This window comes from Lemur catta, chromosome 1, assembly GCF_020740605.2.
Source record: "Lemur catta isolate mLemCat1 chromosome 1, mLemCat1.pri, whole genome shotgun sequence".
Lineage (NCBI taxonomy): Eukaryota > Metazoa > Chordata > Mammalia > Primates > Lemuridae > Lemur > Lemur catta.
In genome coordinates this window covers 775,681-845,205 of record NC_059128.1, presented here as the reverse complement: position 1 = coordinate 845,205, position 69,525 = coordinate 775,681, and the positions used below count along the sequence as shown (strand labels likewise).

At 54.4% G+C, this 69,525-nt stretch overlaps 2 protein-coding genes, 1 long non-coding RNA gene, 1 pseudogene and 2 gene segments (V, D, J or C); 2 read left to right on the top strand and 4 right to left on the bottom strand.

Annotated features, from left to right (window-relative positions):
• Positions 1-2,451, bottom strand: part of LOC123621654 — a 39,331-nt gene extending 36,880 nt beyond the window's left edge. The window contains 1 exon segment of the C gene segment in view: positions 2,367-2,451. Coding sequence covers positions 2,367-2,436 — 70 coding nt within the window.
• The window catches only part of LOC123621545, a 70,503-nt gene extending 67,703 nt beyond the window's left edge, over positions 1-2,800 (bottom strand). The window contains 1 exon segment of the C gene segment in view: positions 2,767-2,800. Coding sequence covers positions 2,767-2,785 — 19 coding nt within the window.
• Positions 2,801-17,495: 14,695 nt separating this feature from the next.
• On the top strand, positions 17,496-32,903 carry LOC123622188. 9 transcript variants are annotated; one of them, XR_006729489.1, is made up of 3 exons: positions 25,699-25,941; positions 30,507-30,675; positions 31,315-32,903. It is a non-coding gene; the product is annotated as an uncharacterized LOC123622188 (long non-coding RNA). The 9 variants fall into 9 exon arrangements; XR_006729480.1 differs by having other exon boundaries at positions 30,866-32,903; XR_006729486.1 differs by having other exon boundaries at positions 30,507-31,445; positions 31,884-32,903.
• A 2,399-nt stretch (positions 32,904-35,302) lies between these two features.
• LOC123621989 lies at positions 35,303-37,595 on the top strand. Its single transcript, XM_045528079.1, has 2 exons — positions 35,303-35,459; positions 36,418-37,595. Exon 2 carries the CDS (start codon positions 36,582-36,584, stop codon positions 37,212-37,214), a length of 633 nt encoding a protein of 210 aa, XP_045384035.1. The 5' UTR covers positions 35,303-35,459; positions 36,418-36,581; the 3' UTR covers positions 37,215-37,595.
• A 1,479-nt stretch (positions 37,596-39,074) lies between these two features.
• LOC123643493 (disintegrin and metalloproteinase domain-containing protein 21-like) lies at positions 39,075-43,671 on the bottom strand. Its single transcript, XM_045559053.1, has 4 exons — positions 43,429-43,671; positions 41,553-41,621; positions 41,428-41,440; positions 39,075-41,386 (listed from the first exon to the last, which is right to left on the bottom strand). The coding sequence occupies exons 1-4, from the start codon at positions 43,669-43,671 to the stop codon at positions 39,075-39,077; spliced, it is 2,637 nt and encodes an 878-aa protein (XP_045415009.1).
• An 18,129-nt stretch (positions 43,672-61,800) lies between these two features.
• Positions 61,801-66,449, bottom strand: LOC123643483 (annotated as a pseudogene). Its single transcript, XR_006736809.1, has 4 exons — positions 66,304-66,449; positions 65,883-66,199; positions 62,246-62,347; positions 61,801-62,141 (listed from the first exon to the last, which is right to left on the bottom strand). The product of XR_006736809.1 is annotated as an immunoglobulin mu heavy chain-like (transcript).
• Positions 66,450-69,525: the final 3,076 nt, after the last annotated feature.

Here is a 69,525-nt window from a genome sequence, read left to right as displayed (position 1 = left end):
CTGGGGACCACAGCACGGCGTTTCTCAGCTAAGCCCGTAGCAGCCTCTGCCAGAAAGACATGCATCACCCTTGTCAATTCAGTGATGATAAGAATTTTAAATACTTTGGCATTTAACAAGAGTAGATATACTTGAAAAGTCTCTCACGTTCAGTCACAATGTCCTCAGCCGTTTTCTCGGGAGCCCCTGCCAAGAGCACAGGTCTTTAACATTCAGCGTGCGTGCCCCTGCGGGACAAGCCTTTCCTCTTGGAAGCGGCCCCCTAGCACTGAGCTCTGGGCCCCCCAGTCCCCACCAGGGCTGCGGCCGCCCTCTCGGGGGCTCCTCAAGCACCCCTCGCTCTGGCCGAGACCAAGACCCTCCCCTCTGGGCTCGCGCACTCGACAGTTCTCCTCTAAGCACTAAAGAATTGGAGAGACAACCTAGCGGCACTCTAACGAAAATGTTCCGCGCGCACTCCACACGCCAGGCCTGTGCTCCAAACACCACTGTCGGACACATTCCTCAACCGCCTCTCCCTCCAACAACTCAGCACCGCCAGCCCCAGAGTCCGGGCCTTGCTAGCACCTCCCCGCATGTGCCCCCTGCCCCCGGCCCCTCTTCCAGGGGCTCAGTCCCTCCGCCAGACACGCCGATGTGACTCCCACTTTCCAAAGGCCTCGGAAAATCCATGGAGGCTTCCGAAGTCCCCGGGTCCCCATCCGTCCTGGCTGGCCCACCCAGGTCCCCTCGGGGACAGGTCCCAAGGACCAGCCCCAGTTTCTCAGAAACCCCCCCCCAGGCAAGAGGGGAAAGTGAAGGCCATGGAGTGGCCGTTCTTACCTGAGGAGACGGTGACTGGGGTCCCTTTGCCCCAGAAGTCAAACCAGGAGTCACATTGTGACGATTGTGCCAGGCACTCGGCAAAAACCGGTGCCGGCTGAGTCCTTGGGACCCCTTGGTGGGCCGTGGGGAGGGGGCACAGAGACCCCTGGCTGCCGAGTCCAGGTGGAGGGTCTGGAGCCTCTGCCCTGTGCCCTGAGAGCCACCGGCCCCTCGGTGGCCCTTCCTGAGCCCCCAGACTGTCCCCAGTCCTTCCTGGCCCGAGACCAAGACACACTTATTTTCCCCCAAAATGCGGCAAAAACCCCCCAGAGTTGAGTGGCAGAGGGAGAGGGGAGGACTCACCTGAGGAGACGGTGACCGGGGTCCCTTTGCCCCAGTAATCCATACCGTAGTAGTCACAATGGCGGAATCCCCATTGTCACCCACCAAAAACCTCTGGCGTGCTGCCTGGCATCTCCCCGGCCGCCCAGAGACCTGCAGGTCTCTGGGCATCACACGGAAGCCGGCCGCCCGAGTCACAGTTTCCTCGGCTGTTGCCCACTTCGCTCCCTGCCTGGGGCAGAGGGTCCTGGGACCCCCTCCTGGGCCACCCTCGCAGCCGGGCCACTGCCGGCCTGGGGAGTCCGACCCTGACACACGGGCCTGAGTGGCCCTGGCCGGGCCCGGCCCCCGGGAGGCAGGTGCTTCGCGGTGGGCACAAGCCTTGCCGTCCCACCCCAGCAGAGCAGAGAGCGGTCACCCCGGACCACCCAAAGATACCTGGGCCGGACTTGGGGACAGGGAGGGTGCCCCTCCAGCCCCGTTTGTGGGGCCCCTCTCCTCAGACCCCTTTCCCAACCTCCAAAATGCCTTCTGGGTGACTGACCCCATGACCCTGAACCCCGAGTGTTCCCAGGGCTCACCTGAGGAGACGGTGACCGGGGTGCCCTGGCCCCAGAAGTCAAGCCAGGAGTCACATTGTGACGATTGTGCCAGGCACTCGGCAAAAACCGGTGCCGGCTGAGTCCTTGGGACCCCTTGGTGGGCCGTGGGGAGGGGGCACAGAGACCCCTGGCTGCCGAGTCCAGGGGGAGGGTCTGGAGCCTCTGCCCTGTGCCCTGAGAGCCACCGGCCCCTCGGTGGCCCTTCCTGAGCCCCCAGACTGTCCCCAGTCCTTCCTGGCCCGAGACCAAGACACACTTATTTTCCCCCCAAATGCGGCAAAAACCCCCCAGAGTTGAGTGGCAGAGGGAGAGGGGAGGACTCACCTGAGGAGACGGTGACCAGGGTCCCTTTGCCCCAGTACTCAAAGTAGTCACACTGCCAGGGGCCCCGTTAGGGGGTGTACAAAAACCCCACCCTCCTGCCCGGCTGGCCGCAGGCCCCGCTCCTGAGGCCCCCGCGTCCCCAGACACGGGCAGGGCTCTGTCCACCCTCACCCTGCAGCGGAGGGCCCCCCTGCAGAACACCCCACCCCGGCCCCCGGTCCCACAGAACAAGGAACCCATGGAAAAGCCTTTCCCAGCTCCAGGACAGAGGCAGCGGGAAGAAAGCCGTCTTACCCGAGGACACGGTGACCAGGGCTCCTTTGCCCCAGAGATCCAAAGCGTCACACAGGGCCCCAGCCCCCATTCCCGCCCAGACATGAACTGCACCTGTGTGGGCCGCTGCACCCGCCAGGCTGAGTCCCTGCACCCAGCATGGCCCCAAGGCTGGGGGGGCAGGCAGGTGACGGTGACTGGGGGCCAGGCTCCAGCTCTGCCCACAACTTCTCCTTCCCACCAGGCCCTGTCTCTGCGGCTTCTCTCCCCACTCGAGGTGGGTCACCACTCAGGGCGGGTCCCTGACGGGGCCAAACCCAGCCTGACTCTGGGGCTAAGGGCCCCAGGGATGGCGGCTGTGGACCCTGGGGACTTGGCCTGGTGCTGGGCGGAGAGGCTGGCAGGGGCTGCGGGGACTCACACGAGGAGACGGTGACCATGGTGCCCTGGCCCCAGTGATCGAAGATCCAGTAGCACAGCCTCTGCCCTCCTGCTTCTCCTGCACAAAAACACTTCCTCCCCTCCCTCCCTGAACTCCTGTTCCCGAGGCTGAGGCCAAACCCCTGGCCTGGCTCAGCTCACCTGGCTGCCCACTGTGCCCCGAAGACCAGGTGCCCTGGCCCCAGCCCTCCAGGTGAGCATAGGTGCAGCCAGCCCTGAGCTGGGGCGCAGAAACCTGCGCAGGGAGCCCAGGGAGCAGAGGCGGGTGAGGTGCTTTGTACACTTGTCAATCACCGCGGCCAAAACCCCAGCGCAAAGGGAGGCTGTGGGCGGGGTTGAGCTCACCGCTAAGGCCCCAGGGTGGTGGGTGCGGGGCACCCTCGAGGGGCCGGGCCCCGTAAGGCAGGTGATTCCCGCTGGTGCCCCTCGGGCTGTGTCTCTCTCTGCTCCCATCTGCGGAGCCGGGCAGCGCCGACTTGATCCCACCTGTTCACTGCATCCGACCCACAGGGTGGTCCGGCGGGCAGGGGTCTCGCCCAGCACAGCAGCCCGGCCTGGCTCTCCATGTGCCCACGAGTGCTGAGCCCCCTCCCGGGCCCTCGGAGCTGCTGGTCCTGGCCGGGGGTCTCAGCTGTGCCCTTGATGGGTGCAGGGGGAGGGGCAGGGTGGCCCCAAAACAGCCTTTTACACAAATCAGTAACGGGGCACAGGGCAAGAGCTGTGGCACAGGCTTGGCTCGAAGTGATGGTGACAGCCACGGTTTGCTTGTCTGTAACTGCCACTCTGCAGCCACACGGCTGGTGCCACGAAGGTTCTCACCTTTTGGAAACCTAGGGGTAGTTTCTGAGATTTCTTCCAGGCCCTGCCCGGGCCAGCGGCCCACACTGAGGAATCCACTCAGCTGGAACCGCCACCCAGGGACAGAACAACGCAAGAAGGGTTCTACACCCCGAAAATTTTGCCCCAATTAATGAACCTCATTGCCTCATCCCTCTCCTGCCAAACTATCCCTAAAAAGCCCACGTGCAGAACCTCAGGGAGGCCGAGCTGAGAAAGTCTCTCCCGTGTCCCCGAGCAGTGCTGTGCAGAGTTAAGGTCTTTCTCCACGGCACCCAGGTGGCTCTGCACGGGGGCAGATGGTCCTGGCTGGGCAGCAACAGTCGAAGGGGGAGGACCCCCACCTGCAGGCCGCCCTCCGTCCCAGCCCACTCCCCTGTGGCCTGTCTGCACTCACCCCTCCTGGGACTCCCCGGCCGGGGCTTCCACGGGGCGGCTGGGGCCTGGAGTCCTGCTGGGGAGGTGTAGTTGCAGGCAGGGGAACGGCCCTGGGGCTCGGCCGAGGGAGAACAGCAGGCAGGTCCATGTGGCTGCAGCCACTTGTGGCCAAGTGCCCTCGGAGGGGCTGGAGGATGTGGGGGGCTTGTTTAGAGTTTCACTCTAGAAGGTTCCCTCTGGCACAATGTGAGCTGGGGCTGGGGAGTCTGGGGGAAGCCTGGCTGTGGAGAGAGGGTTAAGGGCTCCCGTGGGGTGCGGGCAGGACAGGGACACCCAAAGTGACAGGTGCGTGGAGGCAGGGAGGCTCCGCAGACTGGGCCAGACAGTCACCCTCAGGAGGGTGGTACCTGCCCCAGGTGAGAGGTAGTGGGTGGGGCTGAGGACCCTGTGGCTGAGGCTCCCTGGGGAGGGGCTGAAAGAGGAGGGTGGTCTGGGTCTGACCTGCGGGGAGTGGGCGGCGGAGGCGGCTGGGCTTGAGGCCTGGGGTGGGGAGGGGTCCACCACCCCCTCCTCCTGGGCTGGGGTCCTGCTCTCTGGGGGGGAGCACTGCTGTCCGCCGGCCCTCAGACTCGCCGGGGGTGCACAGCTCAGGGGGCTCGCCCGGCCCCTTTCCGAGGCTCCTCTTCCTACGGTCTCAGCCCTGGGGCCTCTCCTGTCCTTGCTCGGGAAGGAGGCGGGGGCCGCGCAGACCCCAGGAAGCACCTGCTCCTGTCCCTGGTCCCCGACTGTGGGGGGCCGCGCCCGCCCTGCCTGCCTGTCCCCAGCCTCAGCCCGGCGCCTTCTCCCACTTCCGCGGACCAGCCGGGCTGCGCAGGGTCCTGCCCGACTCTCGCCGGCCAGCGCGTCCCACCAGGCCCGCCTGGGACTGGACCGGGCCTTCGCGGAGCTGTCCCCGCCTTTCAGGGACAGCTGGCCTCTCGGTCTCGTCCTGCACCGCTGTGTGGGTGGCAGGGCCCAGGGTCCCCCGTGTGTGGCCGGCTCTGCTTTGCCCCGGCCCTGCCCAGGAGCGCACGCCGGGGGCGCACGCGGGTGTCTCGGGCACGCGGGTGTCTCTGCTGGATGGGGGCGCGGGGAGTCGGGGTTCGCTGGCAGAGAAGGGCCTGTGCGTGCAGTTTGCGTGGCTCGTCCCCCTCGCCTCGCGCATTTGTGCGGCATCTTTCCCGATTCTGCCCTGGGGCTGCCCGGACCAGAGGTCCTTCCTCCCTCTGACTCCGCCCGCGGCTCCCGCAGCTCCTGGGCCACAAATTTCCAGCGGATGGAGAGGGGCAGGGCAGAGGGCCCGGGCTCCTGGCAGGCCCCTGAGGACCCTGGGCGGGGCTGGACACCCAAACTGAGCCCCAGAGAGCGCGTTCTCGGGGCGCGCGGCTCCCTCAGGTCCCAGAGCAGGAAGAACACGTGCGAGGTGCCGGCCCCACGGGACACGTGCGGCCCACGAGTGGCAGCGGCTTTGCTCCCTGGGGCACCCGCAGCAGGTGGGCCCGGTCCGCTCCCCTTGGAGTCGCGGAAAGGCCGGGGCTCTGGGGTCTGCAGAACCGCGGCTAAGCCCAGCTCCACCTTTACTGCAGTTACCTTGGAAAAGGTGCTCACGTGCTGTGAGCCTCAGTCCCCGCGACTGCAAATTACAGACAATAGCATCTTCCCTCAGAGAGTCTCCTAGAATTCAGAGAGACAGTGGACAGGGGCCCTCTGCAAAACGCTCTTGGGGACCGCGGACAGCCTTCCCTCCCTCCCTCGGCCCCCTCCTAAGAGGACTGGGAGAGCGGGCAGAGGATCCGGGAGAACCGTCTGCTCCCAGCACAGAGCCCGAATGTCATCACAGAGGGAGACTTGAACTTGCCTGCCCCGGATTTCGCTCAAGCTTTTTTGACTTTTCCCATTTTACGTGTGATACTCATGTGCTATGTAGAATGGGTTTTGTTTTGTGATCCAGTTTGAAAGTCTCTTCCTTTTAATAGGCAAGTCAGGACCACTCACGTTTATTGTTACCATAGATCCGTTTGGTCTCAATCAATTTTTATATTAGTACTTCCCAAAAAGTTCCGCATTCTGTCATTTTCTTTGCCATTTTCTGTGTGTAGTGGGTACCTTTATGATTATAACTTTCCACAGTATCCTTTGTGCTTCCTCAGACAACATGCTTCACTCCTTTGCCTTGTACAAGGATGAAATTCGCAGGTTTCCTGCCCTGCCTCGGGCCCCCTGTCTGCCCCGCCAATCGGTGTGGTCAGCAACGTCATTTCCCAGGATTCGCCTGGACTGTCCACCGCGCTCGGTCTGGCTCTGAGATGTCCCCTGCGGCCAGCTGCGAGGAGTGAGGCAGGATTCAGACGCGCTCGGACCCAGGTCCGCCTCCCGCTCTGATTCTTGCTGCTTGTAAAACGTCCACATACGTGAGCTGAGGGTTCTTAACACACACTTTTGGTGCTTGGCCCTGGCTTAAGGGACACCTAACACACCTTTCTGGTGGCCGAGGCTTCTCTGTGGCTGTTTCACCTCGAGGTTGTGGACATTCGAGCGTCTGGAGCCGTTTCTCAGCCACCTTCATCATGGAAGGGCAGGTCGGCTGCAGATGGACGCTGGGTCGCCTGTCGCTCGTCCCTCCCTCGTGTCCCATGGGTGCTGCTTTCCCGCTAGCGGTAAGACACGGAGACCAGTCTGTCTCCCCCCAGATGACTGGCTAGTTTTGAATGCTGCCCAAATTAATCAGCTCCAAAATGAATTACCAAAGTAATAGGCTGGGAAGAGCATTTTAAAATACAGTTAAAAACCCCATCCCAAAATAACACGAGACTGTCTACGTGTCAGTCGGCACCGAGAGCCAGAGATGTTGGCCCGACTGGCGGCTCCGGGACGAGTGCTGGGGGTGCACCGGGCCCCATCTGCCGGGGACCCTGGGGACAAGATGCCGTTTCTTCCCTGGGGCTCCGGGAGGTCCCCACCTCTGCTCTGTGGTGCCTCTCCTCTCTCCCCAGCTCCCTCCCTGCCTTCTCGGGTCTCTGGTTTTCCTCCTGCTCTTTCCACTGTCACCAGACAGGGTCTTATTTTCAATTTCCTTTGTCACTGGCCAGACCGGCCCACCTCCTTTGCCTTGTCCTGCTCACTTGCTCTCTTCCCTCAGCACTCGCACTTGAGCCTCGAGTTTGTCTTCGTGAATCCCATTGCTTCTTTTTGCATTCGCCAAGCAGGCCTTGGCCGAAATTTCCGTCCTCTCCTTCGGCGGCATTGTTCTGCCGAGTGTTCTCTCTGCCCCGACACCTTCTGCTGCTGTTTGTCCCACACGATCCGTGTCCGTCTGGCTGACGTCGGGAGTCAGACCCCCTGGGGCTGCATTTGCAGGGGTCTCCTGGGTGGGAGAAGCGCAGCCCTGGGAGCCTGGCGGCCCGAGGCTTCCGCACTCTCTGCCGCAGAGACGGGCGTCCAGCCGAGGCGACATCTCTGAGTGGGGCCAGACCCGGGGCTTCCTCGAGGCTGTCCTCCCTCGCGCCCCCGCCCTGTTGTCCCACGTGCAGGATGAAGCTCCGAACTGAGACCAGGTTCTCCTTTTTAGACAGCGTGGGCGACCCCCGCTGAGTCCCCGCCCAGGGTCTGCTCCTTGGTGCCCACCTCCTCCCGGGTCACCTCCGGCCCTTGTCAGCGTACCTGTGTTTTGGATTCCGAGGGTTGCATGTGTTTGCCTAGTTTCACTAACAAAAATGCAAGTTACCAAGTTACCATTGTCAAGGGAAAAAAAGCCAAACTCTGTAAAATAATTTTAAAGAGATTTATTCTGAGCCAAATTTGAGGACCGTGACCCGGAGCCACGCCCAAGAGGCCTTGAGCAGGTGGACTTGCTGTGGCTGGGTCACAGTTTGGTTTTATACATTTCAGGGAGACAGGGGTTACAGGTCAAGTCAGAAATCAATATGTGGGACTCATACGTTGGTTTGGCCAGAAAAGGTGGGCCATCTCGAAGCGGGGGTTTACAGGTTACAGGTGGGTTTAAAGACTCTTTGGCTTATAATTGGTTAAAGACAGGAAGCTTTGTCTAAAGGCTTGGAATGCTTTAACATAGTTGCTGTTTATCAGAGACAAGCCACCTGACATAGATTTATTGTGTAAACTGAGGGCCTGTAGGTTTGTCTTGCATACCCTTAGGTCTATTAATGGGTCACAAAGGATGTCCCCAAGAAGGGAGGGGGGCATGATGAGCCATGTCTGACCTCCCTCTTCCTGGCAGGCAATTTAGTTCTAGGATATTCCTTTGGCCACGAGAGAGTCCATTCAGTCAGCGGTGGAGGGTGAGCCTTAAAATTTTATTTTAGTTCACAATTCCACCCTTTTGGCCAAGATATGTCAGAGACAGCATCTATGGCCAAACTTTTATTTTGTCCCATCTGTTGCCAGGGTGGTGTGGGTACCTGTCTTGGGTCCATCCAGGGGACCCTTGTGGCCGAGAGGACTGAAGAGCCGAAAGGGGCTTACAGCCAGTTAAATACTTTAGGCCAAACAGGGCTGGAGGTGGACAGGCGCTCATCAACACTTTAAAACCTGCTAGGTGACATAAGAGTAAAATCCAAAATGCCAAAGGCAAGGCTACAAAACTAATTTACCTATAAGTGTTGAGCTACTGTATTTTGGGGCTTAGTGGTAGACTTCTAGCAAATGTAAGTATCATTAACATTTAAGGTGAGGGAATCTAGAGACTTATTGTGTCACGATATTTTAGTCTGTTTAGTAATTTATATTAAGGTGGCTGATAAATTACTCATTATATTTCCTTTTGTGTAAATCTATAACCGAGAAAAATTAAACTTAGGAAGTTCTAAGTCTATGAGAGACAAAGTATTTTAGTTAGCATTCTTTTAGGCTTCTGTGTGTCCCTCCTTGATCTGGAGGGTCTAAACTAATTCCATCCCTGAGAATCGGCCCTTACAATCTCACATGCCCCCCTCTTCCCTAATAGTCCCTGGGCCTAGAGGGAGGATATTTGAACAGGGCTTTGGCAGATTCCATGGTTTTAAGGTCCTAGAGATTAGGGAAACTTGTTCTTTACTTAAAATTTGTCAGGACTCTGGAAAATAAAAGAATTAGTAATGTTTAAATAAAGAGTCTCTTTGTGAAAATTAGTTCGGTCTCATGAGGTTGAGTTAGCTATACTCGTGGTCATATCAGTTTTTTAATTAAAATTAAAGTCCTAGAAGTTTGTTTTGTTTTAGTCTAATGGTATATAATCTCCTGAGTTATCAGAAACCAGTATTCAGGTGGATTTGTCCATCCTTTTCATGACTTTACTGGAAGAAGCCAACTTTGGACTTAGCCAGAAAGAACCACTTTTTGAGATGAATTAAAGTAAAATAACAATTTTCTAATGATAGAACTTGGACTAGCCATGGTTAGAGACAATTGATAAACTAAATTGGTTATTTTTGTGGCATATAGCAACTTACATAATAATCATAATTATTACTGATAACACACACCAAGACATGTCAATATTTTACAATACTGGAACATATATTAATAACATAGCCCAAAGAAAGTTAAATGCCATTTCATATCTGACAATGTTTCTCGTATGATTTTGACATACTAAATAAATCTAATCTGTCTTAGACTTTTAGTGGCCGTAATATATAAAAAGCTAGTTTAAGGTCAAAAGGCTGGATTTAGAATTTCAGTTTTGGAAAGGTTGTCAAATATCAAAGGTTTAAAACATTTGTTCATATATAGTCACAAACCACTATAAAATAAGGGTCACTTATTTAACCAAGAGATAGTCATCAAAAGATTTAAAGGTGATAAAGTTATATGGATGTAAATCTTAACCCTTTTAAAGTTTAGTTTTTCAAACTAGAGAGAGCATAGGAATTATCTGACAAAGCACAAAATCTTTGTTTCTTTAATTACCAAAATTAAAGAAAAACCTTTGGTAGTGTGTTATTTTTTAAAATTAAAAAGGAAACATGTTATAGATTCAAAATGAGTACATCATGTCATTTCATTAAGAGTAAGTTATTAACAGAAATCTTTGTTTTAGTCAAAAATTTTTAATAAATTTTATTACAACCTGTACGTACCATACACTTATCAACAAAATATGTCTAAAAACTTTCTGTTTTGTCCTAACATTCCCTTTTTCTAAATAGTCAGTCATTTTAGGACAAAAAAAAAAAAATTCCATGTGAGATCCTTTCTTTACATTATTCTTTCTGTTTAACCTTTCTTATCAAAAAAATAGGCCAGGCACGGTGGCTCACGCCTATAATCCTAGCCCTCTGGAAGGCTGAGGCGGGTGGATTGCTTGAGGTCAGGAGTTCGAGACCAGCCTGAGCGAGACCCCGTCTCTACTAAAAATAGAAATAAAAAGTACCTGGACAACTAAAAATATATATAGAAAAAATTAGCCGGGCATGGTGGCACATGCCTGTAGTCCCAGCTACTTGGGAGGCTGAGGCAGGAGGATCGCTTGAGCCCAGGAGTTTGAGGTTGCTGTGAGCTAGGCTAATGCCACGGCACTCACTCTAGCCTGGGCAACAGAGCAAGACTCTGTCTCAAAAAAAAAAAAAACATATATATATATATTTCTATATTCATTGTCTTTTTACATCTTTTTCTTACAAGTGGAATTGTTTTTATTTTTTTTCTAAATTTATTTTGATTTAACCTTTAACCTCTGAATTAGACAAAGTTATACATATTTTAATAAGAATACATTCTGTTTTTTTTATAATTTTTCTTATTAAAAACATCTTAGTCTTTGGTACACCTTATATATATAATTACATGCATTGAGTAGAATTCTTATTTTTAGTAACTTTAAATTTTAGTGAAAGCTAAAAAGCAGGATGTCATGAATTGTACATCATAAGACACTTGCCGTCATGAAGTAAGATTGTAGGTTATTATAAAATTATAGCCAAAATGATAAGTAAAATATTTTTTTTAAATGCAAAAATCCTATTCTTTGAGAGAGAGGAGACTCAGTTTCTCAAATAAGTATAAGACCCAATAGACAGACTGAAGTACAAGTTAATAGGGAGGCTGAATCTGTGTCTTTCTTTTCTTCCCTTTCTTTTTGTAGTTTATTAAAAGGTGAAAAATCTTGTTATTATTTTTATTAATGTTATATGAAAATCTAGTTTAAAAGAGAAAACCAAATTTCATTAAATTAGTGTAATGATAAAAGTTAATTTTAATAAAATTTTATAAACAAATCCATCTAATTTTAACCAATTTGACTGTAAGTTAAGACTTTTATAAACCTTTTATAACCTTTAACTTTTATATCCATTTAATTTTTAATGACCATTTGCATATTGAATTTTAAAGTAGTTTCAAAAATCAATAAGTTAGACAAAATTATCTTTTGACAAAATACTTATATAATATTTTTATTAAAAATTTTTGTATAGAATTATTTTCCTTTCATCTAGAAGTTTTAATTACATATACGGATGATAATGTCAACTCTTAGAAAAACCTAGGAAGTTAAAGTAACTTTGAACTGTTAGTCAATTTTAGTAGCATTCCTGAATAGAAAGATAACAAGGTATAAGCTTAAACTTATGTTTAAGAACTAATGTAGTATTTAACCTTATCAATGATCTAAACATTTTATGATTATCCTTTTTAACTTAACATAATGACTTTAAGATTTTAAATTATATGAAAATTTCATTTGTATTTCATTTACATTTACTTACTTTATCTTATTTATTCATTTATCTTAGCAGTTTGCTTAGATTCCAGCTATTAGTTTAAGTTACTTTTCTGTTTGCCATTTTTATACCCTATAAATTAGATATGTAACACAGAATAGGTATTAAAATATAGTTTAAATTATTGGTTTTTTAATCTTAAACTCATAAATCTTATTGAGAAAAGTAACTATTCTAATAAGACTTATTAAACAAATAACATCACTTTTAAATTTTATAAACATAGTAGACATTTTAGAATATCCCGTTTAAAGGTATTAGTTGATTAGATCCTTCCAAAACATCACGTTCCAAAACAAAATCTATTGACATCATAGGGGTCAAAGTGTCCCTGGGCCCCCCAAAGTTTGGGAGTAAAAGCCACTGTTTCCATAAAGACCTGCTGAAAATTTACTGACATGAAGATTAATAAGAGAAAGAATTAAAACTTATACATGGACGCCTTTAGAACAAACACTCAAAGGTGGAGGGGAAATTGTCCATTTTTTATGCTTAAAGTATGGACAGTCCAGTAGAAATGACTGGACCAAAAGGGTGTGAGCTAATTCTCACAGGCTGAGAGGCAGAACCAGCAAGGCTTTTACATTTTTGGATTCTGCTTGGCCTCTCTGAGTGTGCATTTCTTCCTTCTGGGTGCAGGGCAAGGCCCTTTCTGATATGGGGTTTTATGGTAAAACAAAGTAAAAACAAAGCAGGTCAGATAATTACTTTTTGGCCATTTTACATAGACTAATTTTAGGTTTTAAGGCTAGCTTTCAGAAAAAAGGGGTTCTGGGCTGTACGACCTGCCTCGGGTACAGGGATTCTAGTTTTTATGGCCGGCTTCAGGGAAGGATTGGTACAAGAGGCAGGCAGACAAGGCAAGGTCAAACAATTTTTTTGTTTCTGAAGCTTTTAAGTTAGTTTTCTGAATCCCATCAGCATAAGATCACCTGACTGTAGACTGAAAAAAACCTTCAACGCCAATCCTTAGCACCTCAAACAATGATACAAAGTAGTAACATGTTTTTTTCATGAGGATCAAGATTAAACTGTTTTGAAAATAATCTAAATAGCCTCAAAACAATTTTTTTGGTGGGGGGGTGTAAACTTGAGTACATGTAATATTTATAAAGAGTAAGACTGTTTTGAGATTTTCTGGATTGTAACCATCATTCACTTTTTATCTTAAAATAAATTATTATATAAAATTTAATTAATTTAGAAACTTCTTCCCTAGGCACAAACTTTGCTACAGCAACATAATGTGCACATAACCAGCTAGCTCGTAAAGAGTGGGACAAAAAGGGACAAGACCAAGGGGAAAACTGAAGCTTCTAATTTAAGCTCTTCTAACCACAACTTCTAGGACAACTTTGAATCCCTACTAGTACTGTTAATATTAGATGATAGTGAGTTACAAACACCTTCTGTGTACCTCTCTGCAGACATTGAATCAGTGGAAGTAAACTAAATCTGCAGCTAGGGTTAAAAGACCAAAATAACAATATTTTCATACACCTTTGACCATAAGGTTTTTTTTTTTTTTTTTGCTCTATTTCCTGTTTATTCTAATTTGCTGACTCTTAGGCACATTTGCATTTTTACCTTAAAGTTAAACACATAGGTATTTTTGTTGGTAATTCAGATTTAGTGATTATCATTAGACCAAATATTAAATTTGCTTTACTTACCAAAAATCACACATTATTTTGTCTTTGGCTGAGTTTATATTTTTATAACCTTTGTGTCAAATCTTGACACCTCAAGAACATAAAAATGTCCAGTAAAACCCAGGCAAAAACAAATGTATGTTGATAATTTGAAAGTATTTTTACTGTTACTTTACTAATAACACCTTTTTATTTTTTAATAATAACCCAGCGTATTTACCCAAGATTACTAAATTTACGTGGACCATTTGGGTTTAATTTATGAGCGCTCCCTTATATTTAAGCCAGTCCAGAACCATGTAAGCACAAACATGTAATATATGGACAGACACAAAACATACCTAAACATATGCACTGTTATACACGCACACAAAGTTCTAACAGATTTTACCTTAGAACTCTACCCATGAGATGGTAACACAAACTCACCAGCCTGTAAAAGACAGCTGGATCCAAATTTCCTCTGACGAAACTGGAACTTACTCACATGGCAAACTTTAGCTCCCCTGAGCAAAGTTTTGGGTAAAGCAGTTTCCATGGCAGTTTGATTTTTAAACAACGTTTACCCTTTTTTTTTTTCTTCAGTTCAAAATGAGTTTTTAATGTTTGTATTTTAGCTAGAACTGGCTGCAGGGGGGTCCATTTAGTCAGCCAGTGGGGGGTGAGCCTTAAAATTTTATTTTAGTTCACACCATTAAAAGAACAAAAGGAAACTCTCCATTTTGATCCTGCAATCCCAGCCTAGGCCTCGTTCAGGGGACGTGAAGTCGGCCCGTGGAGGGGACCCTGCCTGTGTGTCCCCTGCAGCCTCTTCATGGAGCCCGGCCGTGGGGTGGGGGTGAGGTGAGAGAGGGAAGGAAACCAGGGCCTGTGCTCAGCGGTGGCCACTGGCCCAGAACAGAGGGAGGTGCTGTCACCTGGGACGATGTGGACGTGCCTGGGGGCAGGAGGACAGACACCACCTGTTCTCAGGCACCGTGGCAGCCAAGGATGGACAGTGGATGCCAGGGGCTGGGGGCGCCCACGTCGGGCCACAGGAGCGGAACCTCGGTAGACGGAGGGCTGAGTTCAGGAGCCACTGCACTCTGGGGACTGTCATGGCACACACTGTGCTGTGGGGACTGTCATGGCACACACTGTGCTCTGGGGACTGTCATGGCATGCACTGTGCTCTGGGGACTGTGACATGGTGACCCGCTGTACTCTGGGGACTGTCATGGCACGCACTGTGCTCTGGGGACTGTGACATGGCACGCACTGTGCTCTGGGGACTGTCATGGCACGCACTGCGCTCTGGGGACTGTGACATGGGGACCCGCTGTGCTCTGGGGACTGTCATGGCACGCACTGCACTCTGGGGACTGTGACATGGCACGCACTGCGCTCTGGGGACTGTGACATGGCACGCACTGCGCTCTGGGGACTGTGACATGGCACGCACTGTGCTCTGGGGACTGTCATGGCACCCACTGTGCTCTGGGGACTGTGATGGCGACGTACTGTGCTCTGGGGACTGTGACATGGTGACCCACTGTGCTCTGGGGACTGTGACATGGCGACCTGCTGTGCTCTGGGGACTGTGACATGGGGACCCGCTGTGCTCTGGGGACTGTCATGGCACGCACTGCACTCTGGGGACTGTGACATGGCACGCACTGCGCTCTGGGGACTGTGACATGGCACGCACTGCGCTCTGGGGACTGTCATGGCACCCACTGTGCTCTGGGGACTGTCATGGCACCCACTGTGCTCTGGGGACTGTGATGGCGACGTACTGTGCTCTGGGGACTGTGACATGGCGACCTGCTGTGCTCTGGGGACTGTGACATGGGGACCCGCTGTGCTCTGGGGACTGTCATGGCATGCACTGCGCTCTGGGGACTGTCATGGCACCCACTGTGCTCTGGGGACTGTGATGGCGACGTACTGTGCTCTGGGGACTGTGACATGGTGACCCACTGCGCTCTGGGGACTGTCATGGCACCCACTGTGCTCTGGGGACTGTCATGGCACGCACTGCACTCTGGGGACTGTCATGGCACGCACTGTGCTCTGGGGACTGTCATGGCACGCACTGCGCTCTGGGGACTGTCATGGCACCCACTGCGCTCTGGGGACTGTCATGGCACGCACTGCGCTCTGGGGACTGTCATGGCGACCCACTGTGCTCTGGGGACTGTGACATGGCACGCACTGTGCTCTGGGGACTGTGACATGGCGACCCGCTGTGCTCTGGGGACTGTCATGGCACCTACTGTGCTCTGGGGACTGTCATGGCACCACTGTGCTCTGGGGACTGTGATGGCAACGTACTGCGCTCTGGGGACTGTGACATGGTGACCCACTGCGCTCTGGGGACTGTGACATGGCGACCCACTGTGCTCTGGGGACTGTGACATGGTGACCCGCTGTGCTCTGGGGACTGTGACATAGTGACCCGCTGTGCTCTGGGGACTGTGACATGGTGACCTGCTGTGCTCTGGGGACTGTGACATGGTGACCCACTGCGCTCTGGGGACTATGACATGGCGACCCACTGTGCTCTAGGGGCTGTGACATGGCGACCCACTGTGCTCTGGGGACTGTGACATGGCACGCACTGCACTCTGGGGACTGTGACATGGCGACCCGCTGTGCTCTGGGGACTGCGTTGTGGCACGTACTGCCGGGAGGTGGCTGCATGTTCTCAGCACAAACACGACGCCACGTGAGGCCGTGCGTGGGTCGGGTAGCTCAATTGAGCCACTGCACAATGCATATATATTTTAAAATGTGCATGCTTGTACAATTTTTATTTGTCAAATAAAAATTGATTGAAAAAAGAAGGAAAACCTTTATGTTTTGCTTTGTGCAAATTCTGGGGAGACAAGGGGAATCTCGTGTGGGGACGCGTTCCTCAGGCTGAAGTGAGCACTGGAAGTCGCCCCGGCCCACTCTCCGGTGTCGGGGACTCGACCCGCTTCCTCACCTGTCCCTGGAGGTCCCTGCACGCTTCTCTCCCTGGGGGCAGGCTGCCTGCGGCGACCAGGACCGTGAGGACCAAGGCCAGGGCCCAAGCTGGCCCCGCCCACCCTGCTCCGGCGCAGGTGTGACCCCAGGGACCGGCTGTCCGCGGCCTCCGAGTCCACGGACCCCTGGCCACCTGCCCGGGCGCCCACAGCGCCTGCTCTGACGTCACTGTGCGGGTCCTGTCTTTCCTGTTTGAGGATTTGCACTGTCATCTCAGTTGGGTGACATTTGCACTCATTCAAAATTTTTTTATTTGTCAATATTCTACATCATACGGAATACATAAAAAGTAATCTGACGTATGAGAATATGCGTGTGAATTTATGCCTGTGCGACACACTTACGTGCGATTCATTCAGTGAGGGTGGGATTCAAGGGGACAAAGGGCCCCAAGTTTTGCGTGTGCAACGTGTGTTTGCCGGGTCTGCTGGGCATAAGATTCGTGGGTCATCCGTGCTTCCAGCAGGGCTTTGCAGGCGGTGATAAACGCTTTTCTGAGAAACCTGAGGCCTGGTTGGCCCCCTCCTTGCCCCGTAGGTGAGCTGATGTTCTTGCTTAGGGGCTCATTTTACTGATTTTGAAATCTGGCAACTTTAATAAAATGTGTTACTGACTGTTCTGGGTTTTTCTGGGCATTTAGGGAAATTTCTGGAACATTGGTTTGGGACATATCTGAGATGTTCGCTCTGGATCTGAGGCCAGCACTCGCTTCCGTGGTCCTGGCCAGTGGTGGGGCGGAAGCTGGCGGTGTCCCCACACCTGGTGCACCCAGCCTGCGCTCAGGTGTGACCAGGGGACCCCGTGCTCAGCACTGTCCTGCCCCAGGGGTCTGCGCAGCCCCCTGACGGAGAGAGGGGGAGGGGCGGCCGGGCCATGGGACAAACGTCCTCTTGCCCCGGGATCCCAGGCAGAAGGGGCTGCAGGAGGCCCCCCCCCCCCCCCCCCCCCCCCCCCCCCCCCGGTACTGAGCTGCGTTGGAACACCCCCCGCCCTGTGGGTAACTGGGGGTGGGGACCGGGGACAGGAAGGTGTGGCAGGAAGGGGCCTCCTGGCTGTGAGACCCGCGCTGGCCTGGGGCTTATCTGCTTCCTGTGAGCCTTGGTGCCCGCGGGGGGCGGTGTCTGGCTGGCCCAGGACCCTGGTCTGGCCCAGCCCAGGCCCCATGGGGAGGAGGGTGCCAGGGCCGCAGGAGCCTGGGGTCCGGGTTGGGGCTGCCCTGCGGCCCACTGCCCCCACCTGGGCCCAGCGCTGGCCCCGGGGACCCGGGTGCGGCCCCTTCACTGAGGAAGAGGTGAGTGAGACCCTGGGCCCCCTGGGTGGGGGGGGCTGTGCAGGCCGTGGGGGGAGCCGGGCACAGCCCAGACTCACCTGCTCTGCTCCAGCCGGCCCTGAGCGAGGGACAGGGACGGGGACTCTGGTTCTGGTGGACACGTGGCCAATTCCAGTGGGAACCGCCAGGCTCTGGGGCTGCCATCCGTGCTCCTGGCGTTGGCTCTAGACGTATGGGGTCACCCCGTGGCCCCCTGGGACAGATGATGGTGGCAGGGGCCCCAGAGCCAAGACAGAGGGGCAGGACGGTGCCCCGACCCTCCCTGTCCCACCGTCAACGGGGACACCAAGAGGCGTTGGGCCGCTGGGCTCTACTCGGGAGCCGGGCAGGGCGTGGGCGTCGGGGGTGCTGCTCCCCTGTCTGCTGGGCCTTGTGTGGTGGCCCCGGTCGGTTTTGGGCACATCTTTTCTCACAGTGGTTGTTCCCCCAGTTCCCACAGTGACTCGGGGCTGCTCAGAATCCGCCCAGGCCTCCTTGTGGGGGGTGGGGGCCGCTGGCCGGGCATCTTGGGGTGGGCAGCCTGGCCCAGTGGCCATGGCCCCCTGGTCTGAGCCTGTCTGGGCTCTGGCGGCTGCAGGGCAGGTTTTAGGTGTGGCTTGTGGCACTGTGAGTACCAGCTACCGTAATACCCACGGTAGCTGAGGCCTGCACAAATTCCACTGCGGGCTGCAGGGTTGGCTCAGTCCCCTCCTGGCCAGGCCCCCAGGCCCTCAGGCTCTCCGAGCAGGGTGGCCTGGATGGGGTGACTGCTGGGGTCCCACCTGGCTCTGTCTCGGCTGGGGCAGGGGCCCCTGTCCTGGCCCAGCACCTGCTCTGGCTGCCCCGTCCCCCGGGGAGCTTGGGACAGGCCGCCCTGGTGGGAGGGTCTGCTGGCCTTGGCAGCAGGTGCTGCCCCTGAGACCTGAACGCATCTTCCTTGCGCCCAGCCCCCACTCCTGGCGCTGCGTGGCAGAGGGGGGTTTCTGCCCTGGCGAGTTTCGCTGTGGGCCCATCCGCTACTGTACACTGTGACACAGACGCCACCAGAAACCTAGTCTGTCCGCAGCGTCCCTGTTGCTGGGCTCAGCGTGTCCCTCGGCCCTGCCTGGCCTTGCTGGGGGCATTGGCCCATCCCTGGGTCCTCTCTCCTGGGCTCTGCGGGGGCTGCCGTGTCCCGCCTGCTGCCCGGCCCGGGCTCCGCGGCAGAGGACAGGGTCTTTCCTGCCAGGCTGGGGGCGCGGGGTCTGGGCCCTGCGTCCTGCCCTGCTGCTGGGAGCTGCTTCTGGTCTGGGCCTCCGGGGAGCGGGGTCTGAGCCGTCCGGGAGGGGCCCGGCGCCCAGGCCAGGTACCACAGTGGGGGCTCGCGGGGGGGTTTTGGGTCTGGCCTGAGCCTCCACGGGGGTGTTGCGCTGCGAGACGCCCAGGCGGACTCTCCTCTGCTGCTGCCCCTCCCAGAGCGGGGGGGTCTGTGGGCCCCGGAGGAGGATCTTGGGCCCAGGGGCAGAGACGGGGCCCCCTCAAGTGTGCCCTCCCCACCCATCCTGGCCACTCTCCTGCCCGGAATCTCTGTCTACACGGGACTTGAGACTGGTGTGGACAGCCCGTGGCCGGGACGGTGCCAACAGGACAGTCACAGGGGGAGCTGGGCAGTCACGGTCCCGGGGTCCACCCTGTGAGGACAGCCACCACGTAGGGAGCTAAATGTGCTGCAGGTAACACCTTCAGGGAAGCCAACGCGTCCACAGCCTCCTGTGAGGGGACCTTCCAGCAAATCCCCTGCCGCCGCCTCCTCCCTGCCCTCCCCGCTGTGTCCTGGCTGTTCCCCATGGAGGGGACACCAGGAGAGGCCCCAGGGCCACCGGGGCCAGGGCTGGGCCCTGGGAAGGGGCGCTCGGGCTGGGGTCCAGCAGCAGGCGGGCTCTGTCCTGTCCTTTGGGGCCTCGGGGCAGGGCCAGGCAGGGCTTCGGGGTGTGGGGGTGACCGGCAGGCTGTCACTGGGTTCACACCCTTTCCTGCCCAGGGAACGTGCCCTGGACACTGACTGGCAGGAGGTGTGTGGCCTCAGCCTGCAGCGTCCTGGGGCTGCCCTGGGCTGGAGCTGGGGACAGGAGCCATCTGGCAGGTTGGGAGGATGGCCGGGGGCTGGGCAGTTTTGAGCAAGTGCCACATCACCGTGGTAGCTGCTAGTCCAGTAGACACAGTGATACGGGCCCCAACAACAAGGCCTGTCCCAGGGCCCGGCTGCCCCCCCTCAGCCAGGCCCAGCCCCAGCCTCCCCGGGAGGGGGGAGCCCGGGGAAGCCGAGCTGCCCGCGGGGCTGGGAGGAGGACGTCCCCGGGCACAGCGGACGGGGCTGCGTCAGGTGGGGCCGGGCCCTGCAGGCTGGTGGCTCAGCACCAGGCACGTCTGGGATGGTCCCTGCGGCCTGGTGCAGGCAAGACACTGCTGCCCACCGGGTCTGCTCCCTGCCTCAGTGTCCCCACTGTGCGGGGAGGCTGACGCAGCCCCGTGGGAGGGCTCGTGGGAGGACGGTGACCTCCTGCTGGCACGGCCCTTGGGGCACAGCGTGGGCGCTTCCGTGCCTGCTGCCCTCCCTGGGCTGTGGCCTGGGCGCCCTTCCCCCTGCAGGCCGGGCTAGCCTCTCGCCGGTGCCAGGCTCTGGCTGAGCCTGTGGTCGGCGCCCTCTGGGTTCCTCCTCCCCCGCCCCCCACGGCCCTCCAGCCATGCCTGGATGCTGCCCGTCCTCGCCAGCCTTTGAGTTCGGTCTCCGTCATCCCTGCCCCAGAGCACAGACCTCCCCCTGGGGGGGACGTGGCCCCAGAGATCGAGGAGCAACGGCCTCCCCGGCTCCCGATCAGTGGGGTGAATGCCGGGCCTGGGGCCGCAGAGTGGGGCCGTTGGGTCTGCCCAGGTTGCTGCTATGGGCGGCATCACTGTGGTCCCCGTAGCTATATGGACCACAGCCTGCGGCCCCGTGACAATAAATGCACCAGGGCCAGGGCGGGGGCAGCAGGAGGAGCTTCTTGGGGGTCGGGGGGTCCAGACAGCCACACGGGGCCCCCAGCCCTGGGGAGGCGTGGCTGCCCAGGGCCTCCTGGGGACAGGCCCCCGCAGCCTCCTTGGGCTCTAGGCCGGGCCGGGGACAGGAGCCATCGCAGGTCAGTGGCAGGCGGGGAGGCGCTGCCACCTCCCGTGAACTCCACTGTCTTTCTCATCCGGTGAGCTCCTATGCAGCTGAGTGCCGGCCCAGCTCCCGCGTCCACTCCTGTGGGCCTCCCAGAGGGTCCCGGGCAGAACTGGGCCTGGGTCCTCCTCCTTGGGAGACGGGGGGATGCCCTGTGAGGCTGCGGGTGGGGCTGGGGGCTCAATGAAGGCATCTTTGCCTTGGGGGTGTCGGCGGGGTGTCTTGAGCAGGCCTCTCCTGGGTGGCGGCTGAGGGGGGCCGCACCCGAGGCCCGGCCCTGCGGGTCACAGTGGTCTCTCAGAGGGGGGGGTCTCTAGCGGTCCTGCCTGTTGGGAGCTTGGGGGACGCTGCCTCCTTGATCCCAGCCGAGAGGGGCAGCCAGGCCTGTGGCGGGCGGAGTCGGGAGCAAGGACGTTTCCTGCCGGCGGTGCTGGCTGTGGACAAGGGCTGCTGGGGCAGCGGCTGGGGTGGCCGTGGGTTCAGTGTGGTCACTGCAGAGCCCTTCGAAGCCCCCGGCTGGCGGGCAGATGCTGTGCGGGGCTCGAGCCCATGGACACAGGTGGCTGGTCTGGGCACAGGCCCTCGGGCACAGGCTTTCTGGCCACGTGGGCTCCCGCTGAGGGGTGCAGGGCGCCAGGGGTGCGCAGCCGGGGGTTTGCCGGGCCGCTCACCGTGGCCGCAGCCGTGAGCACGCGGCAGGAAGGCCCGTCACAGGACGCCCCTGAACGTGCGGGGAGGTCTCTCCCACCAGGCCGGGCCTGGGCGTCCGCGGCCGCTACCACGGTGCTGATCTCGGCACCCACAGCACGGAAGCCGGGCTCTGAGACGCCCACCCTGGTGGCACCTCGGGAGGGGTCTCGTGACGTCCTTCTGCAGGGGCAGGGGCCAGGCCTCCCTAGACCGCTCGCCCTGGGGGCAGGTGCGGGACGGGGGCAACCTGAGGCCCCTCTCCGCAGTCTGGGAAGAGCCGGTCTGTGGGTGGCCTTGGGCGGCCGTACGTGTCTCCCGTGGCTGCCCTGACACAGGCTCCGACGTCCCGCTGGGACCCGCACGAGGGCTGACCAGAGGGCAAGACAGACAGGGTTTCTGGAAGGTTCTTTGTCTTGGTGCGACCCCGGGTCCTCGGTGGGCTTCCCCTGGTGAGGTCGGGACACGGGCAAGATGCACAGGACCACTGGGTGGTGGCAGCCATGGCCCAGCCCTGGCTCAAAACCAGGAGCGTCTTCTGTCTTGGAAACGACCTCATGACACACAGCAGGTGCCCCGCCCCCTCCTCACCCTACGAGGGGTCCAGCCTGGGGTCAGCAGGGGTGTGGCCCCTGGGGCGAGTTCTGGTGACAAGTGGGGGTGCCTTGCCCCGATTCCCGATCCCCGATCCGCCATGGGCTTAGCGGGCAGGAGCCGCTGTCTGGAGACCCCAGCCCTGTCGTGGGGAGCGGTGGGGAGGGCTCCCGCTCTCTGCTGCGGCCACTGCTCCTGCACTTTGGTGACAGCCGCCCTGCCCAGCAACGGCCACACACCTGGTGCTGCGGCCCGCTCAGAATCCTGGGGTGGCGCCGGCAGGAAGGGCTGTGGCCCAGCCTGCCGGGCGGAGGTTTTTGAGGGGCTCTGTGATGCCGTGGTATAACCATATACCCCACTATATACCACAGTGACACAGCCCCTGCCCCAATCCCACCCTGCAAGCCTGGGCCGCCCAGGGCAGCCCTGGGTGGGAGGCAGAGCCCCAGGGGAGGCTGCGGGTCCAGTCCTCTCGGGTCTCCTGCTGGGAGCACTCGGGCCACCTCTCCTCGCAGGGGGACGGTGGCCTTGCCCGTCCCCGTCCCCAGGCTCCAGCTCAGGCTGGTGTCTTTCCTGTCTGTGGAGCCGCCCCATCACCAGGGCCTTGTGGGTTTAGCAGCGTTCCAGACAGGCAGGGGCCACTCTGGGGCCTTTGGTCCTCGGGGAGCTAGTAGGTGCCTCTGCCCAGGAAGGACAAAGTGGGGAGAGTTCAGGAGACGTTCCTCGACTCTGGATGTGACCCTGCAGCCTCACAGCCACCCTGGTTCCACGGGACCCAGAGCAGGTGCAGGTGAGATCCAGGTAGAGCTGAGGTTCAGGTGCAAGTGAGGCCTCAGCACAGATGAGGTTCAAGTGCAGGTGAGGCCAAGGTATGGTGAGATCCAGGTACTAGTGAGGCCCAGGTATGGTGAGATCCAGGTACCAGTGAGGCCCAGGTATGGTGAGATCCAGGTACCAGTGAGGCCCAGGTATGGTGAGATCCAGGTACCAGTGAGACCCAGGTATGGTGAGATCCAGGTACCAGTGAGGCCCAGGTATGGTGAGATCCAGGTACCAGTGAGGCCCAGGTATGGTGAGATCCAGGTACCAGTGAGGCCCAGGTATGGTGAGATCCAGGTACTAGTGAGGCCCAGGTATGGTGAGATCCAGGTACTAGTGAGGCCAAGGTATGGTGAGGTCCAGGTACTAGTGAGGCCCAGATATGGTGAGATCCAGGTACTAGTGAGGCCCAGATATGCTGAGGTCCAGGTACTAGTGAGGCCCAGGTATAGGTGAGATCCAGGTACTAGTGAGGCCCAGGTATAGGTGAGATCCAGGTACTAGTGAGGCCCAGGTATAGGTGAGATCCAGGTACTAGTGAGGCCCAGATATGGTGAGATCCAGGTACTAGTGAGGTCCAGGTATAGGTGAGATCCAGGTACTAGTGAGGTCCAGGTATAGGTGAGATCCAGGTACTAGTGAGGTCCAGGTATAGGTGAGATCCAGGTACTAGTGAGGTCCAGGTATAGGTGAGATCCAGGTACTAGTGAGGTCCAGGTATAGGTGAGATCCAGGTACTAGTGAGGTCCAGGTATAGGTGAGGTCCAGGTACTAGTGAGGCCAAGGTATGGTGAGGTCCAGGTACTAGTGAGGCCCAGGTATAGGTGAGATCCAGGTACTAGTGAGGCCCAGGTGTAGGTGAGATCCAGGTACTAGTGAGGTCCAGGTATAGGTGAGATCCAGGTACTAGTGAGGTCCAGGTATAGGTGAGGTCCAGGTACTAGTGAGGCCCAGGTATAGGTGAGATCCAGGTACTAGTGAGGCCCAGGTATAGGTGAGATCCAGGTACTAGTGAGGCCCAGGTATAGGTGAGATCCAGGTACTAGTGAGGCCCAGATATGGTGAGATCCAGGTACTAGTGAGGTCCAGGTATAGGTGAGATCCAGGTACTAGTGAGGTCCAGGTATAGGTGAGATCCAGGTACTAGTGAGGTCCAGGTATAGGTGAGATCCAGGTACTAGTGAGGTCCAGGTATAGGTGAGATCCAGGTACTAGTGAGGTCCAGGTATAGGTGAGATCCAGGTACTAGTGAGGTCCAGGTATAGGTGAGGTCCAGGTACTAGTGAGGCCAAGGTATGGTGAGGTCCAGGTACTAGTGAGGCCCAGGTATAGGTGAGATCCAGGTACTAGTGAGGCCCAGGTGTAGGTGAGATCCAGGTACTAGTGAGGTCCAGGTATAGGTGAGATCCAGGTACTAGTGAGGTCCAGGTATAGGTGAGGTCCAGGTACTAGTGAGGCCCAGGTATGGTGAGATCCAGGTACTAGTGAGGCCCAGGTATGGTGAGATCCAGGTACTAGTGAGGCCCAGGTATAGGTGAGATCCAGGTACTAGTGAGGCCCAGGTATGGTGAGATCCAGGTACTAGTGAGGCCCAGGTATGCTGAGGTCTAGGTACTAGTGAGGCCCAGGTACTCAGGGGAGTCTGCAGGCCTAGAAAGGGCGTGGGGTCTGCCCAGGGGGCTTGGGGCTGCCAGCTGCCGGCCTCCCGTCTGGGCTGTGGGACCCCCGTTTTCTGCACCTGCTGGACATGACTGGGGGTGTCAGGGCCTGCTCGGGTCCCGTCGTTCCACCGCCTGTTCCCGGTGGCTGCCGCTGTCTTAGGAGCAGAGGCCCCGGGAACACTATGGGCATCCGGAGCACAGGACCTGCCTGCCCTGCAGTGCCGGTCACGGGCCCCAGACCTGCCGGAGGGGTCCCCAGCGGTAAACGAGCCGGGTGTTGGTTGAGGGGTGCACGCAGACTGGTCAGGAACTGCTGATGGCAGCAGGAAGCTGTGAGCTGCTTTCTGATTTGTGGGGAGATGACTGACCTGTCACTGGGGTTGGGGGAACGTCTGCTCACACGGATGCCAGGGGCGTCCACACTGGGGTACCCGAAGAGCCCGGGTTTGGAAGGGAAAGAGTCAGCTTGACCCTGTTTGTAAAGGTGGTGCCAGGGCAGACTGTTGGCCCGCGAGCAGGACAGGGGGACACCGGGACAGGAGGACACAGGCGGATGGGACAGGAGGGTGGGCATCAGCGACGCGTCCGCAGGGGTGAGGACATGAGGCGTGGGGGCTGCAGGTGTGAGCGCGAGGGGGCTGTAGGCTGGACCACCTGAGGTCCTGGGGGCAGCAGGCGGGGAGCCCCCGGGGTGGCCGGGGACAGAGTCTGAGGGAGGGAAGGACCCTCCGGGCCCAGCCAGTTTGGGGCTCCAGGACACGGACCCCAGCGCCATCCACGGGTGGCAATGACGGTGGGGAGAAGAGGCAGCCGGCTCAGTCCCCAAGGATTGGCGGGGGCAGAGGCCTGTGTGCCCTGACCCGTCGGGGACGGGGGGAGGGGCGGCAGTGAGGGCTGGCCCGGGAGCCCAGGCAGAAGGGGCTGCAGGAGGCCCCCGCGTGCTGAGCTGCGTTGGAACACCCCCCGCCCTGTGGGTAACTGGGGGTGGGGACCGGGGACAGGAAGGTGTGGCAGGAAGGGGCCTCCTGGCTGTGAGACCCGCGCTGGCCTGGGGCTTATCTGCTTCCTGTGAGCCACGGTGCCCGCGGGGGGCGGCGTCCGGCTGGCCCTGGACCCTGGTCTGGCCCAGCCCAGGCCCCATGGGGAGGAGGGTGCCAGGGCCGCAGGAGCCTGGGGTCCGGGTCGGGGCTGCCCTGCGGCCCACTGCCCCCACCTGGGCCCAGCGCTGGCCCCGGGGACCGGGGTGCGGCCCCTTCACTGAGGAAGAGGTGAGTGAGACCCTGGGCCTCCTGGGTGGGGGGGGCTGTGCAGGCCGTGGGGGGAGCCGGGCACAGCCCAGACTCACCTGCTCTGCTCCAGCAAGGGCTCGGCCGCCACGGTCCCGCCGTGGACTCGGGTGGGCTGGCAGGGCCCTGGCCGCCTGGCCTGGCAGAGGTGGCCGAGTCCCCAGAGCCGGGGCTGAGGCCCCAGGGAGGACTGGGGAGGGCTGGGGTGGGGTCCGTGGGGTGGAGGCCAGCAGGGCGGGTGCAGATGGGGGGAAGTGGCCCGGGTCTCCTGGGGGTCTCCACGGTGCCGCAAGAGCCTGGGGGCTCTGTGCTCGGGGGCCTGGCAGACGTCTGTCCCCTTCCTGGCCGCCAAGGTCTGTGTGGCCCCGGGGCTGCCTTCTGGACGGCCCGGCCGCGGCTGAGCTGGGGCCGCAGTGCTGCCTCCAGACCCCGAGTCTGCTCCCGAGCGCTGGCCCCCGCCGGCCCTGAGCGAGGGACAGGGACGGGGACTCTGGTCCTGGTGGATGCATGGCCAATTCCAGTGGGAACCGCCAGGCTCTGGGCCTCCCATCCCTGCTCCTGGCGTTGGCTCTGGACGTATGGGGTCACCCCGTGGCCCCCTGGGCCAGGTGATGGTGGCAGGAGCCCCAGAGCCAAGACAGAGGGGCAGGACGGTGCCCCGACCCTCCCTGTCCCACCGTCAACGGGGACAACAAGAGGCGTCAGCCGCTGGGCTCTACTCGGGAGCCGGGCAGGGCGTGGGCGTGGGGGGTGCTGCTCCCCTGTCTGCTGGGCCTCGCGTGGTGGCCCCGGTCGGTTTTGGGCACATCTTTTGTCACAGTGGTTGTTCCCCCAGTTCCCACAGTGACTCGGGGCTGCTCAGAATCCACCCAGGCCTCCTTGTGGGGGGTGGGGGCCGCTGGCTGGGCTGTCTCTGGGGGCTGCAGGGCAAGTTTTAGGTGTGGCTTGTGGCACCGTGAGTCCCACCAGCTGTTATAATACCCACGGTAGCTGAGGCCTGCACAAATTCCACTGCGGGCGGCAGGGTTGGCCCAGTCCCCTCCTGGCCAGGCCCCCAGGCCCTCAGGCTCTCTGAGCAGGGTGCAGCCAGCCCTGAGCACACGCCCACGCCGAGCGCGGGTATTTGCTTCGCGGCCTGCCACTGTGGGTGCTGACAATGCTCCCTAGGTCGTAGTCGTATTCAGTCTCAACCACTGTGGTGGAGCCTCCTACCAAATCACCCACCGCCGCCTGCTCCCTGCCCTCCCCACTGTGTCCTGGCCGTTCCCCATGGAGGGGACACCAGGAGAGGCCCCAGGGCCACCAGGGCCAGGGCCGGGCCCTGGGGAGGGGCGCTCGGGCTGGGGTCCAGCAGGAGGCGGGCTCTGTCCTGTCCTTCGGGGCCTCGGGGCAGGGCCAGGCAGGGCTTCGGAGTGTGGGGGTGACCGGCAGGCCGGCACTGGGTTCACACCCTTTCCTGCCCAGGGAACGTGCCCTGGACGCTGGCAGGAGGTGTGTGGCCTCAGCCTGCAGCGTCCTGGGGCTGCTCAGGCCTGGAGCTGGGGACAGGAGCCGTCTGGCAGGTCCGGAGGATGGCCGGGGCCCAAGCCAGCCCGAGGACGTCCTGGAAGAAGGTGTCCCCAGGGTTGGCAGACAACGATTTCTGTGAGGCTCCTGGTCTCTGAGTGTGTGACCCGACTCCTCGGTGGGCTTCCCCCGGTGAGGTTGGGACACGGGCAAGATGCACAGGACCACTGGGTGGTGGCAGCCATGGCCCAGCCCTGGCTCAAAACCAGGAGCGTCTTCTGTCTTGGAAACGACCCCAGGACACACAGGCAGGTGCCCCGCCCCCTCCTCACCCTACGAGGGGTCCAGCCTGGGGTCAGCAGGGGCGTGGCCCCTGGGGCGAGTTCTGGTGACAAGTGGGGGTGCCTTGCCCCGATTCCCGATCCCCGATCCGCCATGGGCTTAGCGGGCAGGAGCCGCTGTCTGGAGACCCCGGCCCTGTCGTGGGGAGCGGTGGGGAGGGCTTCCGCTCTCTGCTGCGGCCACTGCTCCTGCACTTTGGTGACAGCCGCCCTGCCCAGCAACGGCCACACACCTGGTGCTGCGGCCCGCTCAGAATCCTGGGGTGGCGCTGGCAGGAAGGGCTGTGGCCCAGCCTGCCGGGCGGAGGTTTTTGAGGGGCTCTGTGATGCCGTGGTATAACCGTATACCCCACTATATACCACAGTGACACAGCCCCTGCCCCAATCCCACCCTGCAAGCCTGGGCCGCCCAGGGCAGCCCTGGGTGGGAGGCAGAGCCCCAGGGGAGGCTGCGGGTCCAGTCCTCTCGGGTCTCCTGCTGGGAGCACTCGGGCCACCTCTCCTCGCAGGGGGACGGTGGCCTTGCCCGGCCCCGTCCCCAGGCTCCAGCTCAGGCTGGTGTCTTTCCTGTCTGTGGAGCCGCCCCATCACCATGGCCTTGTGGGTTCAGCAATGTCCCAGACAGGCAGGGGCCACTCTGGGGCCTTTGGTCCTCGGGGAGCCAGTAGGTGCCTCTGCCCAGGAAGGGGCAGGTGGGCACAGGTGTCACTGAAGTGACAATCTGTCAGAGCAGCGCTGAGCCTCCTCCCGATGTTTGTCCACAGACACGCTTGGGGCTCCCCTTGCGGCCTCCCACCCCGTGGGGGGGTGCCCTGCACACAGAGCTGCGCGGCCGGGGGCCCTACTCGGCCTCTGCCTCCATCGGCCCTCAGACGCGCCTGGCTCACCTGCCCTCTCCTGCCTGCCCAGAGCCGCTCTGGTCCTGGGCCAGCAGTCGGTGCATTTTGCACGTCCACACACGCGTCTGGGCCCACAGCCCTGGTGACGCCCGCAGCGCCTCGGCCCTGAGAGGGGGTGAGCTTTGGGGTGGGGTTTTGGGGCCGGGCTGTGTCACTGTGGCCATAGTAAACACCATCACTATAGTACTCACACAGTGACACGCACCCCCACAAAATCCCCTGCCCGGCCTGTCCGTGTCCACCTTCGCTGGCTCAGGGCGGCTCCCTGGAGGGGATTCTGCACTTCCAGTGGGAGTTTTTCATCCGAGACCCTGGGTGAGTCTGGACGACTGTGGCCCCAGCCTGGGCACAGCAGCTGTCCCTGGGTCCCTGGGTGGGCCGGGTGGGCACGTCCTTGGTCAAGGCAGGGGGCCTGGTGGGGAGGCAGACATGCCCTTCTCTGTGTTGGGGGAGCCCCCAGCGAGGGTCTGGCTCCCCTGACCCCCACTTCATGCGTTCCTGGCAGTTGCTGGGGGCCACTTGTGTGCAAACCTGAGACGTCTGCAGTACCCTGGACCCGGGGGACCCTGCCTGGGGACGGCTGGATAATCCCGAGACACTGTCTCTCCTTCTCTCCTCCCTGTGTGGGCTCTTCTGCAGGGCAGAGTCACACGGCCGCCCCTTCCTGGTCCCGGCAGGCAGGTGTGGGCAGGAGGGGACTCCTGGCCTTTGGTTCAGTGGGACCCAGGCCGGGGGCCCCACGTGTGTCCGAGTCCTGGGCTGCCGTGGAGACACCTTCATTCCTGGCCCCCGGGAGGGCCGGGACTCCCTCCTCAGGGACTCCTGTCTGGCCCCGTCCAGGGCACCTGCCGGCCCACGGTCCCTGTGTGCTCAGCGGGCTTCAGCCTTCGTCCCGGGAGCTCCAGCCCCGGCTGCCCATTGCCCACAGCGCTGTCGCCCAGAGCGGCCGCGTGACAGTGGCTGGCAGAGGCCGGGTGCCCCTTGGGACAGGACTGCAGAGCCCCAGACCGCTGATGTCAGGGTGGGCAAGCTTCTGGGCTGGTCCCACCCGGCAGGCCCAGGGGGCTGAACACTCGGGGGAGTCAGCGGGCCTGGGCTTCCCCTGGGGGCTCAGGGCCCCCGACTGCCGGCCTCCGGTCTGGGCCGTGGGGCTCCCGTTCCCTGCACCTGCTCCGACGTGACTCGGGGCATGTCCAGGGGCTGCTCGGGTCTCGCTGTTAGACTGTCCGCTCTGGGCGGCTGCCGTTGTCTTTGGAATTAGCCCCAGACCTGCTGGAGGTGTCCCCAGTGATAAACACAGCCCTGGGTGGGTAGGTTCCTTCAGGTGGTGCAAACCTTGTTTTAGCAACTCGTGGGGGAAGGAGCTGAGCTCACCTGCCCTCTGTGCAGAGCTCCCAGGCTCTCAGGAGACGGAGGTAGAGGAGGGTGCGGGCGCGGCGGGGTCAGGGAGCGGAGCGGACACCCCGGGCTGGCCAGGGCCGTGCGAGGGGCCGCTGCGTCTGGGTTCTGCCCTCCCCGAGCCTGGACACCCAGGCGCCCCGTCCTTCCCGACGGGGACATCTGACGGGAACAGCCCTCGGGTCCTGGGAGAGACACTCGTGGCTGCAGGACACACAGACATCCACAGTTTGCAAACAGCTCATCGGAATAAAGCCTCTCTTCTCCAAATCGCTTTTCAGAGAACTTCTGTTCACATAACTTTCACAGTGTCTTCAAGCACGACCACGTTGCTGGTGATCAAAGGCGGTTTTATTTTTTCCTTTCTGAACGTCACGTCTTTGTTTCTCGCCCCATTGCACAGACCGGTTTCCCAGTGCTGGGCTGACTGCAGGAGAAAGCCGCCCCTGTCCAGTGCCGGTGTGACGACAGTGTGAGGGTCTTACGTGCCTCTGCAAGGCGGAGGAACTTCGTTTGCGAGCTCATTTAGCTGGGAAGTCTCCGCTTTTTCTGGCCCTGCATCTACCAAGCGGGTAATACAGCTTTCTTCTTTATTCTGCTAACATGCTGAATTATATCAGTTGATTATTTTGTGGAGGCGAAAGCCACACGGTACTGACTTAGCCATTTTAGAGCAGACAGTTCCGCAGCGTTTAGTGCAGTCGCCGTGCTGTGCAGGCGTCACCCCTGCGAGCTAACCTGTCCCTTTGGGAACAACCCCAGTCTGTCACGTAGGTTACGATACAGCGTGCATCTTACAATGTATCATCATCTCTGATCTGCCAAGTTGTTTGGGGTTTTCGCCTGACCTTCACGAGAAACAAAGTTGCTGATACCAGGATGGGGTCAGTCCTGCCAGGCCCTGACCAGGTGGAGCTGGGGGCGGGGAAGGAGGGTCTCACGCTGGATGCCAGAGAGAGGAACGACCACAGGGCTTCCTGCAAACCCATGAGGGCTTCCTTCACGTCTGACACGCCTTGCACACTTTGCTGGTTCTCCCGGCAGCAGGTATTTCTGTAGCGGAGCCTTGTCTTCCAATCTGCAGCCACAGACAGACCAGCCCCAGAAACTAGCCCAGCAGTGGCTGCCTCTACCCCGGCTGCAGCCCCCGCAGAGCTCTGCGGCCAGCATTGCTGCCCAGACGCTCGCCTCAACTTCCCCTTTGCCCGTAGATGTTTCCCTTCCTCCAGCCTCTCCGGGTGCACCTGGGATTCCTCCCGGCCTGCGTGTCCGGACTGCAGTCCCCTGTCATTCATTCCTGAGCAAGTTCATTTGTTCCTGGGGTAGTCACTCTGCTGTCGAGGTATTGGCCTATAATTTTATGCCTTGTAAAAGCTATAACCAGTGTAACTGCTTTAGCATTAATTATACCGGTTGCACACAGCTAGTTAGGCTCTCTGATTTTCCGTTCTTAAAATTTGTGTAAAATGATCTTTTTTGTTAAATATTCTGGATTAGGAGACCAAAGATTGTAAAGAGGTCAATTTCGCAGAGTAAGCTATACGTGTAGAGCAGTCCCAATCAAAACCTCAGGATTTTTTTTTTGTCGGCGGGGCGGGCCGGGGTAGGTGTGTTTGGTTGCTGCTGACAGTTACAACCAGATACCCAATGTTTGTGACAGTAAAAAGGGCCACGAAGTAGCCAAGGCAAACTGAAGTTAAACAAATTTTAGGATTTGAGCTGCTTAATGCCACCTGAGCCATGGCACGTCCTTCCCACACACCCCAGGCCTCTCTTCTAGGTAAACACTGTTGCTAGACGCAGCGTCCCCCGAGGTGGCACGGGTGAGGGAGAGGGTCTGCAGGGGCGTCACCAGTCCTGGACCTGACTCCTGCAGCGGCACCTGCAACGGGACCCTGGGGACAAGGAGCAAAGCCGTGAGTCACAGACAGACACCACAGCCCACGGCCGCATTGCTGAGATCTTTGAGACTCACGTGGGGTGCGGACATCAGCAGGGACAACAGGGAGATTTCACGTTCTTCTCAGTTGTGGGCGTGACTCTCCCAGGGCCCCCCCCCCCCCGGGCAAAGTGGGAAGAGTGACTGGCCCTCCAGCCCGGGCCGCCGTGCCCTGGGTCTCTGGAAGGGGCTGTGCCTTTGCACTGTGTCTGCTGTGACTCAGGTGGGACCCTCTCCCTCCAGGTCCTGCCCCCCTGCTAACCCCGCCATGGGGGAAACAGACTGGGCACTGCTTTGGGGAGCACACGGGGGCACAGAGTGAGGCGGGATCGAGGTAGCCACGGAAGGGGGTCCCAGCTCTGCAGGGGAAAGGAGGGCTCGGGGGGGCTTCGAGATTGTTTCCTCCACTCTGCAGGGAGTGGACGAAGGGTCTGGGATTCTAGGGAAGCCCCAGGCACCCCAGCCCTGACTGACACACAGGGGAACCGTCTCATCAGCCCAGGAGAAGGGGTACATCCTCGTGCCTCAGCAGAGAAGCTGCAGGGACTTCGGGCGTCTCCCCGACCAGGACACACCTGCAGTGCAGCTGCCATCTGTCCCAGGGACCTCCGGGCAGCTTCTTCCCGGTGCCTCCGTGACATCAAAGGAAATGAGCGCCGCCTCGGTGCCATCTGAAGTCATCCCTGGAAAGGCCAAAACAATTTTTATTGACAAGAGGTACAGGCAATTGATACATTCATTGTCTGACTACATTTCACCTGAACGAAAAAAAAAAAAAACTATTAAGATCATACTTACTTATGTGTAAATCGTACCTAATTACGAGTAAACTAGTAAAAAAAATAAACGTTAGGAACTGCACACAACTTCCACGTGTTCAGAGAACGCCGTGTGAAGCAGTCACTCAGCATTAGAGACGGGATGCTCACTTTGCCACATGCAGCAACCCTCAGCCCGCAGCCACAGCCTGCCCGCGGGGGGGCTCCCCAGGCGGGCTCCCCAGGCAGGCTCCCCAGGCGGGCTCCCCAGGCTGGCTTCCCAGGTGGGCTTCCCAGATGGGCTTCCCAGGCTGGCTTCCCAGGCTGGCTCCCCAGGCTGGCTCCCCAGGCGGGCTTCCCAGGCTGGCTTCCCAGGCTGGATCCCCAGGTGGGCTCCCCAGGTGGGCTCCCCAGGCGGGCTCCCCAGGCTGGCTCCCCAGGCTGGCTTCCCAGGCGGGCTCCCCAGGTGGGCTTCCCAGGCGGGCTCCCCAGGTGGGCTTCCCAGGCTGGGTTCCCAGGCGGTCTCCCCAGGTGGGCTCCCCAGGTGGGCTTCCCAGGCGGTCTCCTGCAGGTGAGTTCCCGCAGGTGGAACCAACCTGGGCCCCACGGCTGCAGCCGCCCCTGCCCCGGGACCTGTGTGCTCAGACGCAGCCTTCGTGTCGGGACCTCTGAGACACACACCTTGGAGGAGCCGCAGTGTTTACTGCTGTTGCACGAGAGGCCCGCGAGTCCCGGAGAGCATTTCCCAGCGAGAGCAGGAGCAAGGACTCAAGCAGGTGGCTGCTGTGGCTTCGTCTGGTTGCCCGAGTGGGGTCTGCAGGTGGAGGTGACGCTGCACGTGGAGGCGTGGGGGAGCCCTGTGTCCGGGCTCGCCGTGGGGGAGGATGCAGGCTGTGCCCGGGGGAGGACAGGTGCCGTCCCGGAGGTCCCCGCTCACCCAGCCTGTGTCCTTTTCCTCCACGCCGGGAAATGTGCCGACCGAGCTGGTCAGGAAGCTGCAGGTGGCCAAGGGTCAAGGGTGGCTTTGGGAAGACGGCCAGTGCCACCGCTACCAGGATGCATGTCCACGTGCCACGGACCCCCACGGCCAGGGCCCTCCGGACCACCCACTGCAGTGCTTTCCCGTTCTCTGTGAATTCGTGTTGAAACTACTGGATATCTGAGAGCCTTAAGGCATCAGATGGAATAACGATGTTGAATTCCGGTAAAGCAGGGTACGGTCCAATGTCTGCGGTGACTCTACAGCAGCTTTACTGGCTTGGTTAACCTAGGAGACCGTGTTCCACCTGAAATAACTACACACTTCCGGGTGCCGCTGTGAATTTGAGTCCCTTCCTGTCCCCCAGTCACGCGGTTTGTTTGTGGACAAGGTGGAACCTCGTGCTGAGGAGCTGAGCCTTCCCCACGTGGTCCACAGAGCGGGCAGCCCCCAACCCTGCCGCTCACCTGCACGAACACGAGTGTCTGCAAAATTCCCTAGCACTGGGGCCCTCACCTGGAGGGGGAACATCGGGGAAAGCAAAGTCCACTCGGGACCACAAGCAGAGGCGGCGGCGGGAGCTCCTCTGCCAGCCGGTGTGCTGGTCCAGGGCCCTGGGGTTCAGGTGCAAGCGGACCGGTCCTGGGGTGCCCCTGTCTCGCGCTCTGGGTCGCCTGCACGGGATTTTCCACATCTCACAATATCAAGGGGGACAAGTGTTGTGTTCCGGGGATTAACTGTATAGACTGAAGTCAGGGCTCTCAGTGGCCCTGAATTTCGGACCACAGAGAAATGGTTTCCACTTCCGTGGTGGAGAGAACACACCTGGGGCCTGGTCACAGAAGAGCACAGGGCTCGGCTGGCAGGACGAGGACGTCCCGTGACCAGCGGGAAGCCCCCGCTCCAGGAAGTGGATGCCGTAGCCAGTCCAGCGGAGACCTGCCCTGGGGGTCCCTGTGTCCCTGACCCCTGCTGCCGCTGCTGACAGGGCATGAGCGAGCGGTGGAGGAGACCCCAGCACAGCCCCACCCATCCCTGAATAGCCCCGACCATGTGACCTCACCGTGTGACCGCCAGTCTGAAAGCGCACAAATTGGGGATTGAGCTGGCCACGTTGTGTGTGGACTTGAGCCAGGGGTGCAGGGCTGCTCGCGGCTGTCACTGCTGGTGTTAGTGTCCCCTCCCCAGGAACCAGAGAGGACCTGAGTGAGCCTCGTCTCTCATCACACAAAGGACACCTGCTGTCGTTCTGCTTCTGACGCGTCACGCCGCGGAGCCGTGCCCGGGTCCCCCGTGGTCCTCAGCCCACACTGGCTGCCTTGGATCCAGCTTCCCGTGAACAGCTTTTTCCTCCGTGTCGCTGAGCGGACAGAGCCTCGAACGCAGACCGGAAACCCTGCTGCCCGGGACAGCCGTCGGGTGAATGACGTCGTGAGGAATCTGGGTGCCTGGGTGCCGGAGCAGAGGCTCAGCAGGGCTGGGATGAGCCAGAGTAGCTGCTGGACCTGAGTCACCTGCCGTGACGGGTTCGGGAGGCTGGCCCGCTGCGGGTCAGGGAGGGAGACGGTGGCAGCCTCGTCCAGTGCGGCCCGTGTGAGTCCACAGGCGTCCTGTGGCCCTGCGGGGACGCAGATGCGCGTGTCCTGGCCTCAGGGAACTCACGGAGCAGCAGGGAGACAGGTATGAATTCTTGGTTGGAGAAGAGCGTGTGTGACAGGCGTGGGTGACAGGTATGTGCGACAGACGTGGGTGACAGGCGTGGGTGACAGGCGTGGGTGGTGGGGACGCAGTGCTAGGAAACGCTCATCCCCGGGAGAGAGAGAATTCGGTCTCCAGGGTTCAAAGGAGCTTGTGGATATTCCTTGCGATGATTATTCTCATGGTTTTAGACATAATTAAGGACGCCTCTGGCTGGAGCCTCGGCCAGGCTGTAACGCCGGTGAGAAGAACGTGGCGGTGAGACAGTTGTGATGGAGCAAAGAGAACTGCTGAAGACTTAAGGGAGATGTTTTGAGGGTTACTGGTGACAAACACACCGTGAAGCACCGAGCGCTGTGGCCCGGGGACAAAGGAGACAGTGCCGAGCTCTTGCTGAGGGGCTGGGGGGAGGGGTCCTTCGTCCTCCCTGCCCCCACCAAGAGCAGAGAATACGCAGTAAGAGCAGAGCAGGAATTCAGGGCAAACGGAGGCAACAGTTAGAGGAAAAAGGGACGTTTTTTATTGGCGTCATTGTGGACATGTCAGTGTGAGCTGTCTGTGGGTGACGTCCAGGCCGTGGGGTTTGATGGTGCCGGACGTGCGGGGCCTGGTTGTCCCCCATTTCTGTTCTCCAGACCCCGCCACACACCCTGTGTCGGCACAGAGGGGGCAGGGCATTCACAGTGGGAACTTTTCAGACCAAAAGACAGCTGAGGATTTAAGGGTAATTAAGATTTGGTGATGGAAATATTGTTATTGGAAATCTCGATGACAAGATCCTAATGTAGAATAACAGAGAATGTCAGAAATCACTGCTGATCACAGGGCATCGTTTCCCTCCACGTCGACGACAAAACCGCTCAATAATGTCAATAAAAACCCACGTTAGACCTGAGTCAGAAAGGGCCCCCTCCCCACTGCAGCCTCCTTTCCCCGGCAGGTGTGTGTGTCTCCGAGGACAGGTGCTCCGTTCTGGTCTCCGAGGAGGAGAGAGAGTCCGCCGGGACCCCCCTGGCTCCTCAGAGCAGACGACCAGAAGGAGAGGAACCCAGACAGCGGGAGGGACCCACGGCCGACCAGGCCCTGAGCTGTAAATCGCTGAGCATGAAACGAAACATTTACGATGAAGAAAACAGCCATATGATGGAATATTGGAATCCCTGCGATAGAAATCCGATGGGACACCAGAATGTAAGTCACAGCAGGTGGCTTCACAGTAGACCAGGCAAAGCAGAGGATGGAGTGGGTGACCTGGAAGGTCGGGGCTCGGGGAGACGCAGGGGGCGCAGGGGAGGCAGCAGGAGGACTTGGGGTCTGCGGGTGCTGGGGCCGGGTGTGTCCCAGGGAGGGGGGCAGGGGAGGGAGCTGCAATATTTGAAGCCACCGGTGGAGAACCAGGACGGCCCCTCGAGCCGGTCACCCTGGAGGGGCTTGAGCCTCACGCCCTGGGCGGTCGGGTCATTCCCAGGCCAGGCCCCTGCTCAGAGCCCAGACCCCCCGCGGCTGCCCCTCGCTCCCCCCCATGCCCCAGCGAACCTCTCCCGTGCACTCCTGCCCTCCCACGCCTGGGAGTTTACACCTGCTCAGGGTGGCCGCAGTGTCCCCACCAGCACCCTGGGAACAGCCATCCTGCTCCAGCCCCCTCGGGCTGAGAAACCTGGCGCAGTTTCCGATCTGCCCAAACGGTGCTCACCCAGCGTCCAGGAATGGCCGGGGGAGGCAGGAGGACAGTTCTAACAGCGGGGGCCGCGGTGCACAGACGTCACGGACGAGAATGTGGACGTCCTTGAAGGACCATTTCCCGGAGATGAATGGGGGTTGGTTTGCTTGGGTGAAGTGTTGACTGGTGTTTTTGGTATTTGGGTTGTTCTGCGTTGTGTCTACCCGACTTCAATGTGGATTTCATTAGTTCTGCTTTGTTAAAATATGCATCATCCTAAAAGTTTACACAGCGTGAGCTATTTATGCTCAAACCACCTGTAACATTTCTTCAACAGAATCCATCTTTGTCTCCCCTCCCTCCACACCTTGGCTCCACCCCTGAGCAGGGTCCGGCCTGTGTGAGGTGTGGGGAGGGGACCCTGATGCAGACTGTGGCATGGGGTGGGGACGGCTGTGTGCTGGGGCTGTCGTGGGGACAGGGAGTCGGGGGCGGGGGAGGAGGCGGGGCCAGAATCCCAGAAGCAGGTGCCTCGGGCCCCTGGCCCCTCGGGAGGGCTGCTGGGTGCGGGGGAATGTGTGTACAGGCGGGAGGGGGGACCGGAGGGCAGGGCAGGGCTGGGGACTTTATTCCCTCAGCTCAATTTTAAGTGTCCCATTTGCATTCTCTCAGGAAGCGAGGAAATAGGCTGAGAGAGGCACAGTGGTGGACCAGCAGCATCTGAAATGTGGCCTGGACGGGGTTTAGGAGAAGGGTCAGAGACGGGACAGCAGGATGCGTTTGGAGAAGGGGTGGGAGGTCTCTAGGCAGCATGCATACAAGAAGTACAGTGTTCACTGTGCGTGTGTTTAGAAAAATGCTGACGTCAGTATTACTATAGACTAAGTCGTTTTCTGTGCAGGGTGTGGGGAGTGTCGTTTCTTAGCTCTGTGGGCTTTGTCTTTTAAACTTTTAAAGACGTGCCTTCATTGCAATGGAAAAAACAGACATCATTTAAAATTTTAATGTAAAAATAGTTTATGTGCTGATGCAATTATTTTCTTAAATTGCACTTTATTTTATGAAATAATATTTATTTGATTTATTTGGATACCCGGGGCATCTGCCTGCTCTTGGGAAAGCCTGGCTTCTGTCATTCGCTGCAGTGGACTCAGTTTACCTACATTCTCACGTCATTGAAGCGGGGTGTGAGGAAGGCAGGGAGGAAGTGACATTCACCGAGCTCCCGCTCAATGCCGGAGGCCTTGCTGGGCGTTTTTGTTTTGCCTATTTATTTTTCTGATTGAAGTTCCCTGGATGCAGGGTTCAACCCCACAGCCTCAGTTTCCCTCCAGGAGGATGTGGGCTCCAGGCAGCACAGCTCGTGCTCAGCGGGGTGTCTGGACCCACGTCCCTCTCACCCCAAAGCCCACAGCCACCCCAGTGAGGAAGAGGCAGCTTTGGCCGGGAGCGGCCCCGGATTGCCCTAAAGCCACTGTGGGTTCAGAGAAGGACAGATCACCTGGAGAACGAGGAAAACCTCATTGCTCAGGTGCACACTTTGGAGAAATGCCACGAATGTGCCCTTAACGGAGCTGGTGGCCACTTCGATTGATTCCGGGACCAGTGACCTCAGGTCAGGACCCAGTGGTTGACTCAGGTCACCTCTCCTGGTCAGGGGCTCAGGCTCAGTTTGGGCTGCTAAGGGCCCATAAAAAGATGTAGAAGACACCAACACCTGGTTTTGAAGATTTATTTCAGAGTGAGCGTCGGTGACCTGAAAAGAGAACCTGTGACAGAAGCCAGCGCTTCCCGTTCTCCCATGATGTGAGAGGACCCCTGAGTCTCCTGCAGACTGCAAGCAACGTGCCCTTGAGCTTGGCCGTCTCTTCTACCGATGCCTTTCCCTAGATGTTCCAACTGTGTTCCCTACATTTTTACGGGGGTGCGGCTGGTGACTATTGTCCTGTGGGCCCAGGATACGTCTTATCCTCAGCTTTGGTCATCTTAATAACTCGTACGTTTGTGGCCACCCCAAAGAGCAGTGCCGCTATCAAGGCATAAATACGAGCAAAGACCAGTCTCAAATAGAGCACCGATTCCTCACTTTGTATCACTAACCGCATTCTCTTTGGAGGGGCTCCGCTGTCTACACTCCCCCCGGAACCTGCTTTCAGGCAGAGTGGAGGGTCCCAGCCTAGGTGGCAGTGGCAGTTCTTCTTGTTGTTGCAAACACCTCGGCGACTGCACTTCTCGGGGCCACAGTCGTAATTCAGGTTTTCCACGGTCCCTTTGCAGCGATAGTTCAGACAGAACTTTCCAGGACTACAGGGAGTGCCGTTCCTCACGCGCCCAACATCTACGACACCCGTCGATCGGTGCTCGTCCAGCCCAAAGCAGGGGAAGCCTGATATGATGGATTGATGGAGGGAAATGTGTTCCTGAAGTCTGGGAAGGTGGGTGACATTGGTGCACTGCAGCCGCCCACAGTGCTTGTCCTCTTTAGAACAAGCATGGAAATACGGCAGATGGGGTGCTCTGCTACAGTGTCCAAATCGGGTGTGTGCCTGGTTCAGGCTGTAGCAGACCTGGTTAGCGTTCTCCGCATTGGGACCAAAGATTTCCTTGCAGTGCATGCTGGGGTCAGTGCAGTTGGCTGAGTAGCAGTAGCCTTCTTGGGTGCATGGGGTTCCGTCTTGCATGTAAGTGTTTGGGGGGCAGCTTGTGGTGAACCCGGTACAATACTCTGGAAGATCACATATATTCTGGATGGGTCTACAGAGAGTCCCGGGAGCGGAGAAGGTGCAGTTAGTGCAGCATGATCCCGTATGGCAATTGCTCTGGGGTGTCAGCTTGCAGTCGCTCTTGCAGCACTCACTGCTGTAGCACTGCTTCAGGGAGCCACAGTCACACTGCTCCCCTTCGTCCACTAGGGAGTTGCCACAACGAGCCTCCACCAGGCTTCTATTTAGAGAGCTTGTAGGTAAGTAGAAAAGACAATCCCCAAGGCCTCCTATAGCTACGTTTTGGAAATGCAGAATGGAGCAGTTGCTGTAGGCATCTGTCAGCTCAGGGAATTTCCACATTATGCACTGAGTTCTCCTGAGGCAATAGCACTGTGGTTCATCGTAAGACATACCATAATTCCTCATAAGGCGATTGTTGATTAGGATAGCTAGCATCAAATAATGTCTACCTAGATAACCAACATGGTGCAGGTTAAAACCGAGGCACATGCCCTTTGCTTCCGGCTCAACCTGATCATCAGTTGGCCCGTCTTTAATGAGCAGTACAGATGCTACAATAATCCTGTTCAGCAAAAAGTTTTGTTGATAATAGGTAAACATTGCACTTCCTGGAACCCTGTAGTCATTCAGGGGAGCTGGGTCATTCTGGGTATATATGGTTACAAGAAGAATAAGGAAACTTGAATGAAGACCATGAAGGAGGGTGTCAGTTACACTGAACATTCTTACTATAAACTGGATACAAGCTGAGAAATTCGCGAATACACCATACATGGATTTGGTAACTTGACCTTGGCCTCTGAGGTTTGACCAATGTGAAGCGAATTTCATAATAGAGTTCCTGGGAGCCGCACTGGGGTTCACCTCGGAGAACAGGGTGTCTGCATCCTCCTTGTGTCCCAGTTTGTACGTAGGTCCTATCACGTTGTGGTCGGCCACTATCTGGGAAACGACATGTTCGAAGCTGCGGGAGTCCTTGAGGGGCTTGATCTCATAGGCAAGGTCATCCAGCTTCATGACTCCGTCCAGGCCCCCATAGCACGTGTCAACAGTGACCATGGACAGAGGAATCTCCTCCAGGTAGCCGAGGTAGTGACAGTCTGCAGGGATGTAGGGGTAGTCCATCTGCAAGGCTCCTTGGTCATCCTGGGTCGTCACCAGCAGATGTCTGGGCATAAGAAGTTTCTTGGGCCGCAGATGGATGACGTGCCTCTGGCCCCCAAACCGCAGGCTGTAGGTGAGCCGGCCGGGCACCTGGAAGCCTTTGCCACGGTGCGTCTCCTTCCGAGGAATCACCACCTCGGAGGACACATAGCGCCAGGAGGGACGGTCCTGAGAGCCCTGGACCGAAGCCAGGAGTGCCCAGAGCCCAAGCAGCACCAGGGGGGCCCTGAGGCCACCTGTCCCCCTGCCGGCCTCACGGCCCAGCTCGGGGGTATCCATCCAGAGAGAGTGGCGAGAAGGAGTGTCCTCGGGGAAGCCAGGGCTGAACCGGCTGCTGGAGCCACCTCCCCCCGGGGAGACTGACAGGGAACAAAGGGCTGCTCAGGCCCCAGCCTCCCACCCTGGGTGGTTACCTGGACGACCGGGGACAGTAACAGTCACAGGGCGTGGCAGTGGGGGGGCCTGGACATCAAGTCAGCTGGGTGACGTGGGAGGGGGACAGGGGTCCTCTCTGTGAGGACTCACCTGGAAGGAGGGCGAGGTGGAGGGAGCAGGTGCGTCTCCACTCAGCACGGTCAGTCTTTTCTCTCGTTTCTGAACACACGACACGCAGGCATCACAGCTTCAGTTATGTCGTCTGTAAATTCTACTGCCCGTCTGTTAACATCTTCTTGGCCAGGTTTTGTAGGTTAATATTTCCCCTCACCCTGGGTCATACCTCCTGCTTCCCTGGCCTGTGGAGGTAGACTGTGCGTTTTACCTGTTCGGGTGTTGAATGTTTTTATTCTTAGAAACACACGTCTTACTTGGGCTGACAGGTAAAGTATTTGGAAACAGTTTTAACCTTTGGTCTTGGACTGAGGTTTGGTTCAGAGTTACCAACTCCACATTTAGAGCAGGGGTAATGTCTCCCCACTACTACACCGCAGGCTCCTGAGAACATTCTGTGAGGACCCGTGAGTTCTGGGGGCGCCGTGGGAGCAGGGGGTGTTCCTGACTGGAGCGGGCGCCGCGCGTTGGCCCCGCCAACCCTCCCTGGGGCCCCTCGGCTGGTCCCTCAGATGCATGCATGGGTCTGTCCTCAGCAGAAGACACCAGGGCACCCTGTGCTTGTGCCCAATGTCTGAGAACAAATATTTCACACGCTTTTTCTAATTTCATAGTTGTTTATGGGGGCAGAAAAAAATTCATTGCCAGGTAATGATCAGAAGCAAAAATTTCAACGCTCCACACTGTGAATTCTTCTTTTTCATCTTGCAAGTGCAGTCTCTCTGCCTAGACTTCCGTGGCCACAGCAGCGTTGCTGGGGCTGGTCCGTGTCACTCTTTGTCTTCCAGGCCCAGCCATCCCGCAGTGGCCTTTCCTGTCCCACCTTTCTGGGGCTGTGGCGTCCTTATACATTCTGCTAATCTCTCCTCTAATACTGTGACAGTTGGACACTTTCCCTTCCCTCTACTGCTTTCACAGAAAATAGAATGAAAATACCTGACCCTTCAACATTAAACGATGTTTGCTTTAGTTTTTGTTGAATGCAGTGTAAGGACATTGTTGTACATGACTGTAATTTGCCTTTCTCTCTACCTAGGGTTCAATGGACAAGATCTGGGAGATGGGCACACTTATAGCCAGGACTCAAGCATTACAAGAGCAATCCCTGGGCTGGGCATGGTGGTGGCGCTGGCACTCCCAGCTACTCGGGAGGCTGAGGCAGGAGGATCACTTGAGCCCAGGAGTTGGAGGTTGCTGTGAGCTAGGCTGACACCACGGCACTCTAGCCCGGGCAACAGAGTGAGACTATATCTAAACAAACAAACAAACAAACAAACAAACAAAACCTCAAAAACATTTGCACCCCCCCTTAATATTTTGAAATTAAAAAAACCTAAGATTGTAATTTGGAAATAATTTATAGAGAGATGGCAGATAAAATCAGAAAGTTATTTAAGTATTTATGAAATGCCTACCAAGTTCCAACGCCGGAGATGAACTGGGAGATCAGATATGCATGGTCCTTGCTGCTTAGGAGGAGAGACAGACACACAGAAAGGCGAATAAATAAGTATTTGAGGGACGACGTGGAGAGACAGGCCCTTGCCCGGCCACCTCTGTGGCCACAAACGCCATCTGACACTGAAGTTCAGTGTGGAGGGAGCTGAGCGGCGAGTTTCCTGGTAATTAGCGGCCATCAGCTGGGTCAAGAAAACCTTGGAGCTTCTTGAAATTATGTCTGTTCATTTCTCTGGTAAACAGTATAGTTTTTCTTTAACATGTAAAGTTGGGGAAAGAACAGAGAAGCTAAATTCCTCATTGTAGAAAACAGCGTATTCCCACATGCTAATGAAGAGTTTCTCCCTGAGTTCGCGTCAGTGGTCTCTCTCTTGTCCCACGTTTTGTGAGGCACCCAGGCGGAGCGGGGCGGCGGCCGCTCTACCCGGGTTATCTGCAGCTTGGGCGGCCGGCTCCCTGCCTCTGTCTCCGGTGAGCTGGGAACCTCACGGTAAGCCAGATGGGTGTTTCCACACTGGTGAAGAGGACAGTCTGTGAAATAATTTGAATAATCTGGCTTCTGCTCCTCTTTTGAGCCGGTCTTGCGGATGCAGACAGCCGGCTGATAGCTCCGGAGCAAGGCGCCCTGTCCTCCCATTTGCCCTGGGGGGCTGGGCAGGGCCAGTGGGCGTCTGCTCTGCCCACGTGGCCTCCGGCAACAGCCGCAGGGCGCGAAATTAGTCTCTGGCTGTTCCCTCCTCCCTTATAATTTATACCCAACTGATATGAAGTATGATAATGATTATGCAAATTAAAAAAAGATTTGTTTTGCATTACGGACAAAGACGTTTGGCTGCTCCAGAAATGACCACAGAGCCAGTGGCAGCTGTGGCACGAAGTCTGTGCTGCCTCCGAGCCTCACGTTGGGACCAGTCCCCAGGCAGCATTTGGGAGGGGATTCAGCTCAGGCTCCCGAATGGGTTGGAGCCTTATCAAAAGGCTCAGGGGCTCAAGCGCACCGTGGTGTCCCCTCCAGATGAGGACGCAGCGTCCGTCTCTGCAGGCGGCAGCCCCAGGGCACCGTGGTGGAAGCAGAGACGGGTCCTCGCCAGATGCTGAACCTGCCGTCACTTTGCTCGGGGACTTCCAGCCTCGCAAAGTGTGGACAATAAATTCGCGTTCACCATAAATGGCCCAGGCACAGGTGTTCTGTGCAGCAGCGAGACAGACTGAGGCAGACGAGGATGCCAGGAAGTGCTGCTGCTGCCGCAGATACCTGAGAACGCGGTGCAGCTTTGGAACTGGGCGATGGGCAAAGGCTGGGAGAATGCAGGTCCGTTCTAGAAAGCTTGGACAGCCGTGGGCGAGGCATCGGGGCAGTTCTGATGAGTGCTCGGACCCAGGGCAGCCTCGGCCCCTGCCTTAGCGCTTTGGCCGGAACACTGGTAGAAGCGCGGCCGCTCCGAGGAGTGCGGGCGGTGTGGATGCGAAGACAGGCCGCCGGGCGCCGGGGAAAGGCCGCCCGCGTGATACAGCGGCAGGAGCTTGGCTGAGCTGCGTCTCTGTCCTGGCGTTTCCGAGGGAGGAGCTAGGGTATCAGGTGAAAGATTCTCTAAGCAAAGTGTTCAGGGTGCTCACGGCTTCTCTTGACAGCTTATAGTAAAATGTGAGAAGAGCGTGAATTAAAGATGAAATCTACCATCAAACGGGAAAAAGAACTTAAAGATTTAGGAAATTCCCAGCCTGGCCATGTTGTAAAGAATAAAAAAGTGTGTGCACCAGAGAACGCCACGAGTGTTCTAGAAGGAGGGGCGCCCCTAGCCTACTGGGCAACTGTGGAGCTCACACAGGGACACGCACAGCGGCCAGCGCCTCCTCCCTAGTCACCAGCTCAAGACAGGGAGGAGCCCAGTGGGGAGAGACAGAGAGACTTAGAGACAGGGAGAGATAGAGAGACAGAGAAACACAGGGAGAGACACAGAGAGACAGAGAGAGACAGAGATAGAGAGACAGAAAGACATAGAGAGATAAAGACAGAGAGAGAGACACGGAGACACAGCCAGACAGAGATAGAGAAACGAAGATAGACAGAGACGGAGAGAGATACAGAGAGACGCAGGTAGAGACAGAGAGAGAGAGAGACGCAGAGACGCAGAAGGGCAGAGAGCGCAGGAGAGAGATGGCCGGGACAGCCGCACGGGCGCGGCTGACAGAGGGGAGGCAGCAGAGGGTGGGGACCCTGCCGGCGGGAGACAGACCACAGTTCAGGCAGGGACGTGCGCTCAGAGGGCAGGGGCCAAGGCAGGCAGGGACGGGCAGGCGAGAAGGGGACGGAGGGAGAGATGGCGCTGGGGGCTCAGGTGGAGACGGGGCCTGGAGAGAGCTGGGCGGGGGCACAGGCGGGGTCCCCGGTGGCTGTCACCGTGTGCCCTCAGGCCCTGCTGAGCCCTGGCATCCCGTCTGGGGCCTGGCCAGGGCAGGCCGGCACTTCACGGTGGGCAGTGCCTGGGCACCCGGGGCCATCTCTGCTCAGCCTCCCGGGTCCCTGGGGGCTGGCGAGGGCCCTGTGACCCTGAGCCCAGTCCTCCTTCCACTGCCCTATGGCCACCAGCGTGGGGCTGCCCCGGGGCCCTGGCTGCCACCATGGAAACAGCTGGGAACCGCTGAATTCAATGCACCATCATTTGCAGGGGGCCACCGTGTCGCTGACCCTGGGTGGGCCTGCTCTGGGGGCCAGCCTGGCTGTGCGGGGGGCAGTGGCTGCAGCTGCAGGTGGGGAACCAAGCACACTATTTCCGGAAACAGGCTCAGAGGCTGAGAAACATGATTTTCGGTGTGGAACAAACAGCTATTTGCATGTGCCCCTGAGGGCCAAGTGTGCCCAAAAGAGAGTAACTCCAGGAGAAACTGAGACCAGAACCCTCGCACCTGCCTTGGGGGAGGGGCTTGGGAGTGGGCCCCCCGTGCAGGGCCCGGTGTTTGGGCCCAGAGACCCCGAAAATGCAGCCCCAGACCACAGTGGAAGTGGCTCCCCTGGGCCCAGCCGGCCCACCAACAGGCCGGGCCCACAGGACCCCCTCGGGAAGACCTCACAGCCTCTGGGCAGGCCCCACCGTGCAGAGGCCACGGGGCGCCCTGGGCCGGCTGGGACGTGGGGGAGGGAGCAGCACACACCAGGGCAAGGGCTCAAGCTGCCCTTGGGAGGGCGCAGCCACCCTCGGCCCAGGAGGGGGCTGCTGGTTCTTGGTCTGGGGTGGTCACACTGCCCCCACAATGGTCCTTTAGGCTGCGCCTCTGTTTTGGGGCACTTCCTGTAAGTGTGCATGGGGCTGCTGGAACGGAGGCAGGGGGGACTCACAGGGTGACCGTGTGCTCCCAGCCAGAGACACGAGCAGACATGGCCCCACAGGCGTCTGCAGGCGGGAAGGCCTGAGGGGGCTCCAGGGCTCCCGCATCCCGGGGCGCTCGCAGGGGCGCACCTGTCACAGAAGCACCTGCCCCTCCCGGCCCACCAGACCCTCCACCTGGACGCCCCGCGGCCCCCACAGCCCAGGGCTTCCGCCACCCCCAGACAGGGACGGGAGCAGCTTCTCAGCCCCCCATCCCCACCCCAGGCTCCTACCTGCACCCCAACCCCAGGGGAGCCCAGGCCAGGAAAGGGGACCTGCAGGGGTGGGGGTGTGCGATGTGGGTAGGGAGGGAGGGGAAGGACCAGGTCCGTGTCCCCAGCGCCCCATCCAGGCCAGGAAACGTGATCTCGGGGTCCTCTGGCCCTGTGTCCCCAGCGCCCCATCCAGGCCAGGAAACGTGATCTCGGGGTCCTCTGGCCCTGCGTCCCCAGTGCCCCATCCAGGCCAGGAAACGTGATCTCGGGGTCCTCTGGCCCTGCGTCCCCAGCGCCCCATCCAGGCCAGGAAACGTGATCTCGGGGTCCTCTGGCCCTGCGTCCCCAGCGCCCCATCCAGGCCAGGAAACGTGATCTCGGGGTCCTCTGGCCCTGCGTCCCCAGCGCCCCATCCAGGCCAGGAAACGTGATCTCGGGGTCCTCTGGCCCTGCGTCCCCAGCGCCCCATCCAGGCCAGGAAACGTGATCTCGGGGTCCCCTGGCCTGCGTCCCCAGCGCCCCGTCTCGGTGTCCGGCCCCGGCGCACCCAGAGGTTCCGAACGCGGCCCTCGTGGGGACGTGGCGACAGGCACCGCCGCCCCCGCTGTGCTCTGCTGCCCCCGTGCGGCCGCAGGTGGCATCGCACCTCGCCGCGCCGGCAGCCTCTGCCTGGCCCCGGCGCCCTGGTCAGCCTGGGGGTGCCCCTGCCCTCCCGCAGGTGGGCGCTGGGTGCCCCTGTCCTCCCGCAGGTGGGCGCTGGGTGTCCCTGCCCTCCCGCAGGCGGGCGCTGGGGGCCCCTGTCCTCCCGCAGGCGGGCGCTGGGTGTCCCCGTCCTCCCGCAGGTGGGCGCTGGGTGTCCCCGTCCTCCCGCAGGTGGGCGCTGGGTGTCCCCGTCCTCCCGCAGGTGGGCGCTGGGTGCCCCCGTCCTCCCGCAGGTGGGCGCTGGTGCCCCTGTCCTCCCGCAGGTGGGCGCTGGTGCCCCTGTCCTCCCGCAGGTGGGCGCTGGTGCCCCTGTCCTCCCGCAGGTGGGTGCTGGTGCCCCTGTCCTCCCGCAGGTGGGCGCTGGTGCCCCTGCCGGTCAGGGTCCCTGGCGGGGTGTCGGGTGCTCCGGGCGCCCTGGTCAGGTTGTGGGGGGTGGGGTGAGGTATTCGTTCTAGCAACTGCGGGAGGTCACCCCCAAGGCCGGTGTCCCCGCGCGGGGACCCCAGGCTCCGCGCATTCGCGTCCACGGCTGAGTTGCCGCAGCAGCCGCACCCGGGCCTCCAGAACCTTCTGTGGGGCGTTGGGTTGTTCTGAGCCCGGCCGGGAGCCCCCACAGCCCGGGCGTCCGGGAAAGGCCCCTGCTCGGGCGGGACGCGCTGTGACATTTTCAGGCGAGGGAAGGACAGCTGAGCGCCGCCCGCGCCCCGCAGCGAGGGTGTGTTTGCAAACAGGGACAGCCAGTCCCCAGAAAGGCCTGCGGTGCCGGGAGGGGGGAGATCAGGCCAGCGCTGAGCTGAGCGCTGCGACAGGGCGACCGTTGGTGACACTCTGGGAGACTCAATTCTGGACGGGCCCACGGCAGGGAAAGATGCTTCAGATTTTGATGCAAAAATTCACAAGTGACCCAGGAACAGCTGAAAGTGCTGCCCCGGCCGAGCGAGAATGACCGGAGCCCCCGCCGAGCCGCGCCAGGGACCGGGCCGGTCGGGAGCGTCGGCCCTGCGCGGGGCTGGCCGGGCTCCCAGGGTCGCAGTCCCGGCAGGTCCCCTGCGCGTCCCCACAGGGACGAGGAGCTGGGCTCGGCCGCCCCCTGGTGGCCGTCCTGCGCCACTGCACGCTCCCCGGCCCGGTCCTGGCGGCTCCGTCCTGCCCCAGGGGCAGGGGTCCCGGGCAGGTGAGCTTTGCGGACCGCCCCCCCCCCCCGCCAGGAATACGTGTCCCTTGCTCCCCTCCCAGCCGTCCTTGCTCATGGTCAAGTCCCAGCATAAGGTCACGTGCTGGAGAGGCCTCCCCTGACCCAAGGCCCCCTGGCGGGTCCCTCCGTGTGCACCTGCCTGACACCTGTCCCCCTGCAGGTGGGAGCCTCTCCTCTGTGAGCTAAAATACAATCTTGAGCCCCCAGCTGACTGAATGGACCCCTTCTTGGCCAAGGAGCCCCCAAAATACCCTAAAGCTGAGCTGCCGGCCATGAGAAGGGAGGTCAGACGAGCCTGTCCTGCCCTCTCCCCTCTTGCAGATGTCCTCTATGACCCAGGGACAGGCCTAAGCCATGCAAGACAGACAGAGCCTGAACCACCTGCAGGTCCCCAACTGACTTAACAGGTCACTGGAGCCTGGCTTTACGTCCTGAGGCTTGTCTGTGATTAGCAGACGTCCTTACCTTAACTAAAAACATCCCAGGCCTTTAGACAAAGCTTCATGTCTTTAACCGATTACAAGCCAAAGGGTCTTTAAACCCACCTATAACCTCTAAGCACCTGCTTTGAGGTGTTCCACCTTTTGGGGCCAAACCAATGTACCCCTTCCATGTATTGATTTATGACTTTATGTGTAATTCCTGCCTCCCGGAAATGTATGAAACCAAACGGTGACCCAGCCACAGCGAGTCCATTTGCTCAAGGCCCTGGGGGTGGCTCCGGGCCATGGTCCTCACACTTGGCTCAGAATAAACCTCTTTAAATTATTTTACAGAGTTGGGGTTCTTTCCCATTGACAACTCCTAGGAAGCAGAGAGGGGGCTCAGGTGAGTCCTAGACAGGCCTGAGGCACTTCCCACACAGTTTCCAAACATGAGCCCCATGACGTGCAACAAAATTCAAGTCAACAGGATGAATAAAAATCCAGCCCACTTGTCAATTCTTTCAATAAATTTGAATGGCTTGAATGGCCCACTGAAGAGATATAGGCTTACCAGATCAATCAATAAATATACACAAGTGAAGTATTTGCTGTCTTCTGGAAATACAACTAACTCAAGAATTCATTCAGACTCAAGGTGAAGGGATGGAGAACACTATTCCATGCAAATGTACACCAAAGACAGCTGGTGTAGCAGTTCTCATTTCAGATAACTTAGTCTTCAAAGCAACAAAAGTAACGAAAGACAAGGATGGTCATTATATAATGGTAAAGGGAACAATTCAACAAGGAGACATAGCAATTCTAAGTATTTATGCACCTAACTCACGTGCACCAAGATTCATAAAGCAAATCCTACGTGATTGAAACAAAGTCATAGCACTGTAATAGCCAGGGACTTCAACCCCCTCTGATGGAACAGGACAGACCCTTCAAACAGAAAATAAACAAAGGAACAATTGACATAAACAGAACTCTAGAACAAATGGGTCTGCAGACATTTACAGAACATTCCACACAAAGCCACTGGATGTATGTTTTTCTTATCAGATCATAGAACATTCTCTAAAATTGACTATATCTTGGCCACAAAACGTGTCTCAATAAATTAAAAAAAATAGAAATTATATCATGTATCTCCTAAGATCACAGTGGAATAAAATTAGAAATCAACTCCAACAGAAACACTGCTCTCTACACAAAGTCTTGGAAACTAAACAATCTACTGCTGAATGATTATAGGGTCAAGGAATAAATTAAGATGGAAATCAAAAGATTCTTTGAACTAAATGATAAGAGGACGCAAGCTATCAAAATCTGTGAGACACAGCTAAGGTACTCCTGAGAGGAAAATTTATAGCCATAAATGTTTGTATCCAAAAGTAAGAAAGATTACAAATCAACAAGCTAATGAATGTGTTAAAGACCTGGAAAAGGATGAGCTAACTAATCTCATACCCAGCAGAAGAAAAGAAATAACCAAGGTCAGAGCAGAACTAAATGAAATAAATAATAAAGAATTATATGAAAGATTAATAAAACAAACAAGCTGGTTCTTTGAAAAGATAAAATTGACCCATCTATTGCTAGATTATCTAGGAACAGAAAAGAAAGGACTACAGTAAACTCAATCAGGAATGAAAAAGGAGAAATTAGAACTGATATCACAAAACTACAAAATATCATCCCTAAATATTATAAAAATATCTAGAAAACATGGAGGAAATGGACAAACTCCTAGAAACACACAGCCTCCCTAAGGTCAATCAAGAAGAAATAGAACTCCTAAATAGACCAATATCAAGTACCAAAATTGAAGCAGCAATAAAAAACCTCCCTCCCCCCAAAAGTTCTGGACCAGATGGCTTCATGCCTGAATTCTACCAGACCTACAAAGAAAAACTGGTGACTATCCTGTAGAAATTATTCTACAACATCGAGAAGGAATGAGTACTCCTCAACACATTTTACGAAAAAAACATCACCTTAAAACCAAAGCCAGGAAAGGGCTTAACAGAAAATGGAAACTACAGACCAATATCCCACATGAATATAGATGCAAAAATTCTCAATAAAATCCCAGCAAACTAAATTCAGGTGCTTATCAAAAAAAAAATCCATCATGACCAACTGGGCTTCATTCTAGAGATGCAGGCAGGATTCAACATACATAAATCTATAAATGTAATTCACCAAATAAATAGAAGTGACAACAAAGACCATATGATCCTCTCAATAGATGTAGAAAAAGCATTCCACAAAATTCAGCACCCTTTTATGATAAGAATGCTTCACAAAACAGGCATATATGGGACTAACCTCAAAATTATAAAAGCCATATGTGACAAACCCACAGCCAACATCATTCAATACAGGGAAAAATTAAAAGCATTCCTGTTTAGAACTGGATTCTAAGACAAAGTTGCCCTCTATCACCACTTCTATTCAACATAGTGCTGGAAGTCCTAGCCAGAGAAATCAGACAAGATAAGGAAATAAAAGGCATCCAAATGAGGGCAGAGAACGTCAAATTATTGCTTTTCACTGATGATATGATTTTATATCTAGAAAAGCCCAAAGATTCTGTAAAGGGACTATGGGAATTGATAAACAAATTCATCAAAGTCTCAGGATACAAAATCAATGTCCACAAATCAGTAGCATTCATATGCACCAAAAACAGTCAAAGTGAGAACCAAATCAAAGCCTCAATACCTTTCACAATGGCAACAAGGAAAGTAAAATACCTAGGGATATATTTAACTAAGTAGGTGAAAGACCTCTACAGGGAGGACTATGAAACACTGAGGAAGGAAATAGCAGAGCACACAAACAGATGGAAAACGATAGCATGCTCATGTTGTGGCAGAATCAACATTGTTAAAATGTGTATACTACCTAAAGTGATCTACAGATTCAGTGGAATCCCTATTAAAATACAACATCATTTTCCATAGATCTAGAAAAATTTATTCTATGCTTTGTATGGAACTAGACAAAACCTTGTATAGCAAAGGCAACCCCAAGCAAAAAGAACAAGTTGGGAGGCATCAATTTACCAGACTTCAAGCTATACTACAAGGCTATAGTAACCAAAACAGCATGGTACTGGCACAAGAACAGAGACATAGACCAATGGAATAGAACTGAGAACTCAGATATAAAACCATCCTCACATAGCCATCAGATGTTTGACAAAGCAGACAAAAACATACACTGGGGAAAAGAATCCTTATCCAATAAGTGGTGATGGGAAAGTTGGATAGCCACATGTAGAAGACTGGAACAGAATCCGCACCTCTCATCTCTCACAAAAATCAACTCATGATGGATAACAGACTTAAAGCTAAGCCTTGAAACTATAAGAATTCTAGAAGGCAAAGTACATGCATAGAAACTTTTCAAAAGAAGGCAGCATAACGGCCAACAAACATATGAAAAAATGCTCAACATCTCTAATCATCGGGGAAATGCAAATCAAAACCACAATGGGATATCACTTAACTCCAGTGACAATGGCTTTTATCAAAAAGTCCCAAAACATCAAATGTTGGTGTGGATGTGGAGAATTGGGAATACTCTTACACTGCTTGTGGGACTGCAAACTAGTACAACCTTTATGCAAACATGGAGATACCTCAGAGAACTAAAAGGAGAACTACCATTTGAGCCATCAATTCCACTACTGGGTATTTACTGAAAGGAAAAAAAGACACTTCATAAAAAAGACATTTGGGACTCAGATGTTCATAGCAGCACAACTTACAATTGCAAAGACTTGGAAAATACCCACGTGTCCATCAATACATGAATGGATTAATAAAATTTTGCATATGTATATCATGGAGTACTTCTCAGCCATAAAAAATATGAATTAATACCCTTTGTACTATCCTGGATAGAACTGGAACCCATTCTTCTAAGTAAAGTATCACAAGAATGGAAAAAACAAGCACCACATGTACTAACCATTAAATTGATCCTTATTGACCAACACTTATGTGCACATATGGAAGTAACATTCTTAGGATGGTGGGCAGGTGTGAGTGGGGAGGAGAATTGTAAATTCACACCTAATGGGTACTTTGTATGATGTCTGGCTTGGGCAATGCAAAGGCAATATATGTAGTAGCCAAAGCGTTCGCAATCCTGTAATATTCTGAAGTAAAAAAATACATAAGCTTTCAAAAACTATTGGATATAGCAAAAGCATTCCTAAGGGGAATGATATAGCCTTAAATACCTACATCAAAAGGCAGAAAGATCACAAATGAACAATCTGATGACACACCTCAAGGAAGTAGATAAGGAAGAGCAAACCAAAGCCAAATGCAGCAGAAGAAAAGAAATATCTATGGTCAGATCAGAACTTAATAAAATTGAAAACAAGAAAGTTATACAGAAGACCAATGAAACAAAAATTTGATTCTTCGAAAAAACACACAAAATTCATATATTTTTGGTCAGTTAACCAGGAATAGAAGAGAGAGGACTCAAATAAACTCCATCAGAAATGAAAAAGGAGCTATTACAGCTGATACCATAGAAATAAAAGATATCATCTGTGAATACTATGATAATCTCTATGCACATATACTAAAAAACATACAGGAAATGGAAAAATTTCTAGAAACACACAACCTTCCAAGACTCAAACAGGATGAAATAGAATTTGAACAGACCAACAATGAACAAAGACATTGAAGGTGCAATAAAATATTTCCAACAACAACAACAACAAAAAATCCCCAGCCAGATGGATTCACAACTAAATTTTACCTCCTATGAAGAAGAGTTGATACACATTCTGCAGAAATTACTCCATAACGTCTAGAAGGAGGGAATCGTTCCCCCAATTCATTCTGCAAACCCAGCATCACCTTAATACAAAATCTAGGAAAAGACACAGATATAGTAACCAAAAACTACATACCAATATCCGTTATGAATATAGATTCAAAAATCCTCAATAAAATGCTTGCGAACTGAATTCAACAGCATATCCAAAAAAAAAAAAAAAATTCACCATGACCAAGTGGGCTTCATCCAAGGGATACAAGGATGTTTCAAAATATGTAAACCAAGAAATGTTATTCACCACATAAACAGAAGCAAAATAAATGATCCTATGATCATGTCCATTAAAAAAATTCAGCACCCTTTTACAATTAAAAACCACCAAAAAACTAGGCATAGAAGGAACATATCAAGATTATAAAAGCCATATATCACAAACCCACAGCCAGCATTATACTCAATGGGAAAAAGTTGAAAACATTTCACTAAGAACTGGAAAAATGCAAGGATTCCCATGGTCACCACTTCTATTCCACATAGTGCTGGAAGAACTAACCAGAGCAATCAGGCAAGAGAACAAAATAAAAGGTTTTCAAATCAGGAAAAAGAAGGTCAAAATATCACTTTTTGTGATAATATGATCTTATATCTAGAAAACCCTAAAGACTTCACCAAGAGACTCCTCCTACAATTGATAAATTAATTCAGCAAAGTCTACAGTTACAAAATCAATATACACAAACCAGTAGTATTCCAATATCAGTACACCAATAACAGTCAAGCTTACAGTCAAACCAAATACTTAATACCATTAACAATAGCCACAAAGGAAATAAAATACCTAGAAATATACTTGACCGAGGAGGTGAATGATCTCTACAAACAGAACTATGAAACACTGAGCAAAGAAATTGCAGATGATACAAACAAATGTAAAAACATATCATGCTCTTGGATTGGTAAAATCAACTTTGTTAACATGTTCAAAGTACCCAAAGTGATTTACAGAGTAAATGCAATCCCCATTAAAATACCAACATCATAATTCATAGATCTAAAAACAATAATTCTATGCTTCATTTGGTACCACTTAAAGAGCCTGAATAGACAAAGCAATCTTTAACAAAAAAGAACAAATCTGGAGACGTCACCTTACCAGACTTCAAATTATACTACAAGGCTACAGTAACAAAAACAAGACGGCATTGGCACAAAAATAGAGACATAGACCAATGGAACAAAACAGGGAACCCAGATATAAAACTATGTACATACAGTCAACTGATCTTTGACAAAGCAGACAACAATATACACTGGGAAAAAGAATCCCTATTCAATAAATGGTGCTGGGAAAATTGGATAGCCACATGCAGAAAAATGAAACAGGATGTATATCTCTCACTAGTCACAAAAATTAATTCAAGGTACATAAAAGACCTAAATGTAAGGCATAAAACCATAAGAATTCTAGAAGAAAATGTTGGAAAAACTCTTATAGATATCAGCCTAGGCAAAGAATTTGTGAAGAAGACCCCAACAGCAAGTACAGCAACAACAAAAATAAATAAATAAATAAATAAATAGGACTTGATTAAATTAAAAAAGCTTCTGCAGAGCTAGGGAAATAATCAACAGAGCAAATAAATAGCAACCTACAGTATGGGAGAAAACATTTGCAAGCTATACATGCAACAAAGTACAAATAACTGGAATCTACAGAAAACTCAAGCAAGTCAGCAAAGACAAATAACCCCATTTAAAAAGTGGGCAAAAGACATGAATATAAGCTTTGCAAAAGAAAATAGAAAAATGTCCAATAAACCTGAAAAAATACTCAATGTTACTAATTACCAATGAAATGCAAATTAAAACCACAATGAGATATCACTTTACCCCAGTTTAAATAGCTTTCATTAAAAGTCCAAAAAGAACAAATGGTGGTGTTGGTGCAGAGATTAAGGAGTGTCTGTACACTGTTGGTGGGACTTCAAATTAATACAACCTCTATGGAAAATAGTATGGAGATTCCTCAAAGAACTAAATTAGACCTACCATTTGATCCAGCAATCCCACTACTGGGTATATCCCCAAAGGAAAAGAGGTCATTTTATCAAAAAGACACCTGAACTTGAATGTTTATTGCAGCACAATTCACAATTGCAAAGATATGGAAACAACCCAAGTGCCCATCAATTCATGAGGGGATTAACAAAATGTGGTATACGTATACTATGGAGTACTACTCAGCCATGAAGAAGGATGAATGAAGGTCTTTCCATCAATTTGGATGGAACTGGAGACCATTATCCTACATGAAGTATCTAAAGACTGGAAACACAAATATCACAAATACTCACTATTAAATTGGAACTAACTGATAAGCACACGTGTGCACAGAGGGAAGTAAAACTCACTGGAAATCAAACAGCGGGGAGAGAAGCAGAGGGGATGCATGAAATCCTACCCTATGTGTACGATAAACACTATCTGGGTGATGGTCACACTTATAACCCTGGCTCAAGCATAACAAAATTGATACATGTAAACAAAAACAAGCTCCATAATATGTTGAAATAAAAAATAAGTAAATTTTTCAGAAATTCTTGGTATTCCATATCGAAAGATACTCCACAAGCGCTGATGGCATTCTGGCCACTCCCTGAGCGACACAAGCATTAGCACTCTGGAATCTGGTGATTAAAAGGATCTGTACTGTCTGATTCTGTAGCCGTCTCATCGGCAGGGCCCACAGAATACTGGAAAGTCTCTCATGCACTTAATGTTCTACTGCTTGAAATGAAGATGCATCTGTGTCTCCAAGTAGACACGGAAATTACTCAGGCATGGAAATCTCTTCATAAGATGGGTGGTGCACCACATTTTCCACAAGACTCTCTCATGATGAAACACTATGTTTTGGAAGAAATCTTTTCTGAATCCCACGTGGCTTAGACACAAATCCTTGTTTGTTACATGACCCTGGTTCCCTCTTGATGACGGTGGGTGTGAGAGTAAAACCAGGGGAGGAGTTTGCTCTCCACAGGAAGGAGGGGGACACAGGAGAGGGCAGTCAGGAGGAGCAGAGGGGGGAGGATGAGGAGGCTCCTGGACAAAGGACCATCTGGGGCAGGCACTTCACACAGGAGGGGTCGACTGCAGAGTGCTGTGTCATCATGTGGAGTCACAAGGACACCACTCACAAGGACCTGGATGCCACCGCAGAGCTCTCAGCACACTGAGGTTTCCACCTGCAGGTCCCCCCGATGCCACAGGTGTTGAAGGTGACTCTGTGAGAGTCTCAGTGGACACATCCCACTCTGACCAATCACTCTCATTCTCAGCTACTCATGGCCACTTGCATTTGCAACGTGAGTCCAGGCCCAGGTGACAGCAGGAGGGTCCCAGCAGTCGTGGGTGACACAGTCCCATCAATCTTTCCCAGGTCCCACAGGAGCCACAGCCTGGGCCACACCTGAGCTGCAGGTAAAGGGCCTGAGCCCCGGGATTTAGACACGGAGACCACACCCTCCATTTTCTAGGGGGAAGAAGGAGAAGACGAAGATGTGAAAATGGAACCTAGGGAGGAAAAAAACGGACTTGCACAAACAGATACAGTGGAATGTATCTGCATCAGGAATGTAGAGTTTTAAATGAGTAGAGTAAAATTCGAAACCGTTAGGTTTTACGAGACGCTGACCCTGCCCAGGTCCCTGCATGTCCCAATCTGAATCCCAAAGACTGTCCCACTCAGGGAGTCCCACTGAGGTCTCTGCTGAGTCTGGTTGGAAAATGCGCAGCAGCTTCCCCTGGGCTCCCTCAGGCCTCTGACCCCTGTGACAACCGCAGGGTCACTTCTGCCCACCTGAGTGACGTTCTGCCTTGTGTGCAGGTGACAATGTGTTCATTTACTACAAGACGCTTCTAATTCAGACACTACAGGGACGAGCACACAGGCACGAAAGAAGATAAGTCCCAGGATAAAATTTCTAGAGAAGAGGCCACAAACTCTGACAGGAAATGAACCATTATTGTCCTCTGGGCTGACTCTGCTCCTGTGTCTTGGGCGCCCCCTGGCGGCCCCGCGCTGTCCCCGCAGGAGGTTTGTGTCTGGGCTCACACTGATGTCCCCTCACTGTGTCTCTCGCACAGTAGTACAGGGCCGTGTCCTCGGCTCTCAGACTGTTCATTTGCAGAGACAGCGTGTTCTTGCCGTTGTCTCTGGAGATGGTGAATCGGCCCTTCACGGCGTCTGCGTAGTATGTGCCACCATCACTATCAATGCCTGCCACCCACTCCAGCCCCTTCCCTAGAGCCTGGCGGACCCAGTCCATATCGTAGTCACTGAAGGTGAATCCGGAGGCTGCACAGGAGAGTCTCAGGGACCCTCCAGGCTGGACCAAGCCTCCCCCAGACTCCACCAGCTGCACCTCACACTGGACACCTGCAAACACAGACACATCCTGGTCAGAAACTGCCACACAGACCCCTGTTTCTCTCACTCACATCCACTCACACACCCAGTATCTCTAGTTCTCCATGAATTACCTTGTAACAGAGCAACAAGGAAAACCCAGCGCAGCCCAGACTCCATGGTGAGTGTCTGTGCTCAGTGCTGATCACCGAATGGGGACACCTGGGAATGCCGGGGCTGGGGCTCCTGTCCCAGAGCTGCAGGGTGAGGGCTGGGCTGGTTTTCATCAGCAGAGGGAGGGCCCTATTTGCATGTCCCCTGCTATATAGCAAGCTCTTGTTGGGACAGCTGAGGGAGGGCAGGGCACAGAGAAGTGGTGAGTGTCTTGCGGGGACGTGTTTTTATGCACTAGACTCTCATGGAGGCCCAGTTTTGAACATTGGAAATGGAAATGAAACTCAATCACAGTAGGAATGTTTCAGTGAAAGTTCAGGTAATGATGGAAAAGTAATTAACTTTAGGTTAAGGAAAGTTAGTCATTGAATATGCTGATCATGTGCTGTGACCCATGTCTGTAAACCCATCACTTTGGGAGGCCACAGTAGGAGGGTCACTTGAGGCTGAGAGTTTGAGGCCAGCCTGGCTGGCAGCCCAGTGAGATGATGTAATATATATATGTCTCACCCGGCCACTGTGGGTGCATCTGTAGTTCCAGATTCTTGGGTGGCTGAGGCAGTGGGATCACTTGTGCCCATTACTTTGAGATTGCAGTGAGCTATGATGATGACGCTGTTCTGTAGCCTAGGTGGCAGAACATGACCCTCTTTCTAAAAGAACAAAGAAGAAGAAAAAAACAGAAAAAGGAAAAGAGAATATTTATGTCAGTTTCCGGTAATTTTATGTGATAAAATGGTCAGCGTCATCATTGTAGCATTTATGCCCATCAGGAATCCGTGTGCATGTGGGCGGGTGACAGAGTTCTAGTCACGGAGGCAGAAGAGAGTCTCTGTTGTGACCTTGCTGATCCTTCAGGGGAAAGTTCAGAAAGGTGTCCTCTCTCTTCCACCCTTGTCCTATATGTGTGACCCTGAAAACACTCTCACCATCCACACAAGAGGGGCCTGGGGGATGAAGTGGACGTTTTCTGCATATCAGTGTGAAACGTTGAGACAAGAAGCTCCTTGGGAGCATGAGCTTTTGAAGTTGGCAAAGATGGAGCCACTCACACCCCGGCTTCTTGTTTCATTAGGTTATGATTTTCCTCATTGTTTCGTTATTTCATGTTGCCTTTACTTTTTGCTAAAATAGCCAGATATGATGGTCTAGAGGCATTAAAACCAAAAGTACCTGATTTCCTAGTCAGGAGCCCCAGCTGAGGTGAACAGTGGTGTGCGGTTCACTGTGTGCTAGGACACGGGGCTGAAAGCTAAGAGTGCGCACAGAGCTATTTTGTCTGCATCAGCGAAAAGTTCTGTGTATTCCCTGGATGAGATGCTCATGGAGACCCTTGAGACTATATTATTTGTTGATCAATCACACTTCAGTAATAAAACTAGAAGTTATTAAACAGAGTTTCATATCATGGAAGCAAAGTTTCCATTACCATGTTGTGCTCAACTGGAGGTAAAATCAGCCCATGTGGGAGAAGTCATTGCCCTTTGTAGTGCTTGTCAATTAGCAAAAAAACTTGGATTGAATTGGTATGCTTTTAGAGTAGTACATGAACTTGGGATATTTTGCAAACAAAAGGGTTTCTCAAAAGTTCTGGAAAACCTATCAAAATGAACAAAAACCTAAGGAACTTCTAGATAGACTTCTAAATCCTAGAGACCCAACTAAAGTAAACAGGAATCATGCAACAAAACAGCATAGTGGTTAAACAAGTGTTGTAGGATGTCATTACCCAGAACAAGCAGACTAAACCAAGTTTGTGATGGCATCTAAGCTTGTGAGGGATCACCACTGTTCACGTAACACACTGTCAACTCTTTGGAAATATTTTGAAAATGTTTATTCAATTAACATTATGAAATTTGAATGTCACAGTTTCAAGCAATTCTTGAACTCCTTAGCCATTCTACCATGAGCACTTGCTTACAGCATTGTGGTCCAGTCCCTCAAGGACACATCAGTTGTTACCCTATGACTTGGTAGCAACTTAACAAACATTTAGATTTTACCACAACTACTAGCATTTTCCCTATTGCATGTGAGAGTAAAGAATTTTGAAAGCAGTTCATGCATTATAGACACTCCTATCACCACACATTCAGGGTCCTTTTACTCCATCTTTTTAGCAGTCTCTCATCATGTTCTGCCAGGACATAGGGTGTGTCCGGGAAACATCAGGAAAATACTGGTCTTGAGTCATACTGGAACAAATATTATTAAGGACTTTAAGGGAAACACAGCAGTGCAATTCCAGGGACGAAACCCTCGGGTTCATATTTCACAATGACAGCATCAGTTCAGAATTCTAGACACTTGGCAGTCTACTGTGGTAGAGAATGTGAAACTGAGCATCCCTGTAGAACCTGTGAACATTCTGGTATTTTGAAGCCCAGAGCTGACCCACGGCCTTCAGAATAAGCTGATGATCTTGGACAATAAAAAGGTTCCAGCCATGACATTGGACCAAGACCCTGTCTAACTCCTCCTCCTACTCATCCTCATTAGTACTATGATCAGTTCATAATAATGAAATGTCTTCTTTTTTCCTGCTGACCTCATTGTATTCCACTCATAATGACCTTTGCCTGGTTTTCAAAAAAATTTTAAATATTTAATAGTTGTTGAGTGGAATAAGAAGTCAGATTCTCCTAGCTGGTGTCTGTCCGCTGACATCTGAAGGCCCATCCTTCGTCTTCCCTGTTTGCCCCACTCATGGGAATCCCAGGGAGGAATCACAGGTGCTTTCTCACCAGATGGCTGTCACAGGCCCAGACCCCACCAGACCCTCCCTGCCCCACCAGGGAACTGTTGTGGAAACCTGAGCCGTCTCCCTTCCTGCCCTAGGAAGCCACTTGGGACTGTGTTGAGGGGCCTGCCCTGCTCTGCAGACACCTCAGTAGTGGAGAGACTAACCCTTCCCGTGTCCCCTCAGCGTGTGTGTGTGTGTGTGTGTGTGTCTGTGCCTGCCTGTGTGTGCAGGTGTCTAACACCATCAGAGCCAACATCTGCACTAAATGTCGGCGGGTCCCTCTGCCCTCGAATCCTGTCAGATAGAATCCATGTTGGGAGCCTGGTGCTGGGACACGGAGCCCCACGGGGTCCTCCTGCTCTTGCTTAGGACGCTGACTCCGTTTGCCTCGAGGTCCCTTAGACGTATTCAGAAGGATTGATAATTAATGCACATTTGGGGACAGGAGAAAGTGACTAGAACCCAACCTCTGCCTTTTGAGCAGGTGAGAATATTTTCTCTCATTACCACAAACATATCTAACTCAGAGACTGCAGAGGGAAGCACAGAATCGTGAATTCAGAGAAGTTCCCCAGAGGAAACCGCTTTATGGAGAGGAAGCCACGACCCCGAGAGGAAACCAGCCCTCACCCTCCACCTGCACCTGCCCTGGGCTGACTCTGCTCCTGTGTCTTGGGCGCCCCCTGGCGGCCCCGCGCTGCCCCGCAGGAGGTTTGTGTCTGGGCTCACACTGATGTCCCCTCACTGTGTCTCTCGCACAGTAGTACAGGGCCGTGTCCTCGGCTCTCACACTGTTCATTTGCAGAGACAGCGTGTTCTTGGCGTTGTCTCTGGAGATGGTGAATCGGCCCTTCACGGCGTCTGCGTAGCTTGTGCTGCTACCACCACTACTAATGTATGAGACCCACTCCACCCCCTTCCCTGGAGCCTGGCGGACCCAGCTCATGTCATAGCTGCTGAAGGTGAATCCGGAGGCTGCACAGGAGAGTCTCAGGGACCCCCCAGGCTGGACCAAGCCTCCGCCAGACTCCACCAGGTGCACCTCACACTGGACACCTGCAAACACAGACACATCGTGGTCAGAAACTGCCACACACACCCCTGTTTCTCTCACTCACATCCACTCACACACCCAATATCTCTAGTTCTCCATGAATTACCTTGTAACAGAGCAACAAGGAAAACCCAGCGCAGCCCAGACTCCATGGTGAGTGTCTGTGTTCAATGTTGATCACCGAATGGGGACACCTGGGAATGCCGGGGCTGGGGCTCCTGTCCCAGAGCTGCAGGGTGAGGGCTGGGCTGGTTTTCATCAGCAGAGGGAGGGCCCTATTTGCATGTCCCCTGCTATATAGCAAGCTCTTGTTGGGACAGCTGAGGGAGGGCAGGGCACAGAGAAGTGGTGAGTGTCTTGCGGGGATGTGTTTTTATGCACTAGACTCTCATGGAGGCCCAGTTTTGAACATTGGAAATGGAAATGAAACTCAATCACAGTAGGAATGTTTCAGTGAAAGTTCAGGTAATGATCGAAAACTAATTAATTTTAGGTTAAGAAAGGTTAGTTATTGAATACGGTCATGTGCTGTGACCCATGCCTGTAACCCATCACTTTGGGAGGCCACAGTAGGAGTGTCACTTCACGCAGAGAGTTTGAGGCCAGCCTGGCTGGCAGCGCAGTGAGACAATGTCATATATATATATATATTATATATATTTCACCCAACCACTGTGGGTGCACCTGTAGTCCCAGACACTTGGGTGGCTGAGGCAGTGGGATCACTTGTGCCCATTACTTTGAGGTTGAAGTGAGCTATGATGATGACACTGTTCTGTAGGTACGTGGCATAACATGACCCTCTTTCCAAAAGGACAAAGAAAATGAAAAAAACAGAAAAAGAAAAGAGAATATTTATGTCAGTTTCCAGTAATTTTATGTGATAAAATGGTCAGCGTCATCATTGTAGCATTTATGCCCAGCAGGAATTCGTGTGCATGTGGGCGGGTGACAGAGTTCTAGCCACGGAGGCAGGAGAAATTCTCTGTTGTGACCTTGCTGATCCTTCAGGGGAAAGTTCAGAAAGGTGTCCTCTCTCTTCCACCCTTGTCCTGTCTGCGTGACCCTGAAAACACTCTCACCACCCACACAAGAGGGGCCTGGGGGATGAAGCGGACGTTTTCTGCATATCAGTGTGAAACGTTGAGACAAGAAGCTCCTTGGGTGCATGAGCTTTTGAAATCGGCAACGATGGAGCCAATCACATCCCGCTCCTTGTTTCATTAGGTTATGATTTTCCTTATTGTTTCGTTATTTCATGTTGCCTTTACTTTTTGCTAAAATAGCCAGATATGATGGTCTAGAGGCATTAAAACCAAAAGTACCTGATTTCCTAGTCAGGAGCCCCAGCTGAGGTGAACAGTGGCATGCGGTTCACTGTGTGCTAGGACACGGGGCTGAAAGCTAAGTGTGGGCACAGAGATATTTTGTCTGCACCAGCGAAAAGTTCTGTATATTCCTTGGATGAGATGCTCATGGAGACCCTTGAGACAATATTATTTGTTCATCAATCACACTTCAGTAATAAAACGATGTTATTAAGCAGTGATTCATATTATGTAGGAAAAGTTTCCATTACAATGTTGTGCTCAACTGGAAGTAAAATTACCCCATGTGGCAGAAGTCGTTGCCCTTCTTGGTGCTTGTCAATTACCCAAAATCCGGGATTTAAAGCATATGTTTTTAAAATAGTACATGAACTTCGGATATTTTGCAAACAAAACAGTTTCTCAAAAGTTCGGGAAAACCTATCAAAATGAACAAAAAACTAAGGAATTTCTAGATAGAATTCTAAATCCTAGAGATCCAACTAAAGTAAATAGAAATCATGCAAAAAAATAACATGGGGGTTAAACAAGTGTTGTAGGAGGTCATTACCGAGAACAAGCAGCCTAAATTTAGTCTGTGATGCTGTCTAACCTTGTGAGGCATCACCACTGCTCACGTAACACACCATCCACTCATTGGAAATATTTTGTAAATGTTGAAAATGTTTATCCAATTAGCATAATGAAATTTGCATATCACAGTTTTAAGCAATTCTTGAAATCCTTCACCAGTCTACCATGAGCACTAGCTTACAGCATTGTGGTCCAGTCCCTCAAGGACACATCAGTTGTTACCCTATGACTTGGTAGCAACTGAACAAACATTTAGATTTTACCACAACTACTAGCATTTTCCCTATTGCATGTGAGAGTAAAGAATTTTGAAAGCAGTTCATGCATTATAGACACTCCTATCACCACAGATCAGGGTCCTTTTACTACATCTTTTTAGCAGTCTCTCATCACCTTCAACCAGGACATAGTGTATGTTGGAGAAACGTCAGGAAAATACTGGCCTTGAGCCATACTGGACCAAGTATTATTAAGGACTTTAAGGGAAACACAGCAGTGCAATTACAGGGAGGAATCCATCGGGTTCATATTTCACAATGACAGCATCAGTTCAGAATTCCAGACACTTGGAAGGCTGCTGTGGTAGAGAAAGTCAAACTGAGCATCCCTGTAGAACCTGTGAACATTCTGGTAATTTGCAGCCCACAGCTGACACAAGGCCTTCAGGATAAGCTGATGACCTTGTACAGTGAAAAGCTTCCACCATGACGTTGGACCAAGACCCTGTCTAACTCCTCCGCCTGCTCATCCCCATTAGTACTCTGAGTTGTTCAAACTAATGAAATGTCTTCTAGTTTTTGGCAGACCTCATTGTTTTCCACCCATAATGGCCTTTGCCTGCTTTTCAAACAAAAATTTAAAAATATTTAATAATTGTTGAGTGGAATAAAGTCAATGTCTCCTAGCTGGTGTCTGTCCGCTGATATCTGAAGGCCCATCCTTCGTCTTCCCTGTTTGCCCCACTCATGGGAATCCCAGGGAGGAATCACAGGTGCTTTCTCACCAGATGGCTGTCACAGGCCCAGACCCCACCAGACCCTCCCTGCCCCACCAGGGAACTGTTGTGGAAACCTGAGCCCGTCTCCCTTCCTGCCCTATGAAGCCACTTGGGACTGTGTTGAGGGGCCTGCCCTGCTCTGCAGACACCTCAGTAGTGGAGAGACTAACCCTTCCCGTGTCCACTCAGTGTGTGTGTGTGTGTGTGTGTGTGTGTGTGTGTGCCTGCCTGTGTGTGCAGGTGTCTAACACCATCAGAGCCAACATCTGCACTACATGTCGGTGGGTCCCTCTGCCCTGGAATCCTGTCAGATAGAATCCATGTTGGGAGCCTGGTGCTGGGACACGGAGCCCCACGGGGTCCTCCTGCTCTTGCTTAGGACGCTGACTCCGTCTGCCCCTGACGTCCCGTAGGCGCTTTATCCTGCTTGCCGGCTGGAAGGGACGTTTCCCTCTGTGTGCTGTGCTGCATCGTGCTGTCCAGGAAAGAATCTTTTATTGATTTTCTGACTCATTGAGAAGTGTTGATAATTAATGTCCATTTGGGTAGAGGAGAAAGTGACCAGAAGCCACAGTCTGTCTTTTGTGCAGGTGACAATATTTTCTCTCATTACCACAAACATATCTAAGTCGGAGACTGCAGAGGGAAGCACAGAACCGTGAATTCAGAGAAATTCCCGAGAGGAAACCGCTTTCTGGAGAGGAAGCCACGACCCCGAGAGGAAACCAGCCCTCACCCTCCACCTGCACCTGCCCTGGGCTGACTCTGCTCCTGTGTCTTGGGCGCCCCCTGGCGGCCCCGCGCTGCCCCGCAGGAGGTTTGTGTCTGGGCTCACACTGATGTCCCCTCACTGTGTCTCTGGCACAGTAGTACAGGGCCGTGTCCTCGGCTCTCAGACTGTTCATTTGCAGAGACAGCGTGTTCTTGGCGTTGTCTCTGGAGATGGTGAATCGGCCCTTTACGGCGTTTGCGTAGTTTGTGCTACCACCATTACCATTAATCTCTCCCACCCACTCCAGTCCCTTCCCTGGAGCCTGGCGGACCCAGCTCATCCAGTAGCTGCTGAAGGTGAATCAGGAGGCTGCACAGGAGAGTCTCAGGGACCCTCCAGGCTGGACCAAGCCTCCCCCAGACTCCACCAGCTGCACCGCACACTGGACACCTGCAAACACAGACACATCCTGGTCAGAAACTGCCACACACACCCCTGTTTCTCTCACTCACATCCACTCCCACACCCAATATCTCTAGTTCTCCATGAATTACCTTGTAATAGAGCAACAAGGAAAACCCAGCACAGCCCAGACTCCATGGTGAGTGTCTGTGTTCAGTGCTGATCACCGAATGGGGACACCTGGGAATGCCGGGGCTGGGGCTCCTGTCCCAGAGCTGCAGGGTGAGGGCTGGGCTGGTTTTCATCAGCACAGGGAGGGCCCTATTTGCATGCCCCCTGCTACATAGCAAGCACTTGGTGGGATGGCTGAGGAGAGGGCAGGATACAGAGAAAAACTGTATGACTGTACTTTTATAAAGAATTAACTCCTCTTCACTTATCCAATTTACAAACACACATAAACCATGTGCTGTAGGTGTCAGTGTTCATGTATTTTATAGATATAAACGTAGTCTGAAATCGGTATCGAGGTTGTCTGGTTTGTCAGGTAGCACAGATCTGGGAAGATTTAGGCTCAGTGTCTGGGCCTATAATTTCATCCCTGGAACTCACTGCAGACCAGAGCTGGACAAGCCTAGGACGGTTTCTGGACCCTCGAGTCTGTAATAAGTATGGAAAGCAAGTTTATGCATTCCTGTTTTTACTTAAATAATATGTTCAAAATACTGTTAACACACAGGGTCACTGCAGAAGCATTTTCATGTACTTAATGTTTCACTTATTTTTACCTATTTGCCCATAACTCTTTCCCTAACAAATCATCTATTGTTGATATTTAGTGATGTATAATTGATGTACAGGTTCATTAACATATTTTAACTGTGCAAATTAAAAGTATTGAAGTCACCATCACCCTGTCTGAGATATTGAGGAAATTGATTTCACTCAATATTTACACATTTTATTCTTTTTTTGGAGGCAGAGTCTTCCTCTCTTGCCCGGGTTAGAGTGCCATGACATCAGCCTAGCTCACAGCAACCTCAGACTCCTGGGCTTAAGCGATCCTCCTGCCTCAACCTCCCCCATACCTGGGAGTACAGGCATGTGCCACCACGGTCAGCTAATTTATATATATACATAGATAGATATAGATATATAGATACAGATATATAGATATATAATTTATTAGTTCTCCAGCTAATTTCTTTCTATTTTTTTTTTAGTGGAGACAGGGTCTCGCTCTTGCTCAGACTGGTCTCGAACTCCTCACCTTGAGTGACCCTCCTGCCTCAGCCTCCCAGAGTGCGAGGATTACAGGGGTGAGCCATCTCGCCTGGATTCAATGTTTACACTTGTCCTTCTAAAATTCCTCCTCCTTTCTCCTTCCCTCTCCCTCCCTTTACCCAGGCAAGTGCTAGTTTATGTTACTTCAGTTTTCACTCTCTAGAATTTGTAACAGTGGAATCACGTAGCAGGTGCTTTTTGCCTATTTTACTCACAGCACAGACTGTGGACCCAGCCACGCTGCAGTGTGCCTGACACAGTCATTGCTGTCAATGACGCAGTGCCCTAATGCATCATTTGCACAAAATGCTTATGTATTAAACTACTGGTTAATATTTTGATTGTTTCTAATTTCTTGACATTAAGGATAAAGCTTATCCTTACCTGGGAGAAGTGGACAGCTGAGAAAGCTCTTCTTACATCAGCCACAACAACAGCAACATCATTGTCATCTATAAAGCATGACTGCAGAAGCTCTAGAGTAACACATTTTATTTAATATTTCAAATAGCAGAAGTTATTTGACCAAGAACAAACCTAATATCTGCGGAGAGACCAGCACTTGCCGGGAGAAACAGGGCCAGAGCATTAGCTGATTAGGCACAGCCCACCAGGCGGCACCTGGGCTGGGACAAGACTCCACTGTATGTAGGCTCTGGATCGCTGGAAGCTGGACTTGCTAAAGGGATTGCAGTTCAAATATTCCAGGGGCCAAACAAACCCCCGGCACATACAGAATCATCTCTGCAGGGAAGAGTTTGCTCGTAAGTGACCGACACAGCATACGAAACACAAAACCCTTCATGTCACAAGGGTGTGTGTACTGAACTTTTATGGAGAGCAGAAAAGTGAAAAAATTAAGGCTTAAATTTGCACTGAATTCAGGCCCCGAGTCCTCCCATTTCAGGTGCACGAGACCAGGGCATTACAAGGAGAAAACCCTGGACTCCTGAGGGAGAAGAGTGAGGGGCAGAGACAGGCAACTCCAGGGTCTGAAAGGAAACCTCAGTTTCCCTCCGCACCTGCTCCTGAGCTGGGAAATGAGCCCCTCTGGGGTCCCCAGCTGGGGGAGGAGCCGTCTGCCCCTGATGTCCCGCGGGCTCCGGGTCCTGCCTGCCGGCTGCTGCGTGCTGAGCTGCATCGTGTCGTCCAGGAGAAAGTCTCTGATCCGTTTACAGACTTATTCCAAAGTGCTGGTCGCTAATGTGCATTTGGGGACAGGAGAAAGTGCCTGGAAGCCACTGTCTGCCTTTTGAGCAGGTGAGAGTATTTTCTCTCGTGACCACAAAGGTAGCTGAGACTGCAGGGGAAGCTCAGGGTCGGGAACTCAGCGAAGCCCCCAGAGGAGACGGGTCTATGGAGAGGAAGCCACGACCCCGACAGGAACCCGGCCCTTCCCCTCCCCCCGCACCTGCCCAGGCCGGCTCTGAGCTCGGGGGTCCCGGTCGCCCCCTGGCGGCCACGAGCGCCCCTGCAGGGAGGTCTGTGTCTGGGCCCGCACTGATGTCCCCTCACTGTGTGTCCCACGGTGAATCCGGCCCCGTCCTTCGTGGACACAGAGCTCAGCTGCAGGGACAGCTGGTTCTTGGACAGTGATCAGGACGTGGCAGCTCAGCTCTTGCGGGACACGGTGTAACTTGCGCTCCCTGCGGAGCGTGTGTTCCTGACGCGGTCCCGTCCCGGGCCCCAGGGCTGCAGACGCAGCTCTAGCAGTACCCACAGCGTGGGATGAGCAGTCCAGAGGTGACACAGGGGAGGGACAGTGTCTGCGATGGCGTCACCAGCCCTGAGCCCGACTCCTGCAGCGGCACCTTGGAAGCGACACCTTAGGACACGGAGCCTCGGTCCCCGCCAGCCACGCGCAGCAGCGGCCTCGCACCGCACCCGGTGCACGTCCGACCTCCGAGACGCCTCATGCAGCTGGCAGCAGCCAAGGGGGGGAGGCAGCAGTCCCGTTTTCTTCCCGACCACAGCGCCGCCTTCCGCAGGCCCCGGCCCTGTCTAAGGAGGGCGCTGTGACCGTACCCAGCCCATTAGTAGATCTACTCTGTCCTAGAGACTGAGGAGAAACCTTCACCTGGGGAAGCCTT

Coding starts and splice junctions, on each gene's coding strand:
- LOC123621989 (XM_045528079.1), top strand. CDS start 36,582: ATGAAACGAAACATTTACGATGAAGAAAACAGCCATATGATGGAATAT.
- LOC123643493 (XM_045559053.1), bottom strand. CDS start 43,671: ATGGGAGGACAGGGCGCCTTGCTCCGGAGCTATCAGCCGGCTGTCTGC. Junction 41,622..43,428: donor CGCCGCCCCGCTCCGCCTGG/GTGCCTCACAAA, acceptor TCGTGTGTTCAG/AAACGAGAGAAAAGACTGAC.